The sequence below is a fragment of the Panthera leo genome, chromosome D3 (genome assembly GCF_018350215.1).
Source record: "Panthera leo isolate Ple1 chromosome D3, P.leo_Ple1_pat1.1, whole genome shotgun sequence".
In the NCBI taxonomy this organism is placed as follows: Eukaryota; Metazoa; Chordata; class Mammalia; order Carnivora; family Felidae; genus Panthera; species Panthera leo.
The window spans coordinates 73,566,556-73,638,644 of NC_056690.1; the positions used below are offsets into that span (position 1 = coordinate 73,566,556).

Below are 72,089 nucleotides of genomic sequence, written 5' to 3' on the forward strand. Positions count from 1 at the left end.
TTTAATGGGGCGTCTGGGTGACTCAGTTGGTTAAGCGTCCGACTTCGGCTCAGGTCATGATCTCACGGTCTGTGAGATCGGGCTCACGGGCTCTGTGCTGACGGCTCAGAGCCTGGAGCCTGTTTCAGATTCTGTGTCTCCCTCTTTCTCTGACCCTCCCCTGTTCATGCTCTCTCTGTCTCAAAAATAAATAAATGTTTAAAAAAAATATGTGGTTACTAGAAAACCTAAGATTACTGTGGCTTGGATTATATTTCTACTGGCCACTGCTGACCTAAAGTAACCTTTTTTATGTATAAGTTTCCTCTTCAGTAAAATAAGGAAACTAATTTCTATAGCATGTTCCTTTTCCATTGCCTCAGTGTAAAGGTATTTGAAAAGGCTGGAGAAAAATTGTGTATTAATGTATTCATTCATCAAAAGGTTTACATAGTTGTGTTTACTATGTCCCAGACAATGAGCTAGGGGTCGTTCACTCTTGATCTTTGACAGTTTGGGGAGAGAGAAGCTTAAATGGCGATTTGTTTGGTAAGTATATAAAACTACTTAAACTCAAGAAAATTTCATGGGAAAATGCTCCTGCAGCCTAATTCTCACAATTATGTATTGATAATGTTATAAACCACTTCTCTAAAAAATGTAAAACCAACACCAAGAATATCTTAAAGTTCACTTCAGGAAGATCTTTGTTTACACATTTCCATGAACCAATTCTCTGTTTTTTTCCCCCCACTTGCAAGCTATATGACCTTGATAAACCCCTGAACCCTGTGGGAATCATAATCTCCTCCCCCATAAATTGGGTTTGCTTCATGAGATAGCTCTGAGGCTCAAACTAGATAATATGTGTGAAAAAACAATATAAATATGAAGGCTAATTATGTTTATTATTAGAAACAATTATGGCCATTAGGTTAAAATGAGGGTATTGGGAAAAGAGTACTTTGGGGACCCATGAAATAATTTTTAGCTTGTATAGATTCTAATGCAACTGGAAGAAGCCAAATAAAGAAGTATAATATGCAAAGCATAATATAGGATATTAAGATCTAACCTTTCACATGCTTCTAAATCATTTTTTAAAAATGCCCTTAGGATTGAAGTATATCAGTGGATGATAGACAGCTCTTGGGAAGAAGCTCATTTTTTATTAAAGGTATGGTCCAAGGTCTTATTCTTTGTAGGAGTCAAAATGAAAAAAAGGAAAATCAATGCTGCTTGTTAATTCTGATGGCGTTTTGATACATTTTGGTTATCTCTCTTCACCTAGCCATATAAATACAATAAAATCCTTGGCTATAACACCGGATTACAAAAGGGTAGATATAAATGACTAGTCCAGAGCTATGTAAAGGGAGTACCCTCCATCTAGATCTCTATGGTCCAATATGGTAGTCCCAAGATATGTAAGGCTACTGAATACTTGATATGTGCCTTGTCTGAATTGTGATGTGTAGTAAGTGTGAAATACCATATTTTGAAGATATAGTATGAAAAAGAATGCAAAATATTTCAATAGTAACTTTTTTATACTGACTACATGTTGAATGAAATAGTATTGTTGGATATGTTGAATTAAGTAAAATCTATTAAAATGAATTTTTCTTTTCTTTCTTTTTTTTTGAATGTGGCTTCTGGAAAATGTAAAGTTAGATATATGCCTCACTTTTATGGTTCACGTTATATATCTATTGGAGAGCACACCCCAAGACCCTCCCTGGTGTGATTTAAAAGCTCAAGTCCTCATCTAGATGGATTTTGGAATCTGTTTCCTCTCTGCATAATCATTCCTCCTATCCCTTTCTTCCAGAAGGCATTAACTAAGCTGCCATAGCAGAGATCTAGGTAAATTACCTGGAAAACAAGGCCCCAGACATTCTTTCTTCCTGTTTCTGTAGGTGTTCTAACTCTTTCTTTTTTTCTTCCCTGGTTGGAGAAGAGATCAACTTTGGTCACAAATGACTTGGATAGAGTTTCTGTAAAAATTCCTTCAGTTAAAAAATAGTTGAAAACCATAAGATGATTACTCTTTGCCAGTCAATAGCTTTCAGTTTAGCTGAGGTGATCGTCAGCTCATAAGTGCAATAAACACAATTTATAAGGGACTAATTTTCTCTTCCACCAGATATTCCGCTTAAATACCTTTGTGGTCACAAATCTACCACTAAGAAGGAAGTTTCATGACATAAAGAGATTAAAGGCCTTTTTATTTCCCTGTGTGCTCTCTCCACCCCTTTGCTGGGAAAAAGCAATAAAAGTCAGAGAAAAGCAGTGATTTAGGAGATCATGTTCAAGAAGTAAGAAAGATATTCAAGATTCTTTAGAATTCCTGAAAGTAAAATTTTCAGTTTACAGGATTTTGTGCACATAATGTGCCAGGAATGGTTGTAGGCACTGATAACACAGACAAAAATTCTTTTCTTCATTCAACTTATATTCTAATGTGAAGAGAGATAGGCAATAAATAAAGTGTTAAAGTATAATTTTCAAGAGGGCCACATATAAAATGGACATCTGTCAAAGATTGTATTCAACTCATTAATAAGGGAACAACTAAGATGTTAAAAAAAACTTTAAAAATCATTTGAGAAGTTAGGTATTTATAGCCAATGTTAGGACAGTGTTGTATCTGGGTTAGATACAAACCTGGTTAATGACCAATGGGATGTAAACTGTAAACTTTGGTTTTATGTGTTCCACTAGACATCTACTGGATGTTATTTGCATCTTTACCAGGCAAAAAAAATCTTCAACTTGACCTCTGCTTCTACAAAATTTTAAAATAACCTATACAGTAGACAAGTATGTATCAGTGCCACATTAAAAGACTATCCCAAAATCTTTTGGCTATTTCCAAGTTTTGGATAATTTTCTGAGACAAGTAGCTAAGGAAAATATATAGTGTTTTGGATAGTGGTAATTGCTTCAGGGAAAAATAAAGCAGATAAGCAGATCAGGGGGCAAGTATATGTATGTATTTGTGTGTTGTGCTTTAAATCAGGAGGTCAGAGAAGAAAGACCTCTTTGAGAAATTGACCTATGAATAAAGATCTGAAGGAAGAGAGAAAGTAATAAGTATATATGCTGGAAAAAGATGCCAAGTAGATGGAATTCAGTGAAGGCAACATCCCTGAGACGGGAATGTGATTGGCATGATCTCGGAGCATCAAGGAGGCCAATGTGGATGGAGTTGAGTGAGTGTGTGTGAAAAGGTGGGGGAGCTGATATCAGAGAATTTATAGTAGGGGGTGGACCAGATCCCACAGAGCCTTGTTAAGTACATTGTTTAAAATGGTCCCTGAGTGCGTGCTGAAGTGCTACCTAATGTTCCTAAGCTCAAGAGAGCTGTGATGTGCCTTATAGGGAAAACATGTGTGTTAGATAAGCTTTGTTTAGGCATGAATTACAGTGCGGTTGGCCATCGGTTCAATGTTAATAAATCAACAATATATATGACATAAGATGTCTTTAAACAGAAACACACATAAAACAAGGTTATGTATTGGTCATTTGATGAAAATGTTGCGACCAGAGACTGATAGAAACCTAATCCTTGATTTCTTCGAGGAGCAATGTTTCAGTATCGGCTAATTGAACGTTTGCAGTTACTTTATAGAACATAACTACTGCAAATGACAACAATTGACTGTGCACTGTTTTTATACCTCCAGGGCCTAAAGCCTGTAAATCTCAGTGTATGTTTATTTAGTGGAATAGTCAGTAGCTACTAGATATTTGCCAAGTCCTAGGGACGTGGGAGGAGGGAATAACAGGGAAGAACGCTGTTAGGCGGCAGCCTGGGGGTCTGTCTGTTGGCGAGGGCAGTCACGGCATGTGGGGAAGGCCCTGTGCAACCAGCCAGGTGAGTCCTTCCCACTGTGACAAAGAGACAATGCTGAACACAACCATGAACCTGTGGTGGTAAGGCGGAAATGATGCTAGCTGGGCTCCGCCATTTTTAAATGGGTTACTTAGAGAAAATCATTTTCCCTGTTTTCTGTCTCAACTGTCTTAGGTACAAAATGAGGAAACGTGGCTGGGCCACTGTTCAAGACCCAGTGAACTTGAAATGAGAAGAGAGGGAGCTGCCACTTCCTGAAATGCAACAGACACCGAAACCGCACATCATATTCTTTCCGTGGTGCCCAGCTGCAGAAGTCCAAGCACCCACAGGTGATTCAGCGTACGAATCCTGCCTCCCACCGAATGCCACCTTGTTCGGACGGCCTCACTGACAGTCCTGCAGAACGTGTGTTCTGATCGTAGCCTTTGGCACAGGAAGGCCTGCTTCTGCAGCCCTCTCGGCAGGATCTGCATGGTGCTTTCAGTCACACGCAGCTTGAAGTTTGTAGTTTAGGTCAAATGAAATATTTTCAAAGCTCGGTATGTATTCCCCAAACAGCAATAAATCACTCAGAAAGTTATGTGCTCATTTGCACATGGCTTCAAATTACTGATTTAGCCAGCTGAGGGCACGCATTATGGTTTTTCAGCATATGATTTTTTTATTTCTGGTGTTCTGATCATCCAGTAATTAGTGGATACAGATGAAATTACAAGCTGCTGCCATTGCCTCAAATGGTCAGGTTTTCAGGATGCCAAGTCCCAGCTCCTCTGGAGTTGACATAAATATTATGGAAGCAAAAAATTATAGTCATTTGCAGGGAAATCATGTGTTTAATTGCCAAGCGAAGCAGAGGAAAAATAGCAGAAGCACGCATCATGTATCAGTTAATGTGAGCGCATTATTGCATGTTGCAGAGGGGTCTAAAAGGACTTTTCAATAGCAAAATGAAAACAAAACTATTCTAAAAAATGCCATCTGTGAAGCCTCCAGATATATCTGACTGGCTCATTTCCTTTCAAAAATAGTCCCTGCATTCCAAAAGCTGTTAATAATGAATGGAAATAACCACGGAATAAAAATGGACCATGGCTGATGGAGCGGGACTTCACGTAAGGAGTTGCTGTGGAAATAAACATGGGGAGGAATATTCTGCAGACACCTTTTGTGCAGATATTTCAATGTTTGCTGTAGGTGGCACTTTAACACAGCATAAGACTCCTCAGATCTTACACACAGGTAGATTATTTAACAATATCAAACTCAGAATTTTATTTTCAAAAATTTACTTCTAAATAAATATTATTTACTAAAACATTTATTGATTCCCCCCCTCCTATTTCCCCCTTTTATATTTGGTGGACTTATCATTATGGGAAAGATAATTGATAATCATGTAAAGTTTTATAGGAGGCCAAAAATTAACTTGGAAATACTGTTATTATATTTCTGTATTGGATAGACAACCAATGAGCACAGAAAACTTAATCTAATAATATGTAATGTGTTGTATTCCCCTTTTTTTTTTTTTTTTTTTTTTTTTTTTTTTTTTTCAACGTTTTTTATTTTATTTTATTTTTGGGACAGAGAGAGACAGAGCATGAACGGGGGAGGGTCAGAGAGAGAGGGAGACACAGAATCGGAAACAGGCTCCAGGCTCCGAGCCATCGGCCCAGAGCCTGACGCGGGGCTCGAACTCACGAACCGCGAGATCGTGACCTGGCTGAAGTCGGACGCTTAACCGACTGCGCCACCCAGGCGCCCCTGTATTCCCCTTTTTAAAAAATTACTAAATCCAGGAGCACCTGGGTGGCTCAGTCGGTTAAGCATCCGTCTCACAGTTGTGAGATTGAGCCCCATGTTAGGCTCTGAGCTAGGCATGGAGCCTGCTTAGGATTCTCTCTCTCTCTCTCTCTCTCTCTCTCTCTCTCTCTCTCTCTCTCTCCCTCTCCCCCCCCCGCCCACCACCTCCTTCTCTGTCTTCCCTCCCTCTACCCCTTCCCTGCTTGCTTGTGTGTTCTCTCTCTCTAAAAAAAAATTACTAAATTGAATACTTCATCTATTATGCTAAAAGGAAAGATAAAGCTCTTACAGGTTCTATCTCTGCTGAGTGATCAGCATAGTATAGAGGGCAAGGTCACAGACTCTGGAGTCAGATTTTCTGGTTTTGATTTCTGTTCTGCCATTTACACTTGTCCAAGTTCACATGTTGATAATACTTATATATACACCCTAGTGTCTTCGTCTATAAAATAGAGGTAACACCAGTACCCACCTTGTAGGTGTTGGGAATTACATGCATGGAGCCCTTAGTCTGTTCCCTGACATATATGAAGTGCTCAAGAAATATAAGTTCTCACTATTATTTAAATAGCAGCTGCAAATACTAGCACATAGCCAGAGGCTAAGAGATGCTATTTTTTGTTGTATAATGATTTTTAGGTAAGGTGATGAAAAGAGCTGCTGTATTCTGAGATTCTACTACTGTTTCTGAGTCCCTTATTTTATCTTATATAAGCACCACAAGAAATGTAGGATAGGATGTAGGTATTTTCATCCCATTTTATAGATGAGGAAATTAATGTTATTAAGGCTATCAGTCATTCATGCCTTTTGAAGTTAGAGAGGGAGGGAGCCAAACCATAAGAGACTCTTAATAACTGAGAATAAACTGAAGGGTTGATGGGGGGTGGCAGGGAGGGGAAAGTGGGTGATGGGCATTGAGGATGGCACCTGTTGGGATGAGCACTGGGCGTTGTATGAAAACCAATTTGACAATAAATTTCATATAAAAAATCATGCCTTTTGAAACAAAGTAAGAACTAGTGTTTATTGAGTGATGGCTATGTGCCAGGCACTGTTCAAGCAGTTTAAATTATACTCTTTCTCTGTCAGTCCTCACAGTAATTTAGGAGGTAAGTATCAATATCTTAGTATCAGTATTTGCATGTGAAGGAACATAGGCTCAGGGAGAATGAGGGACTTGTACAAAAACACATAACTAAAAGGTGGCAGAAGTAGGATTTTATTCCATCAGTTTGACTTCAGAATCCTTGTTCTCAATTAATATGTTGAGAGAAAAAACAAAGGATTCACAGCCACGTAAAAAAGAGTTGGTTACAATAAAAAAATAAGATAAATAAATGACAGAAAAGTGGGCAAAGTATGTAAACAGACGGTTTACACTGGAAGAAATAACAAATGGCCAATATCCATATGATACTGCTATTACCAGTTTCTCTAAAAAAGACACACACATTTAAATTACAGTGAGATATGTTTTTTCACCTACCAGATTTGCAAAATGTGAAAAGATTAATATCATTGTTGACACAAACTCAATAGAGGTCAGTTTGGTAGAACCCACTAAAAATGGGACTGCACATACCCTTCAATCTAGCAATTCAACTTAATAGAAATCTACTCTAAAGAAATAGTCACACAAATATATATGGATATTTGTACAAAGATGTTCATTGTATCATTATTCGTAACAGTGAAGAATCCAAAACAACCGAAGTGAATGCCTTCATAAATTATCATTTTTCCATACTGTTGAATACTATATATCCACTCAAATACAGGAGTGAAATAGATCTAGATGAAATGTTATACTATAAAGAAGTCTGCAACATTCCATGCATAGTAAAAACCACGTTGCATTGTGTTATATATTTAGTATAATTAAAATTTGGGAGGGAAAATCAATTCATTTACTTTCTATATATTTATGTTCCTAGAAAAAAATCCTGGAATAAAATACATAAAATATTAACATAGTTATGTATGAGGAGTATTCATGAAAATTTGTGATGAGAGAAAGATTTTAATTTTACTTTAATGCTTTGGTATTATTTAAATACATGATAATGTGCATGCCCCATTATAACATAGATAGTGAAGTAAAAGTATGATGTAAAAATAAAGTAAAAACTAAAAAGGGAAGTAAGAACTATACCAAATGTAGATAGCTTGAAATGGCAGAACTGTAATTCAAACCAAGTCCTGTGTGACTCTGGAGTTGGTGTTCTCCACTTATGTCATTATTCAGGAAAACACGGAGCATTACTGAACACCACTACTGCTTTTCTGTATATTATATGTCGTTATACATAATTTGTTTTCCTAGAGACTCACATATTACAGCTTGTCAAGAAGGAGATAAAACTTTGTTTTCCACCATATTTTCAATTCTAGGTTCATATGAGATTTTGACCATGCAATGGAGTCGGACAGGGTAACTCTTTTAAGTGAGGGCTGAAACAATTCTCCTTCTTTCTGATGTGCACTCAGGTAATGACAAGTTTATTGATCTTTACTGAGTACTTACCTATACTTTGCCTCAATTTATGAATTAGATAATTGAGGTAATAATTCTCACTGTGACTTCCTCACAAAGATAGAACAAAAAATGGAAGCGGCAGCCAAGACTTAAAGGTGAAGCGAAATGGATGTTATGGGGTGAATTCTGTCCTCCCTCAATATGTATGTTGAAGTCAGTACCTCAGAATATGATCTTATTTGGAACTAGGGTTGTTGCAGGTGCAATTCGTTAAGATAAAGTCATACTGGTATAGGGTGAGCCTCTCTAATCCATTATGACTGATGCCCTTATACAAAGGGGATATTTGCATGCGCGCGTGCACGCCCACACGCACACACACCAGCATGTGAAGATGGAAGCCGAGACTAGGTGATGCCAACCTAAGGAAAACCAAGGATTGCCAGCACACAACTGGAAGCTAGGAGAGGGGCATGGAACAGTTTTTTCCTCACATCACTAAGAAGGAACAAGCCCTGGCAACACGTTGATCTCAAAGAAACTCCCAGCCTCAAGAACTGTAAGAATACATTTCTCTTGTTTCAGCCACTCAGTTTGTAGTACTTTGTCATGGCAGTCCTGAAAAAGGTACATTGGTTTCAAAGTAAGTTGTGGGAAAGGCGCCCGGGTGGCTCAGTGCGTTGAGCGTCGACTCTTGATTTCAGCTCCGGACATGATCCCAGGATTGTGGGATGGAGCCCTGTGTCTGGCTCCGCACTAAGCGTGGAGCCTGCTTAAGAGTCTCTCCCTCTCTCTCTCTGCCCCTCTCTTCTGTCACACGCTCTCTCTCTCACTCTCTCTCTCTAAATATGAAACACAAACAAACAAAAAAAGTAAGTTGTGAGAGAAATCAAGCAGAGTGGAGATTCGTTTACTGGATCCAGTGGGTGGTATAGGTTGAGATGTCCCAGGAATGTGGGTGGCGGAATGTGGGCAGAGCCCATGCTGATTGTCACAGAGGGAAGGTGTCAGGTTCCATTACGTGCCAGCTTAAGAAGCGTGAAGCCATTCTGCAGCAGTGTCGGTCAAGAATTCTTTGCCCTCCTTGAATTGCCTTCTCCCAGATGGGTGGAAAAAGAGAGTAACAGCTGACCCCATTCTACCTCCACGCTGCTGCCCTCCTCTTCAGCCAACCTTGTCTGGGGGTGAGAAAAGGATTTAACTTTGCATCACATTTAGAGTTTGTATCACAAGTATCTTGATTTCTGAATTGCAACAGTATTTGGCAAGTGAACTTAATTCTGGGACAACTTATTAATTACTTAAAAGTAATAAAAAAAAAGTCTTTAAGACTGCTTGAACTGTCACATAGGGGCAGAGAAAGGACTATGTTCCTCCCAAGAAATGTCAAAAGACAGAGGGAAACAAAATGAGGTTATGATACGATTATATCCCACAAGTTGTGCTTATTCAAATACTAATTATCTCAATATACAGATACTTTGAAATGAATATCCTTTGGGGGCGCCTGGGTGGCTCAGTGGGTTGAGCGGCCGACTTTGGCTCAGGTCATGATCTCACGGATCACGGGTTCGAGCCCCGCATTGGCTCTGTGCTGGCAGCTCGGAGCCTGGAGCCTGCTTCCGATTCTGTGTCTCCCTCTCTCTCTGCCCCTCCCCTGCTTGCTCTCTGTCTCTCTCCCTTAAAAATAATAAACATTAAAAAAATGAATATCCTTTAGTAATTTTAGATATTAGGATGAATTATTATCAATGTGATTAGAGTTCTAATTCAAGTCCAAAAATTGTTAATTGCTTACTCTTTGTTCAGCTTTTTTTAGAATTTTCCATGAATAATATAAATATTTTGGGGGTGGCTTATACTTGGGCATCTATTATATGTTTAAGCTTTTCAAACTTAAACTTTACCTTCCGTGCTTTGTGTACATTTGAAGTAGTATTTAATCTTGAGACAGAGAGAAAATGACATTTTAAATCTTTTCTTTGGAGGTAGTGGGGAAGGAGGTTGAGTCCCCAACCTTAGCATGGAGTCTAAGGAGGTAAAAACCAGCAGATCTGTTTTGTAGGGGTGTATGCAGTGTATGGGATGATGTCTGGTCCACTTAATCTGCTCACTTAATCCATACCTGTTTAGATCCTTTGTGACAATTGATATCCAATTAAATGCAGCTCTTTGCACATAGAAACCTATAAATTCCAGTGTAAAATGACAAATGCTAGAGTTTCTTTCCACATATTCAGGACCTGAGCATGGACAAGAAATACAGAGAAAGTTCCATGGGTATGAAACAAGCAAAAGACTGCCAGTAAGTTTTTGAAGAAATATTTAAATCTTTTATGTACATATGATAGTCTGCTATTTTTATTTTTAATTGCATTCTCTTCTCTTGCTGTTTCTGTTTTTCTTTCCACTTAAGCAACAATTCATTACTAGTACAAGTGTGGTAGAATAAAATTTATTATACAGTTTTTCCCCCCACACAAATGGGTAGCAGAGAGAGAGTCACAAAAACCCTTTCGAAGTGGTCATAAATGCTAATTGCAGATTGTTTTAATGTTGCCATAGCTCACCTAAGGATATAGTACATTAAATCTTAAAATAATAAAGAGCGTATGGCTGTATTTTATAAAACACCTTTAGAAATATTTTAAAGATCTTAAGCATTAAATATTAACGGGTGAAATAAAATTATTGATTATCTGATGGAATAAAATTGTGTAGTGTTAACAGGTACAGGGTTTGCAATCTTACATGTCTGGTGTAAATCCAGGATTATCACTCTTTCATCATGTAGAGAAGTACCTCAAATTTCTGGAAGGAAACCCTAGTTTCCTTATCTGTCACCATTTGGTAATAAAACCTCTTCAATGCATTGTTATGAAAAGCAAATTAAACAACGTACACAAGATGTTTATGAGGCATGTAATAGGTACTCAATAAGTGATAACTATATTAATAATGTGTCCTAGCTAAACAGAAAAAGATGGAGGTCTCCACAGACTGAGTACTCTAAACACGGTTATATGTAAATTGAAAAAAAAACTTAGCCAGTTGTACTGTAATCCAACCTTCTCATGTAAATACATCCATGTATAAAACCTTTAAAATTCCTGCCTTTTTTTTTTTTTTTTAATCTCTTTTCCTTGTTAGGTATATAGACTCATGTTAGAACTTGGCGTGTGAAGTTGGCCCATAATTAGCCTTGTGTAATCGTACAGGCACAACTCATCTTACTGTGCTCATCTTACACTTTGCAGATCTTTCATTTTTTACAAAGTGAAGGTTTGTGGCAGCCTTAGGTTACGCAAGTCTTTAGGCACCATTTGTCCATCAGCATTTGCTTATTTGCAGCTCTGTGTCACATTTCGGGAATTCTCACGACTGTTCAAACTTTTCATTATTATTATATTTGTTACGGTGATCTGTGATCAGTGATCTTTGATGTTACCATTCTAATTATTTTGAGGGGCACGTGGGTGGCTCCGTTGGCTAAGCCTCCAACTCTTGATCTTGTATCAGGTCACGATCTCACAGTTCATGAGATCAAGCCTGGCATTGAGCCCTGCATTAGGCTCCGTGCTGACAGCGTGGAGCCTGCTTTGGGTTCTCTCCTCTCTCTGCCCCTCTCCCACACCCCCTCTCTTTCTCGCTCGTGCTCTCAAAAGAAATAAACACTTTAAAAAATCGTTTTGGGGTACCACAGATGGCACCATATGACAGGAAACTTAATCTATAAATGTCATGTGTGTTCTGACTGCTCTACCACGAGACCCTTCCCCCTTGTCTGTCTGTCCCCTCGGGCCTCCCTATTCCCTGGGACACAACAATATTGAAATTAGGCCAGTGAATAACCCTACACTGGCCTCCAAGTGTTCAAGTGAAAGACGGGTCACATAGCTTTCCCTTTAAATCAAAAGCTGGCAGTGATTCACCTTAGTGAGGAAGGCAGGTTGCAAGCCAAGATAGACCAAAAGCTAGGCTTCTTGCACCAAACAGCCAAGTTGTCAATGCAGAGAAAAAGTTCTCGAAGGAAATTAAAGTGCTACTCCAAAGAACAGATGGATGATAAGAAAGTGAAACAGCCTTAAAGCCGATATGGAGAAAGTTCTCTTGATCTGGATAGAAGATCAAATCAACCACAACGTTCCCTAAATCAAAGCCTAATCCAGAGGAAGGCCCTAACTGCCTTCCATCCTGTGAAGGCTGAGAGGGGTGAGGAAGCTGCAGGAGAGTTGCTCCAGAGGTTGGTACATGAGGCTTATGGAGAGAAGCCATGTCCATAATAGCAAAGTGCAAGATGAAGCAGGTGTTGACCTAGAAGCCATAGCAAATTATCCAGAAGATCCGGCTAAGATCATTAGTGAAGGTGGCTACACCAAATAATAATCCTCAAAACAAGGATTGTTATCCACATTTTACTGATAAAGCCCCAGCCTAAGATACACAGAAATTCCCAAGTAAGGTGTTGCAGAGCAGGGAGTCGGGAGTTCTTTCTTGTCCAGCAAGAGAGCAGACACAGAATTGAATATGACAGAGACTGATGTCCAGGAGGAGACAAGAGCCATGGGCAGCGGCTTCAGCTCCGTATTTATTGAGCTCACAAAATGTTACCCACCTGGTGAACGTGGGGAAAACAAGATCTTACACACGTGAACGTGGAGAAAACAGTTACACGGTAATCATTAACTGGTGTAAGAAGCAAAGGGTCTGGGGGCAAGTGGAGTGTGTGATCAAGGTACGGTGTCGCCAGATGGAAAGTAATTTCCTGCAGGTGATGTAACAAGTTACTCGTGATCCCGTTACAATATCGCGCTAGCTAACCTCTGGCGCTTTCACCCCCTGGTTTCTGCCCTAAGCTTTTTTTCTAACCCATTTATGTAAGGAGAACCTATTTTCCCACAGCAAGATAAGGGGAAATCCACACCTACACACATTATAGTGAAACTATCAAAATTCAAGAGGGAATTAAGAAAGAATCTTAAAAGCAGCCAGAGAAAAAAGATAGCAAAATAATGACATTAAAGACAAACTAAAAGTGAGAGCATTGATCACCCACATTTGCTTGTGAAAGCAAATACTAAAGGATTTTCCTTTAGGCAGAAGGAAAGTGATCTCAGAGGAAAAGTTTGAGTCCAGGAAAGGATGAAAAATGAAGAGCCTGGTAAATATACAGCAAATGTAAATAAACATTGATTGTACAAAGCAATAATATATAAAATAAAGCATATTTTAAAAATATAGAAAATAACATATAAACAATGATATACAATGGGATTAAGAAATACCTCCAACAAGACAGAATTGAAATACCAGGAAACAATAGTGTATATGTCAGAAGAGGGAGAAAGAAAATGAATGGATTCTAATATTCTTGCCTTTTTTTATTTAAAAAAAAAAATTTTTTTTTAACGTTTATTTATTTTTGAGACAGAGAGAGACAAAGCATGAATGGGGGAGGGGCAGAGAGAGAGGGAGACACAGAACCGGAAGCAGGCTCCAGGCTCTGAGCCATCAGCCCAGAGCCCGACGCGGGGCTCGAACCCACGGACCGCGAGATCATGACCTGAGCTGAAGTCGGACGCTCAACCGACTGAGCCACCCAGGCGCCCCTCTTGCCTTTTTTTTATATAGAAGGGTAAGGGTTTCAATATGCTTAGATTGTGACAAGTTGTGAATTCTAGGATAAATATAAACGTTTCACACTTGTGGAGACTAAAAAGTGGAGTAATAGAACTTGTTTAGGCTTGCGTATGCCTAAGTAACACTACAAAAAAGACCCAAGGAAATAATTACCATAAACACCAGAATAGCTGTTGCCTCCAGGCAGGAGGCAGTCCTCGAGGTCTGGAAGGGGTGCAGAGGGTTTCTGGAATACTGGTAAATTTTCACATCTCAACTTGGAATGCTGCTGAGGTGGCTATTAATTCTATCATTAGTTAATACATACATGTATATTTAATGCAGTTTTATGCATGCATGCTATATATTTTTAAACAACTTATTAGTTAATTTTTAAAAGTTTTAATGAAAAACCGAACAAGTAAACCCGAGGTGGACATATGCAGATACCAGGAACATTCCTGAGGTAACAATAGGCAAGAAAATATATTAAGGTAGTTGAAAACAAAGTTATCTACATTTAGCAACAAGTCTTTGCTGGATGCCTATAGTTTGCTGGGTGTTTTCCTAGGACCTGAGAGGCATTAGTAAACAAAACCAACAAATACCCTTGACCTGTGGATTCTGAATGGGGGTGTGGGGGGGGGGAAGGGGGAGGACAGACTGTAAACAGCAGGCATAAAAAATGCTAAATCACATTTTTCCTGTTTTCTGTGACAATCACTGAATATAAGAGGGAAATGAGGTTTTGGGGGTGATAGTGGGGTTTGTGGGGTCCAGAGCTGATGGCGAAGAAAGAATTCTTAAAGATGTCTTTGGTGTGGAAAGGTGATTTTATTAAAGCAGGGGGACAGGACCTGCAGGAAGAGCTGCCCAGGGACCATGAGAGGAGACTGGTTATATACTATGGGTTGGAGGGGGTAAAGTCCAGGGGAAGTTTTCAGTGAGATTTCCATATGCTAAAGAAGATTCCCTGGATCCTGGAGGCCTAGCTGTTGTCAAGCTAAGGTTTTCCCTCTAGCAAAGCATCAGCATTAAGACATAGGGAGTTCCTGGAATAACAAGTTTTACTCTGCTAGCCTCAAGGATGTGTCAATGGGCTGCAGGTTCTAAGGAAATTGAGTTCTGTCTGCCATTTCATTCTGCCTTTGTTTCCCACATCACTATGGAGGGGTGATGTTGGGACTCCAGGAAAGAGTCTATAGGTTTCTGTAGATTAGGCTATTGATAAGATCACCTTTTTCTTGTGATTTACTAAGATATTTGTAAATAGATGGAGACTCAGGTCCTGCAGGACAATGAGCTCTATCAGTTAACCATTTGTTATCCCCCTTTCCTTTCTTCTTGGGCAGCCAGGAGTGCCCAAGGAATATCACACATATCCCACCCAGTGGTGGGGTAGGGGTGGGAGGATGTTTGCGGCCCCTCCGCTTGCTTTATGCTCCCTCGTCAGGAAAGCATACAGTTTTTTAATAGTTCAGTCACTATTAGGCTGATTCTGAACTGAGGCAGACTTGTTTTCAGTGCATTTGTGCTGAGGGAGCATAAGGCAAGAGGATACCCAGAAAGCACTCCCCCTACCCCTCCCACACTCCCACTCAGAAACTGCAGGTCAGGGATCTTTGTTGGTTTTGTTTATTACTACATGGGGGGGGGGGGGGGGATATGTGTGATGGTCCTCAGGCTCTTGTGGCTGCCCAGGAACAAAGGAAAGGGAAAAACAAATGGTTAACTGATACGAGATCACAGTCTTGCAGGACCAGAGTCTCCAGCACTTTACAAATATCTAACAGCTTGATCTCCAGAAACCTAGAGACTCAGTTTCCTGGAGCCCCAACCTCCCCCCCCTCAAAGTGATGTGAGGAACAAAGGCAAGAAGGGGATGGCAGGCAAAATTGTATTTCTTTATAACCTGGCAGCCCACTGCCAAATACTTGGGGCAAATACAGAGTATAACACATCTCTGGGAACCCCCAGCTGTTCTAATATTAATCCCTTACTTGGGGGAAGACAACCTTAGCTTGACAATAGCAAGGCCTCAGGTCTGTACTGAGTCCTCTTTAGCATATGAAAGTCATTTTGGAGCCTCCCTTTTGTCTCTATTCCAACTCCATAGTTTATACCCTTTCTTTACAACCCCAGTGCAGCTGTTTCTGCCTGCTGGTCCTGCCCCTGTGCTTTAATAAAATTACCTTTTTAAAAAAAAAATTTTTTTTAATGTTTATTTTTGAGAGAGACAGAGCATGAGTAGCGGAGGGGCAGAGAGAGAGGCAGACACAGAATCCAAAGCAGGCTCCAGGCTCTGAGCTGTCAGCACAGAGCCCAATGCAGGGCTCGAACCCATGAACCATGAGATCATGACCTGAGCTGAAGTCAAACGCTTAACCGACTGAGCCACCCAGGCGCCCCTGAAATCATCTTTTTGCACCAAAGACCTCTCAAGAATTCTTTCTTGGCTGTCATCTCAGGCCCGCTCCACTCCAAAACCCCATCATTTTGAGAGAAATAATTCATACCTACCAGTTAGGTATATGGTCAGAATCATAGAGAATTATATCTGTGTAATAATCACTTATTTAAAATACATGATTCTACGATACATGATTCTTTTCTGGTGTAAAGTTTATGACAAAAAAGCATTGTAATAAGAGCAAGTATCAACCATAACCTCTGATTTCTGAAAATGACTTCGGAATTTTATCTCAGAAAGAACTTGGCAATAAAACAAAGGATGTGTGATCAGAAACTGAAAAAATCGCCAGTAAAAAGTTTTGATTCTCTTTAGCAGGAAGCAATTCTGAGCTGTAGCAGAAAAGAAGTGGTGTTATTAACACAGAAAACAAAGGAGAAAATGTTCCAGTGGAACAGAAACTACATTTCATGTATGTTTAGGAGGATATCAGACTGACGGTGTGTGTCCCTACTTGGACCGCTAGGATTTGGGTCCCCTGGGTCCCCTGGTGTCCCATGGAGCAGAATGTGGACTTGTGTCTTCCAGGCTTCCTGAGCACATCAGCCTTCGAAAGCAGATCACAGCTGAAAGCCTGTCCTGGAGCTCTCATCCAGCAAATTGTTGAAAGAGGTAATTCAGACAAAGCAAGATTTCCTCCATGTAGTTTACTGGAATGAGAACAATTTAGGGGACAGGAAGCCAGAGCAGCGAGGCAGAAAATAGAGCATGTTCGTAATTCCAGATGCAAAGGAAGACCAAAAATTCAACTCCAGCTTTTAGAACCTACCTGCCCACTTGAGACAAAGCCTATTCATTCATTTTAAATCACATTCTCCCATTATTTGTGCTGTGTTCAAATACCTCTGTGTGCCGGAAATAGCTCTGGGTGATTTGTAGAAGTTGCATTTAGAACATGCTGGAAATAAATTACAGTCTATCAGACAACCAAATATGTACTTACTGAGGATGTACTAGAGACTTAAGATTTTATGGTTTTAACACCGATTGTTTTTTATGGGTATGAAAGCTCTATAATTTTAACTTTTGCCTTAAACACGAAATAAGAAAATAGTCATTAATTAGAGCTTTTTGATATAAACCTTAAGAGAAAATCTGATTCAGAAAATAAGATGTTCTTAAAAGTCTGGACAAGTTTTATCTCTTTTCATTCTGATTAAATTTGTTTGGTGAATGGAAATGACTAATGAAGGAGAAATTCTTGCTACAGCTAAATGCTGAACAAAACAGGCTGATATTCATAACTGGCAAGAATTGCTTGGCAGATTCACAATCGATTCCAATTACATTGATTTTCTTTTTTCAAAAAAAAATATTGAACAAGGAAGAGACTTACAAACTCATTAATTTGAGGAATGAAAACAGTTACTGAATTTGGTTTTAGGGGTTTGAAATGCAAGATTCTGAAATTCACTCATGAATGTGGTACAAAATAGTTTGTTTAAATCAGTTCTAATTGGGACAGAATCCTTTTTCTCAAACCTGTATTTATTTAGGTGAAAAACTGCAAACAGTATAACCATGATGCATGAATTTGGTTGTTCTTCTGTGGGTGATTTTAGATGTAAGCCTCAGTGGAGGAATGTTTGCTTCCTCCCCCCGCTCCCCCAACCTTCCATTCCACACTCCTGTTAAAAAGACTCAATGGTGAGAAATTTCTATTTTACTTAATTCCAAAGTGCAGATTGAAGATGGGGACAGAGGGGCCAGACTTCTGAAGCTGAGAAAAGCATTTCTCAGTCCCTGTGAATCTGTGGAACTGGTGGCTTCAGGTCCATGCTTGCTTAAGTCTTGACATGTTCTTACAATTACCATGGTGAATTTGGAGTTGTAAATTTCCAAACTTAAAAAAAAATCCTGAATTAAAACGCTGTATCCAAAATTGGGGCGCCTGGGTGGCTCATTTGGGTAAGCATCCAACTTCAGCTCAGGCCATGATCTCATGGTTCATGAGTTTGAGCCCCCTTCAGGCTCTGTGCCCACAGCTCAGAGCCTGGAGCCTGCTTCAGATTCTGTGTCCCTCTGTCTCTGTCCCTCTCCTGCTCTCTCTCTCTCTGTCTCTCTCTCTCTCTCTCTCTCTCAAAAATAAATAAACATTAAAAGAATTAAAAAGTTGCCCTAACGCTTCTGGTATTCACAGCAACTAAGATTCTAGCTGTGTATCTAGATCCAGCAAACTGCTTTAGAGATTTCAGAAAAATAACTCTTCTCTCGAAACAAAGCTTAACTTTGTTAAAAAGGTCTGTTTGGCCTTTGTCTCCCTGAGAGCCTTCATCTCTTATTTGGTCAGATTAAGTGAAGAGAGACTGGTGAAGGCACTCTCCAGTCCAGTTCTCACTCTCCCATGCGCATTGAAATCACCTGGCAATTTAACATGCACGGACTCCCTGAGTACCACCTCCAGAGACACTCATGTAACTGGGGTGGGGTGCCACCCCAACAGCTGAAGTTTTCAAAGCTCTTCAGGTGGGTCTAATATGCAGCCAAGGATGAGATCTACTGCTGGCTTGCAAGCAGCAATGCATTCTATAGTATTTCTAAGGTGTATTATAAAGTTATTATATGTTATAAAGTTGTATTCTAAAGTTGTATAGTATTTCTAAGGTTGACAAGTTGAGTTCCAAAGATACAGAAAACGTGGTGCTCAAGTGTCATTTTGATCCCTTCTTGGGCTCACAGGTTTTCTAGGACCATTTTAAGACCTTCTTACCCAAGGGCGTTCGTGCTTTTGGAGTTCCCACCCCACCTCGTATCAAACATATTAAAATGCAGCCACATCTCACATTAACTATAATTGATACGTGATTACATGAGTCATATTGTGCTAATTGTGAGTATATCAATTTTTAAGTGTTGGTTTAAACTGTTGAAGTCATTTAGGGCCTTTGGGACCAGGTCTCAAACATTATTATAGACTCTTGCAATTTCTTGGCATTGTTGGCTACCAGAGTCTAAGCCTTTAGCACAGCAGTCTCCAGGATGAGTGGAGAACAAAGAAATGACTCTTGTTTACTTGCCGCCTGGAGGCAGCATAATGAATATGCACCCTGAATCTTTGAGCGAGTTCCTGACTCAATCTCAGATGTTGTGCACATTCAGAGCCCCAGCTAGGTAAGCTGTCAGGCTTAGCTGGAAGGAAATACGCGTGAAGATCTGAGCCTTGTTGCCAGCTCACTTGCAGAGTCAGGCTTAGCTGGTAGGAAATACGCATGAAGAGATGAGCCTTGCCGTCGCCAGCTCACTTGCAGACAAGAGTTCTTTGCTGCAAAGCCGGCCTGGCAGCTACTTACAGAGCTCTGTAACATGTCTGAGCCGGAATAGTAACTGTCTCCCATTGACTGCCAGCCAGTGATGACAGAAGAGCTTCCAATGGAATAGTTGCAAGACACATCTCCCAGCTGCTGGCCCTGGCCACTTGGCCAGGGCAGAGCACTGGCCAAAAGAGCAGAGTCTGAGGATATAGAGGTATGGACGGATTCCTCTGCCTGGGTCCTTGCTTGCTTTGACTCCCACCCTTAATTTTGTTGGGACCGAGTAGTAATTCAGAAAGCGGCACTTAGGTAAGGAGTTGGGGGTGTCCAGAGAGCATGTATGAAACCAAAGCCTCACAAACTAGGATAGATTTCCTAATTCCACTATCAGTGAGGCTGTTGGGAGTGAGATTGGTTTTTTTCATGCTGTCATATAGCTCAGTTCCCATGATTTTTTTCCCTTTCAATCCTGTACCTGATCATCACTTTAACGTACTTTCTCGTCAGGTAAATATGCTGGAGAATAGACAGTTTACTAAAGAAGAAACCCCCAGTGTTAATAAGTATATAAAGAGATATTCAAGGTCATGATTAATCAGAGAAAAAAAAGCAAATGAAAACAATACAAACAGTTACAACAATATTAAGAGGTATAAACAATATAAAGACGTATAAAGAGTTATACCAGAGATCCCCAGCCCCGGCTGTGCATTAGAATCACCCGGAAAGATTTTTAAAAACCCAACACCCAGGCTCTACCCTAAGAGATTCAAATCTAAACTGTGTGGGTAGGGCTTGAGCTTTGGTTTTATTTAAAAGTCCCCGAGGTACTTCTCCCGGTATTGCTTAGCCCAAATGAAAGGCCTGGTGCAGTGGCAAAAAGTACAAAGCTGGGTAAATACTGGCAGGGTGGCATTGATTCTAGAGAGATTCTGGCACTAGTTGACCAAATTAAGGACATACTTATCTGTGCCTCAGCAATTCTGCTTCTAGGTGTGTGTGTGTGTGTGTGTGTGTGTGTGTGTGTGTATCTCAAATAAATTTTTCCTTGTGTCTTTCAAGGGACTTAGAGGGGGTGTTGATTGCAACATTATTTGTAGCGAGCAGAAGCTAGAGACAACTTGGATAGTCACCTGGGAGGGGGGATGGCTCCATGGGGTGTCTGCACAAACAGCAGGTCGATTAATGTATGGAGCACACTATCATTGGGTCTTAGAAGCATAGCAAAAACAGCAAGAATTTAAACAATCTTTCTCATTTTGCAAAAACATTCATAAAAACACATTAAAATCTATAAGGTGGAAGCGAATGGGAGCAAGTTGTGGAGATAAAAGTGAATGGGGGTGCCTGGCTGGCATCTGACTCTTGATTTTGGCTCAGGTCATGATCTCACACTTCGTGAGTTCAAGCCCCACATGGGGCTCTGTGCTGACAGCACGGAGCCTGCTTGGGATTCTCTGTCTCTCTCCCTCTCTCTCTGCCCCTTCCTGCTCTCATTGTCTCTGTCTCTCTGAAAATAAATAAACTTAAAAAAATTTTTTTAAATGAAAAAAGGGAAGAGCCATGCAGGAACCAGTAACGATACTGTGCTATGAAATGAGGAGTAGGAGTCACCCAACCCTCCACATCTGTATTAAAAGGAAAGAAATAAAATAAATAAGTGGGGATGGCAGTGAGTAGCGAGAAGAGCAAAGGGAGTGAGAAAGAAGCAGATGAGGAGATTGGACCTCAGGTTTGAGGCTAAATGCAGGATGCACACTTAGAAGGGGACAAAAAGGAGGAGCCCACAGTTCAAGTCAGAGTTCCTTTGTGCAGAACTGAAAACTGACCGAGGCTCTAAGGTGGAATTCAGGTGGAAGGAGACTCAGAGAAGCTCAGGCTTTGGGGGAAGTCTCCATAGGTGGCCCTTCACCGATGGGTCACTTTTAAATAGGTAGAAGAGGAAGGATATCCCAGGCAGTGCAGAGGAACAACACGAGGGAAGGAACTCAAGTAGGACTAATAAGAGAGTGGTCCCCATGCACTGAGGAGATGGCTTGACTTGGATGAAAGACACTTGTTACAGGAGAGAGGTCATGAGAAACACACCTGAGCAGAAGAGAAGGGATCGCTGGGCTTTGGAGGCCAGACAGGAGGAGGGAGAACCCAGTCCATCAGGAAATAGGAAACTGTTGATGAAGAGCAGACCAAGAAGTCTGAGTAGGAAGCAATATATTCCCTGCATGGAACATGGAGAAACTGTCAGCAGGGAGGCTGTGGGGGCTGCTGCAGGGAACCCAGAGCGAGGGGAATCTTGAGCTAGGGTGCCGGCAGGGGTGGTGGCAGGGAAGGGCCATTTTATTTTATTTTATTTTATTTTATTTATTTAAAAAAATTATTTTTAACGTTTATTTTTGAGACAGAGAGAGACAGAGCATGAACGGGGGAGGGGCAGAGAGAGAGGGAGACACAGAATCGGAAGCAGGCTCCAGGCTCGGAGCCATCAGCCCAGAGCCCGACGCAGGGCTCGAACTCACGGACTGCGAGATCGTGACCTGAGCCGAAGTCGGACGCTCAACCGACTGAGCCACCCAGGCACCCCAGGGAAGGGCCATTTTATAGGATCTGGTGAATTGGCTAGATTTAAAGGATTATTAAAATTGTTGCCAACGTTTCAGGAATTTGGGACATTGCTTTAATATGAAAATAATTACGGTTTTAAAACATGAGGCAGCATCGTATAGTGGCTAAAAGTTAGATTCCAAAGCGAAACTTCTTGGGTATATATTTTGGCTTTACTGCTTCCTAGCTTCCACCTCGACCAGTTGTTTATCCTACCTGTGCCTCAGAAATGCTGCCTTGGGGCCCCTGCGTGGTTCAGTCAGTTAAGCATCCAACTCTTGTCACGATCTCACAGTTTGTGAGATCGAGGCCCACATAGGGCTCCATGCTGAGAGTGAGGAACCTGCTTGTGATTCTCTCCCTCCCTCTCTGTCTCTCAAAGTAAATAAATAAACTTAAAAAAAAAAGTGCTGCTTGGTCTGTAAAATTGGGAAACTATTAGTATTGCTTTGAGAATTAAATGAACTAATGTTTATAGAGTGCTTAGAACATTTGCTTGGGACTAAGTAAATACTATTTAAAAGCGTTTGTTAAATATAAGTAAAAGACTCTTTTCCTAGGTTTGGGATACCGAAGTCTTTTCTTCCTACTTAACAAATGGTGCTGGAGGGCTTCCATTGTGGGAAGATGTTGGTCTCTGAGCATCATGGGTTAGGGTAATGGCTTCCTGGTCTCCATTTTGGATTTAGGGCCTGGCAGCCACTAAGAGACCATCTTATTTCTAGGGCCTACAGCCCTAACACCTAAACCTGTGGGAGTTCTTACATCCTCGATTTTCTTCTCTCCACAGCTCCTCCTTTAATCCCTGGAGCAAGCTCTTTTTGTGTGGCTGACATGGATTTTATGGCAAACACACCCACCTGGAGAAAGTGAGCAGCCTTGCCCCTTGAGACACAGGCTCTAAGTCACGAGCAGGGACTAGAAGGCTCTAGATGCCCCAGCCTGTGTGGACTTTGGGTGAGGCAGCACCTGGTGCTCAGGAGAGAAGGGAAGAAGTGACTTGAGCTCATTTCGCACTATGCTTGGTGAGGGACTTTCAAACTAGACACGTTGTTTAAACCTGAATTGTTACAGTCAAAAATGGAAGCGAGGAAAAAAAAAATTCTCTATTACATTTCCTGGCTTTGTGGATGCCAGGTGTTTACACTTTCTCCTTATCTTCAGTTTACTAATTTTTGTAGCTAAGAGATAAGGATGAAAAGCGAACTCTCTCCACTCTTCCTTTCCCGGAGGATCTCAAATCTTGAAAAGGAAGAGAGATGCGCAGATAATTAGTCACAAACACTGATACCAGAGCCATTTAGAGGCAGGACTGGAGGCGACAGAGAAGCAGAGGGCAGGGGACACTCCTCCTGAGACCCCGTGGAGACACTGTGCCTCAGTCAAGCTGGGGGTGGAAAGAAGAGGAGGTTTGCCGAGAGGAAACGTGGGGCACAGGCACTCACAGCACGAATGATTAGTATGTCCATTGTGAAGTGGGGGTCAGTGCCCATCCCAATTTTTAGTAGTGCCCCAGATCTGATAACCAAATTATGACACTAGAGTTTACAAGTTTAAGTCCTCTCTCTATGGCTCATTCTGTAGGCCTGAGATCTTCCTGGGTCTCCCCTTGTTTCCCCTGGTTCCCCAATATAGCTGGAAACCTTGTCTTTTTCTTTTTTCGTTCTCATCTCTAAAGACTGGAGTCTCATCTCTTCAGGTGCTAGAATCCTGCTTACCTGTAGGCAAATCATGACATAGATGGCAACGAATGCTCAAACTCCTGATCCTTCTCCAATTGAATTGCACCTGTTGAGAAGTCCTGATATTTTTGTTTGGATTCTCTCATGCTGATCATTTGCCTGAACCCCAGACAGAGAGGCAGTCTGCAGAGCTAGTAAGTCGTAACTTCTGCCCAGGAATTTCTAAATCTTTGATATTTTGGGTGTAAATCCCACCATCCTCTCACAACTATTAGCACCACTCCTTTCTTGCTGCCAATGAACAACTGTGCTGCCTTCATATATTCTGAGGGATGTCACCAGAGTCTCTGGTCATATTTTTTTATCTGTTGGAGATTAAGTTTCTAAGTATCTTTCCCTCTCCTCCATCCCCCCAATTTTTTTCAGCATCTAATGTGACATAGTGAATATAGCAAGTATTTAATAACCATTTCTTGGGTGGATGAATGGGAGCCACAAACTTATCTCAGGGCTCATCAGGAAAATGGGGTAATGATACTTAATTCAGGAGGATATTAGGAGGATTAGATAAGATCAGTGTGATATGCACTAGGAGAGGTGCCCCTTCACAAGAAATGTTAATAATATTAATGACCAGATGTGGCTGAATTGGAAGCCACCTAGGTGTGGAGTAGTGGCCATTTAGTGTCCCCAGTGACATGGATGAAATGTTTATTTCTTTACCACTCATCAGTATCTGAGCTACCCTCCTCAGCCTTCTCTTGATGTGAAGGAAAAATAACCCCTTTGAGTTGAGTTTTCTTTGAGTTGTTTCCTGCTGGGCGGGGCAGGAGAGGAAGCTTCTTGAACAAATATGCAGATAGTTTTTAGTTTGTTCATTTTCCCACTTTGATCATTTTTTTTTTTTGCAGTCTTAGCATCGGTTTGATTTTGACTTGATGCTTGAAAATTTCTTTTATAATACTATTTTGAATAATTATCAAGTTAAAATTAATAGGAAATTAAAATCTAAATACTGTACTGAATGAAGTCTTTTAAATGTGGTATCTGTTTGGTTATCATTTTGGCCATTCAGCACCTAATGAACTATAATCATGACCTGGCCTAAAAAAAATTATTAAGATGAGAGAGCTGGAGCCATCATATTGGTCGTCATCACACTGAGAAACCGAAGCAGAAATATGAAAGTATTTTGATTAGTATCAAATTGTAGTGACATTTCAGTCATGGAAGTGTCTGAAGTGGGTAACTTGATCAATACATTAATTTTGCTCTGAGCCTGAAGACTTGAGCGTGGTTCATTTTATAACAGATGGTGTTTAACAGGCTCTGCATTCTTTGGGCTAAAACAATTTGCTGGTTGTTAAAGGACTGTAGACCACTCTCAATTAATATAGATAGACCTCCACATTCTTTTGGCTTAAAATTCTGCAGACATCAAAGAGCTTCAGTAGGAGATGCTCAGCATACCAGGGAGAGTTACCTGTGTTTCTTTGCACGTTGTAATCACCCAGGTGCACTCTACTCTGGCGCTGGTCTAAGCTGTAGTAAAAGAACACAATGTGTTCTTTGGAAATAGAGAAAGTTTGAATTTTATACTGAAAATCTGTACCCAATAAGCTTGTTATTCATTCTTACTTTGGCTTTTGCAACTGTTAATTAACGATAGTGAGGGTAGAACCTTGATACTGTTTTGTCAGTGACTTCTTGATATGTAATGTGGAATTTTATCTGCTTAATGTTTATAGAACTCCACTGAACTATCTAAATATGTGTGTCTTAGTACCACAATGCCACACTAGCTTAAAATTTTTTTTATGTTTGTTTACTTTTGAAACAGAGAGAGAGAGAGAGGGAGAACGCGCATGAGTGGGAGGGGCAGAGAGAGAGGAAGATACAGAATCTGAAGCAGGCTCCAGGATCTGAGCTGTCAGCACGGACAGTGGGGCTCGAACTCACGGACCATGAGATCATGACCTGAGCCAAAGTTGGATGCTTAACTGAGCCATCCAGGCATCCCAAGCCACACTAGCTTTGTTAAAAACTCAAGTAACATATGTGTTTTATTCAACTGAAGTATGTGTTCACTAGAGATATTAAATTTATTTTTAAATTCATTGGCTTATTGAGTGGTTATGTTTAGTACTAGTGAATCTTCTCATTCACATGGATTCCTTATAGCTAAGTGACCACATGTCCTAGTTTGCATGGAACAGTGTTGTCTCTGTTCAGTTAAATTATTGATATTGCTTCCTTTTGCTCTCAAAAGTATTTTGGTTTGGAGTGTTAAATTATATGAGCACTCTAAGTGTACAGTCTCAGAAGCCACTGTTTCACTGGCTTGGGTTCAGCATGGAGGTATAAAGCACTGTCTCCCACTCCTTCTTAGAACAAAACCATCCCCTAGATTTTCCACACCTTTTATGTTCTGCAGATTCCAGGGCCATTTTACTTTGCTTCTGTGGATTCCATGGAAACTTATAGCTAAAGGAAGCATTTATAAGAGACCTTTAGAAATTATCAAAAAAGTATTTTAATACATAATATATGTTTTACTATATTCCAGGAGGGCAAGAATTTTGAGTCTTTTATTCGCCATTGAACACTCAGCACATGACAGATGCTTGGGTATAGTAGGGACTCAGTAGTGATTGTTGAATGAATAAGCAATTGAAACTCACCCCTTTTTTAATTTAAGAAAACTGAGGTTTCTTCACATACACGCTTTTCTTCCTAAAGATATGAAGATACCCCATGATCACCTTGGGATCATTGTTTAGTAAATTACTTTTCAAACATTGTTTGATAAGGATTACTTGACATTTGGCCAGAAGTCAGACTCCCAGATCCTGTCCCTGAAAGTCTTGTTTAGTCAGTCTTAGATGGTTCTGGGTCTAGAACAGGCATCCCTTCTAGGATCCTTTCCGACTCCAGGTCTTTGAAATGTTCGTTTTACTTGTTTTCAAAAAGACATTTGCTTGACTTCCTGGGAGGCTGTCCATCTTTCTACGAAGTTCCTGTTAATAAGCTAGTTATGGAGGGGTTATCAGATCAAAAGGAAACCAGGTGGCACCACGCAGATGGTTGCATCATTTTCCCTCTCTGGACACAAATCTCCTCACCTTTAGAATGACATGGCTGGGGGTCCCTGGGTGGCTCAGTTGGTCGGGCGTCTGACTCTTGATCTTGGCTCAGGTCATGATCTCATGGTTCGTGGGTTTGAGCCCCACATTGGTCTCTGTGCTGATAGCACAGAGCCTGCTTGAGATTCTCTCTCTCTCCCCCTTTCTCTGCCCCTCCCCACTCTCTTTCTCTCTCTCAAAATAAATAAGTTTTTAAAAATATTTTAAAAAATGATAAGGCTGAACTTACAAGATCTCTCAGACCTCTTGCTGCTCTATTATTGAGTAATTGTTATCTTTAAACCTGACATAATCTGTCAGATAAAAAGTGCTATGTGAGACATTTCAACAACAAAAAAATGAGTACTTTGTTGCTTTGTTTACAAGAAATTTTCTATGGATTAGTTACTACTGGAGTTATTTGTAGATTTTTAGTTTTTTTAAGCACTATTCTTCACAAACAACTTTCTGTACCAATTTTATTTGGGATTCTGTGGATACGTGTGTTGGGAACTGATTGATAACTTTGCATTTGAGGTTAAAAATTACTGATCTCTTGCCAGTTGTGTTTTAGATCTTGCCAAAGATACTTCTACAATAAGAAAACAAGTCCTTTACGTTTGAGTATAATTTGTAAAAGTTAGAAGAGCCTGTTACTAAATTATAAGCAGAATCAGAAGTAATCTTCTAGGTAAACTATGCCAGATAGTTCCCACAGAAGGGAAGAGAAGGGACCCCGTTGAAAACATTTACAGAGATTTGTTCATCAGATTAACTATATTCAATTAGGGTTTAAGGAAGTATAAACCAAGTTGGATTGATTTTTTTTTTTCCAGAAGCAGAGAGAATGGATTGGAAAAATTCAGAGATCGGGAGAGACCTGTGAAGGTCAAGACTTGAAGAGCAGTGGGTCCTGAGTGCCTAAAAGTTGCTGCCAATAAGAGGAGAAAGACGTTCACTTCTTGTTAGTAAAGAAACAATGGCACCATTCACTTATTTCGGAGTTCTGTCTGGAGCTGTTCGTGAAGTCAGAAGGAAGAGTTCTGTGAAAGATACGATAGAAGAGAGAATTGTATGGTTGTTCTTTCTACTAGACGGGCTGCCTGGTGGAGTAGAACCGAGAGCGTAATTATACAGGTGGATTTTCTTGCATTCTTACGTAATTGCTTAACACCCCACTTCTTCCTTTAAGGTGGATCCCTTATAAAGAAGAAGGATTTGTTATTTAGTCTAATCCACACTGGCAGTGATGTCTCATAGTGGATTTAATATTAATCAACTTAATTATTTCTCAAGGTTGCAGGTATAAAGGGCAGTGAACAGGCAGAAAAATGTTTCTGGTAGCTTGTGACACTGGCAGTTCAAGAATGGACAGAAAACATGGGAAATACATTGTGAATGTCGAACATTCTGAAAACCAGCCGGTGAGTATTGTGGCATCACTGTGATGTGTTCTGATGGCCCAGAGTCTTGTTTCCAATCTGTGTACATCTCTAATATTTCTTTATTACAACATGGTTCTTCCCAAAGTGGAATTCTTACAAGTTTTACATGGGAGCCAATTTTTAGCCATACTGTTACTGCTTAGAAAATAAAACATTTCTGCGTATCAGTACATACATGCTTGAGAAATTTATTTTAATATTTATTAATCTAGGATATTGGCAATTTGGGGGTAACAATTTAATACCCTATTTACATAATCCCTGCAGTTATCATAATTCAAGCATAAGCCAACAAATCTGCATTTGATTGCATGAACGAGTTATATTTGTTAAATGTGGCATATAGATTTTTGTGTTAACTGCCTAAATTTTTAGTGTCATGTATAGATTTGCCATAGCTCAAAGATTTCTATGTGTCTTTGAATGTCAGTGGTAATCCTATGAATGAAGTCTAAGCCTGAGCTGCAAACTATCTAGTAAATCTTTCAGATTGGCCTCTTCAATTACTTATGGATTTCTTTTTTTGGTAAAGAACTATATTCAGATGAAATATTTAGAATTCAATTGTATACAATATTATTTGACTATTATTTATGTTTTTAGAAGAAATGGTTCCATACTGTGTGTTTTATGACTGCCTTTTATGTGACTGTGCATGTCTGTAGAGACCTTGATAATGGGAACTGCCGTGGAAATGTGCTGAGTGAGATCAGTACAAGTTTGAACGGACAGTTACATTTTGTGAGGAATAGCATTTTTGTCCCCATGCCCTAACAAGGAAATTACAAGGCAAAGAAATTGTTCTCTTGATTCTAGGTCAGCACTTCCACCCCCTGAAGATGTTCTTCATGGTCCTTCTAGCCTTGCAACTCTCTCCCTGTGTCTTCATAGTGTCAAGATACTCAGATAAGAAGGTCCTTGGGGTGCCTGGGGGGCTTAGTCGGTTAAGCCACCTTAACTTGATTTCAGCTCAGGTCATGATCTCATGGTTTGTGGGATCGAGCCTGACACGAGACTCTGTGCAGACAAAGGGGAGCTGGTTTGGGAGTCTCTCTCTGTCCCTTCACCCACTCTTGTGTGCTTGTGCACACTCTCTCAAAATAAATAAATAAACTAAAAAAAAAAAAGTCCAATGTTTTTATCTGGAAGCTTGATTGTTTCACTTGCACATTTAGGTTTATGATCCACTTAAAATTCATTTTATATATGGCAGGAAGTAGGATTAAACATTTTTTTCAATATGGAGATTTTTTTTCTGTACAGATAATTGTAAAAATCATCCTGTCTCTACTGAATTGATGCTTTTTTGGTAAATCAAGTGATTTATATTTGTGGGTGTGTTTTAGGACTCTAGTCTGTTCCATTGCTCTATTCGTTCTTGTACCACTACTACACTCTCTTTATTATTCTAGCTTTATAGCCTTGAAATTTTGTAGTACTTAAACATTGCTCTTCGAGTTATCTTGGCTATTCAAGGTGCTTTGCATTTCTGTATAAATTTTTAGAATCCGCTTATTGATTTTTACTAAAATACTTTTGCAGTTTTGACTGGGAGATTATTGAATCTTCATTTTAATTTGTGAGACTTTATATCTTAATATCTAAATTCTTCGAATCCATGAACATGGTTTATTTTATCTTTTATATTGATGTTCTTTAATTTTTGTTGGCAATCATTTGAGATTTTAATGTAGAGATTAAGTATTTTTCTTTTTAGATGTATTTCTAGATGTTTTTGTGTTGTTTTAATTTTTTTTAAATGTTTGTTTATTTTTGAGACAGAGGGAGACAGAGTGCGAGTGGGGGAGGGGCAGAGAGAGAGGGAGACACAGAATCTGAAACAGGCTCCAGGCTCGAGCCGTCAGCACAGAGACCGACGGGGGGGCTCGAACCCACTAACCGTGAGATCATGACGCTTAACCAACTGAGCCACCCAGGTGCCCCGATTTTTGTGTTGTTTTAAATGGTACATTAAATTCCATTTCAAATGTTTTCTTGCTATTTTACAGAAATCCAATTGATTTTTGTATTCTTACCATGTATCCAGTGACCTCACTAATTCATTTATTCGTTAATATTTTCTTTGTAGATTCTTTTGGATTTTCTATAAACACAGTCATGTCATTATTCTTTTTTTTTTTTTTTTTTTTAAATTTTAACACATTTTGTTTTCATAACTAAATGCACTGGCTAAGACCTCTGATGTAATACTGGATGGGAGTGGTAAAGGTGGACATCTTGCATTTTTCTTGCCCAGAAATTTCATCATAAATGGTCATTAAATTTTTGGAATTTTATACATTTTTGGATTTTATTTACTCCTGTTTTCTTTAAAGAATATTTGTACCTATATTTTTGAGAGACTGATCTTCAGAGGATTCAAGATAACTCTTCAGCTTCCTGTTTCCAGAAGCCTCAAAGTCTGACAAATGTCCTGAGGGGGGAAACCAGTCTTGTGTTTGTGGTTAAGTCTCTTTCTCCTACAGTGATTTTGTCTTCTATTTACTATGATACTGCTGTAGACTTGACTCTGCCTTTCTGTCCCAGGCCTCTAGCGTCTGGAGCTATCCTGGAACATTAAAGATACTTTACATTGGGGCTCCTTTATTTTCAAATAAGTCCGGTCAGCCTCACATGAATACCAAAAGTTTTGCTGGCTTCTTTTGGCAGTCAGAACCATAGGCTCATGCTCAGGCTCCACAAATGTCCCCAGAAAAGATGGCCTATGATGTAAGATTCAACTTTGGAAAAGCTTCTTCTTTTAAGTTTTAAATAATCTAACTTCCGTTTTTTCAAAGCTCTTCATTTGTTTGTTTATTGTAGTGGGAGAAGTGGCTTTTTGCAATTTGCTAAATCCAGAACCTCACTTCACCTCTTTAGATCTTGGTTTTCTCATTTTGAACATAACCCAAAAGAGTTGTTCTTGATAAGCCTTAAGGTCTCTAGAATTTTCATAGTGGCACTTTTTTTTTTTAATATGATCTCCCTACACCAGCTTGCAATGTAATGATATTTAACAAATGTATTAAATGTGAAGAGGATGAAAGATAGTGCGTATTCCTGGATTTTAACCTCAATAATTGTATAAAATAATTAAATTTAACTTAGGATGATGTCACTAGATTTCCATGTTTTGAGAATAAATATAATGAATGTGTTCTTTTATTCCTTTAATCAGGGTTCACATGATCTTATTTGAATAGCTATGTCATGATATTTAACAGTATGATTTATATTTGTCAGAATATATTACTTCAGGCATCAAATACAATAGCTTCTTTTTTCCCCATTCTTTTCTTTGCACAGTCATTCCTGAACCTAAGAAACCATGAAGCTCACAGATCAGCATGTCAATTTCCAACATCAACTGATGTGACTGGTGATGTAACTGTGACTGGTACTGATTTAACTGGTGCCTGCACTGACACAGGGACCCTTGGACACTCAGCATTTCCAAACAGAGAATTCCAACATTGTCAGGTAATGTTTGGGGCAACACTGTTTCTCTGGGTTATGATGTAACCCACATGATATTGATCTAATAGTTTGAAGGAGAAACATCCAACCAATTAACATTACTGTTGTTCTTTTGAAAATGTACATCATCTTTTGAACATGTCAAGTCACTGAGAGAGAATGCGAAAGGCATAGATTTATGGGGGTCATCATTTAAGGAGCTAATGATCTTGATAGAACAAAAGAGAGACAATATATAAGGTCAAAGGAAATAAAGCAAAGTTTTGAGGTCCCTTTGTTTGGAGGGCTGAGTAGATGGTGACAGCAACTGCATTGGCAGTGAATAACATTGTAACCCTCGCTCAATGGAAGATAAAGTCATGTGCTAAGGCCCTGGGGCTCTAGTCTGCGGGTCTCACTCTCCTTCCCTTCCTTCCTCTCAGCCTGACTGTGGGGCTGCTGTTGACCTCCTGGTTGTGACCTCATGTGTTTTCAACCTCGACTCAGAAACCATTTAGAACCATCTTGGTTTGGTGTCCAGAAGCAGATTTCCTATATTCCTTACTGTTACTTGTTATTCTCTTTTCTTCACCTTAAGGTCTGAAATTTTCCATCAAGGGAAGAACTTGGTTTTGCTGATGATCTTGGCAATTTGGTTCAGTGCTTCTAGCTCTGGACTACACCCTTCCTCTGATTAATCCTGCTGTAGAAATAGTTTGAAGAGACCGTGACAAATTAAGAGAAGACAAACTCTATGTTAAGAGACATTGTGGAAGACTAATTTTGATGAGAATTATTTAGGGAATATGACTCTGATGATTCAGAGAACGGAGTTACGTTAGCTGCCTTTACTTAGCCACACATGGGAAACAATGTGGAAGTTTAGAATGTTTTTGTAAGAATTCACAAAGCTGGTTGGTGGCAATTAATGACACTGGAGCACAGGTCTGAAGTCTGCTTTAGATGAGTTTCCATTAATCTTGTTCCTTTTTTTTGGAAGATTCAAACAGAAAATTATGGTAATTGCCTTTTTTATCTAAGAAACGAGCATAGGCCTTCCTCTCCTTCACCTCTAACTTCCTTTCTAAGGCCTAGATGACATGGGACAGGAGGTACCATTTATCTCTGGGCTCTCTTATTTGGTGCCCTGAATTCCTTTGGCCTTGGTACCCAGTGCCTTTGCACTGCTCCTGATTGCCTAGTAAGCACCACTCACAACACCCAAACTGAGGTTTATCATCTGAAACAGTGTCCCATATTTGGGACATTCAAGAGCTGCTTGGCATGCTCCAGAGGTGTCTATTCTGTTTGCTTCCTTTAGTGATCTATTTTCAGTCATGAGAAAAGGGATAAGAATGGGCTAGTTAGTGAAACCAAATGTTTCTTTGAATATTTAGTAAATGTTAGGAAAATGTTATGCACTCAGTTTTACTATTTACTATTTATATCAACCCTATGAAATAGGTGATGTTATCCATGTGAGGGCATCGAGGCTTTGCATGATAATGCAAATTTCCACATACCTCCATCCATCCAGTGAAAGGTGGCATTAAAATTTAAACCTGAATTTGTTAGACTCCAATGCCTATGCTCTTAATTACTGCAGTGTACTACCTTCTGCAAAAATCTAATTATGGAGGATATTTCTTATTCTAATTTTCTTTTTTTTTTAATTTAATTTTATTCAATTTTTAAAAAAGTTTATTTTGAGAGAGACAGAGACAGTATGAATGGGGGAGGGGGGGAGAGAGAGGGAGAGAGAGAGAATCCCAAGCAGGCTCTGTGCTGCTGGTGCAGAGCCTGACGTGGGGCTCAAACTCACGAAACCATGAGATCATGACCTGAGCTGAAACCAAGAGTCAGATGCTCAACTGACTGAGCCACCCAGGTGCCCCTCTTGTTCTAATTTTCTTAACACGTTGAGATAGATATTATTATCCCCAATTTTGATATAAGTCCAGCTGATAGGCAAATTAAGAAACATGCTCAGAATATTAGAGGTATGGCGTTTAAATTAAAGACTCTCTGATCTCAAGACTTACGTGTTTTACACTACGCAGTGTTTCCTCTACAATAACAAAGTATGTATGCATAGTACTTTAGAATTTACAAAGCAAATTTACTGATGTTAATCCTGATGCTAATTTTATTATAGAAATTTTTATAGATGAATGAAAGAATAGGGTCACAGAAACATCTTACCAAATGAAAATAGCTGGTGGTAGCAGAAAGTGGATTTCACAAATGTTTTCAGACTCTGAATTTCATGCTGCCAAATACTAACCTGTGTGAAAAGTTAGCCAGGAAATTGGATAAGGCATTAATTAATGCTGTTAAAGTAGAAGGCTCCAAAGCTGACAAATTTAGGAAATGCCCAAAGGGGTAGAAAACTTAATTAGATCTTTGGGGTCCCTCAAGTCACAGTATACAGGAGCCACCAACATGTATAGAGACTTCTTTTGATAGTGGAAAGAAGAAGGAATTTCCAGGAAGACATTTATTTGTTTTCTTACTTTGAGATGCAGATATATGAAAAGAAAGCATGAAAGTCAGTGGAAGTTTCTTTGTTCCTATATTAAACACAGTATAAAGACAAAGTCTTTCCTAAATACAAACTTAAAATTAAGTCAATATATATCACTGACACCATTAAGAATAGTATCTTATGTTTGTACATCCTTTCAATGAAGTAATCTATATATACAAAGGATTATCGAAGGCATTAGTTTTTTTTGAAACATCTGGTTTCATCTGCAGTAATTTATTTAAATCCTTTCCAGGTGACACAAAATTTCTTCACCGACTGGTCTCTTTGGAAGATCTTCCTGGCTTGTCTCTTAGCCTGTGCTATAACAACAACAATTGGAGTACTCATAGAGTGCCTGGTGTATAATGGGAAGAATAATACCTCCATTGTTATTCAGCTTCCTCAAAACCACGGGACAACCTCATCTACTAGTTCTGAAACTATAGTTCATACTGTGATAACAGATTCTACCAGCACATCCGATTCAACTACCATCACTATGACCACTGCTAGCACTTCAAGAGAACCAACTAGTACAAAAACCATTGCTTCTACTGACACTCTCATAGCAACAGCCACCACTGCAACTTCTCCCACTTTTACTGAACTTAAAACGACGGCAGGAACAAGCAATTCAACTAAACCGAAAACCACAATGACTGCCAGCAATGCTACTGAGGCAAACACAACAAAGACCACTCCTCCTGCTTCTGCTGAACCTGCAGCCACAGCAACAGTCACCGATTCACTTCAACCCACTACCACAAAGATTACCGGCACAACCACTGAGCCTACAACCACCACAGCCACCACTCCTGCCTCTACAGAACCTACAACCACCACAGTCACCAGCACTCTCTCTGTCAAACCCACAATTACCACAGCGGCCACTGCCTCATCTGAACTGACCACTACAGAAACTTCCAGCACTAACACTGAGGCTAGAATCACCACAGCTGCCATTATAATGTCTGCGGTACCTACAACCCCCGAGGCTACTGCTATAACTTCTACTAAACCTACCACCTCCAAGGCTACCTCTACAACTTCTACTGAAACTGCTATCACCATGGCCACCACGACTTCTAGCAACCCTATGACCACCACAGCTACCATTACAACCTACTGAACCTACAACTACTAGAGCAGTTGCCACCTCATCAGTACCAACTATCACAACTTCCAGTGGTACCACTGAAGCCACAGCTGCCACAGCCACCACTGTAACTTCTGTGGAACCTGAAACCACCATGGTCACACCTGCAACTTCTATGGAACCTACTACAATGGCCGCCGTTACAACCACTTCTGAGCCTACAATCGCCCAGCCACCACTGTTGTCTCTACTGAACCTATAACCACCACAACAGCCACCGTGGCATCTGAACCCACTACCACAATAACTGTTAGCACTACCACTAATGCCACCACCACCATAGATACCATTAAAACTTCTCTTGAACCTACAACCACCATGGCTGCCACTATATCTAATGAACCTACAACCAACACAGCTATCACTATTGTCTCTACCAAACTTCACCACCACCACAGCAGGCACCACAGCGTATGAACCAACCACCATAGTAACTGCCAGCACTACACTGAAGCTACAACCACCACAGATACCACTACAACTTCTACTGAACCTGTAACCACCATGGCCACCAATACTGACTCTGCCAAACCTACAAAAACCACTATGGCCACCATTTCCTCTGAACTGACTACACAATAACTGCTAGCACTACCACCGAGGCCACAGCTAACACAGCCACTACAACTTCTACTGAACCTACAACCACCACGGCCATGACTACAACTTCTACCAAATTTACAACCCCTACAGCCACCACTGTTGTTTCTACTGAACTTAAAGCCACAACTGCAGCCACCACAGCATCTGAACTGACCACTGCAGTAACTGCCAGCAATACCACTGAGGCTACAACCGTCAAGGCCACTGCTACCACTTCTACCTAACCTACAACCACCACGGCCAACACTACAACATTTACCAAACCTACAACCGCTATGGCCACCACCACTGTTGTCTCTACTGAACCTAGAGCCACCACACCAGCCACCTCAGCATCTGAACTGACTACCACAATAATTGCCAGTGCTACCTCTGAGGCCACAACCACCATAGACACCACTATAACTTCTGCTGAACCTACAACCACTATGGCCACCACCACAATTTCCACCAAAACCCACAGCCACTAGTACTTCTACCCACAGCCACTAGTACTTCTACCAAACCTATAACCACCATGGCCACCGATGTAACTTCTACTGAGCCTACAACCCCCATGGCCACCACTATAACTTCCTCCGAAGGTACAACCACCACAGCCCTCACCACAACCTCTACCGAACCCACAACTGCCATAGCCACCACTATGTCTCTACTGAACTTACTGCCACAACATTAGCCACCACTTCATTGGAACGGACCACCACAATAACTGCCAGCACTACCACTGAGGCTACAACCACCACAAATACCAGTATAACTTCTGCTGAACCTGAAACCACCACAGCCACCACTATAATTTCTACCAAACTTACAACCGGCAGGGCCACCACTACCATTTCTACTGAACCTACAACCACCAGCCACCACAGCCGTCATTTCATCTGAACTGGCTACCCCAACCATTGCCAGCACTACCACTGAGGGTACAACCGCCACGGCCACCAGTACCACTTCTACTGAACCTATAATGACTGTGGGCGCCACTACAACTTCTACCGAACCTATAATCACCATCGCACCCACAGTTGTGTCTATTGAGCCTACAACCACCACGGCCACTACTATAATTTCTACCAAACCTACAATCACCATAGCCACCACTACAACCTCTAATGAACCCACAACTGCCACAGCCACCACTATTGCCTCTACCAAACTTAGCACCGTAACAGCAGTCACTGTAGCATCTGAACTGACTACCACAGTAACTGCCAGCACTACCACTGAGGCTACAGCCACCACTGTAACTTCTACCAAAATTACAACCACCACGGCCACCACTACCACTTCTGCATTTACAACCACCACAGCCACCAATCCTGCCTCTACTCAACCTACAACCACCACTATGGCCACCACATCATCTGAACTGACTACCACGACGACTGCCAGCACTACCCCTGAGGCTACAACCACCATGGTTGCCACTACAACTTCTACTGAGCCTGTGACCACCATGGCCACTGTCAGTGCTTCTGCGAGACCTATGACCCCCACAGCAGCCACCACTTAATCTTAACCAGCTACTACAATGTCTGCCAGCATGACCACGGAAGCTATAACTAGAACAGCCACCACTGCTACTTCTAACGAACCTATGACCACCACAGTCACCGCTACACTTTATACCACTCTCCTGAACCTACAACCCCAGGAACTGCCGCCACTTCCACTGAACTGCTTCTGCAGTGACTGCGAGTGGTACTACCACAGAGGCTGCAACCACAACAGCCAGTACTGCTGCCTCGACTGAACCTACAACCACAGCAATAGCCACTGCTTTTACTGAACCCACTACCACAATGATTGCCGGTACCGCCACCGAGGCTAGAACCACAGTGGCCACCACTGTTGCTTGTATCGAATCTGTAACCACCACAGCAGTCGCCGCTTCATCTTCTCATAAGCCAACGGCAACACCTTTTATTCGGCTGAACCCACCACCGTAATTCCAAGCATTGTCTTTCAACGGAACGTATCACCACAACTGCTGTTATCGTTTTGGTTGTGCCCACGGCCATTTCTACCAGGACTGTATTAACTGAATCTATGACTGTTATAACTTTTACTGAAAATTCTGCTATCAGATTACAGTACCAGTTCAGCTCTTTCCAATCCACCTTGGCAGTCCCTCCCACCACCACTGAAGGTACAGCTACATAAATCATCCAACAACTTTCAGTAAGATCTGAATCATTCCTGTTTCAAATGGACCTATGATGACCATCAGTTTGACAGGATTTCTAGGTACTCCTCCTGGCTTCTCGACTGAATTTACCTCATTTTCCAGAGCCACCTCCACTTCAATGACTGAATCTAGTCTGTTTTCTGACTCCACTAAAACATCACCTTTGATCTCCACTGCCACCACCTCAAGTATAAATAAAATAACTACGCATGCTACCAACTCAACGAACTTTCCCATCACAACACCATAGTGACTTTAGCTGAATGTATGATCTATGACCAACATTACCTGCTAATGGAAGGTACAACCACAAATTTTAAATAATCTATCGCCATACAGCTAGCCATTGCCCCACCCCTTCAAATAAGTCCTTAGCCACAATAATAGCATTACATTAATGAAGCATGCTGGCACCATAACTTCTACTGAAATTTTATGATAGAAGGCACTGCATCAGTCAGTCTTACAGTCATACTACCATTTCTACGCAAACCGTTTCTACACTTCCATTTCTACCGTATGTACTCCTACAACAGACAAAACTTCACCAAACCCTTCAGTACCTTTCACCTGAATCTATAAGCACTATAATCTGTATGGGCATGTTACTCAAACTCTCCATTACTTACTCCTCTGAACTAATGCTGCCGGTATTTCCAGTAAATGCAGTAAGTCACACCATCACTCAGAAATGGCAGATTCATAATGACCTCTTCCATTGCAGCTGTAGTTAGGAGGCCTGCAAATTAAATCCTAACATCCACTATTATCACCCCCACTTCAGAACCTGTATCTATTATTCGTACCATAGGTGGTTCCATGGCCAATAACTGCCAACATATAACTATAACAGTTACCAACATAACTACTTCTAACACAAGATTTTCTTAATGACCAGTTCAACTATCATCATAATGATAATGAATTTCACTCCCAAAACATTAATATTATCATTTCTTAGACCTGATCATTTAATGTGGAGAGTGTCTATTTTTTTGAATTTTTAGTACAGTTTTCACACAAAGTAAATCCAATGTATGTATTTATGTTGAAAACCTATTATGATTAAATAAAAGGTTACTGTGAGTATAGTCTTTTATTCTGAAGTTTTAGTCTTTAATACACAAATTCCATATGTAATAGAGAAAGAACATTCTATATGGTAAGGGTATATTAAATACATTTGTGTATTACATTTTATTTTTAAAATGTTTGTTTTGTGAGAGAGAGCACACATGTGCCCACCTAAGAGTGGGGAGGGACAGAAAGAGAGAGAGAGAGAGAGAGAGAATCCCAAGCAGGCTCCATGCTGTCAGCATAGAGCCTGTTGTGGGGCTCGATCCCATGAACCTCGAGATCCATGACCTGAGCTGAAATCAAGAGTTGGACACTTAACTAACTGAGCCACCCAAGTGCCAGTACCACATTTTCTTTTTAGATTGTGTGAAATTATTTTCCTTTGATTTTCTCTTTATTTTAAAAATTTATGTTAGAGAGAGCACAGCAGGAGAGGGGCAGAGAGAGAGACAGAGGGAATTGTAGCACGCTCCATGCTTAGTGCAGAGACTCACGTGGGGCTCAGTCTCATGAACCATGAGATCATGACCTGAGCCGAAATCAAGAATTGGACCCTTAACTCACTAAGCCACCCACGTGCCCCTCATTTTCTATTAAATCATTTTGGTTTTTAAGGAATATTAACAGATGTGTTATCACTGTTTTCAATTAAAAATTTGTTTTCTACTCTTTTTTACAGTGACATTATAAAGACACCCAACTAAATACTTTGAGTAAACATGTACTTAGGCCTATCTGCCGAAATGCTGGAGAAAATTCATAAAAAAGAAAATAGCAATGCAGATGGTAATAAACTTACAAATTTGGATTCTGTTATTTAAATTTTTGGTAATTGATAGGCTTAAGTAAGTGCTGATGGTATTACAGAGAGAAAGTCGCTAAAACTTAACATGCCCCATGAGACCTTAAGTTTAGCCCCTGCTTATCCCTCAAACATCATTGTGTGCTCGCTTATATAACACTTGCTATGTTGTAGCCATGCTGTTTTTCAAACTAGGAAATATTTCAAATACACAAAGAGACGTAAAGAATTTTACATTGAGCATCTGTGTGCCCATTTCACATTCTAAGAGACAAATCACTACATATGCCCTATTGAGTCCAGATGGCTGATGCAGCAGGTGTCAAGACTCATTTAGGACGTTGTAGTGACATGTTGCAGCAATAGATGGTGCTATGATGCTTTTTTTCAACCTCTTGCACATTAAAAAGAATAATCAGATGACTCCCTTCTGCCTCCTAAGAAGTAGGTTAAACACACACACATGAACGACGAGGGACGCGATGCGGTGCCAAAATAACTAAGTTTTATGTGGGAGAAGAATTTGATGTATTTCATCTCTCTCCTTAAAGAAAAGAACCAGGGTAAACAAGTTGAAGTTATTGAGAGGAAGACTTTGACTCAACATAGAGAAGAATGATGTCGCAGGAGAGTCAACCCAGAAAGGAATATTGAACCCTAGAAAATGGCTGGACTCCCTGATCACTGCAAGTGGCACACAGAGAGTGGGGTAAGAGTTCACTTTCATTCACTGGAGTTTGACCTAGATGTCTGGGGTCCTTTTAACTCAAACATAATGTATGCATTTATAAAAGCAGAGTGTTATTCGCAATGAAACACAACTATTATTACTAAAAAAATTTTTTTAATGTTTATTTATTTTTGAGAGAGAGACACACACACACACACACACACACACACACACACAAAGCATGAGCAGGGGAGGGGCAGAGAGAGAGAGGGAGACACAGAATCTGAAACAGGCTCCAGGCTCCAAGCTGTCAGCACAGAGCCTGACGCGGGGCTCGAACTCACAAACCAGGGGATCATAACCTGAGCCGAAACTGGATGCTCAACCGACTGAGCCACCCAGGCTCCCCATAAGCACAACTGTTATTTAAATAAACTTTGAAATTTGTGGGGCACCTGGGTGGCTCAGTTGGTTAAGCGTCTGACTTCGGCTCAGGTCATGATCTCGCGGTCTGTGAGTTCAAGCCCCGCATCGGGACCTGTGCTGACAGCTTGGAGCCTGAAGCCTGTTGCAGATTCTGTGTCTCCCTCTCTCTCTTTCTGCCCCTCCCCCAGTCATGCTCTGTCTCTCTGTCTCTGAGAAATGAATAAACCTTAAAAAAAATAAATAAACTTTGAAATTTGGAATCACAAGTCAAATGTTACAAGTAGTGCAGGCTATAATAAGACTAGAATGGGAACTCTAATAGGACAAGCACTTGTCTGTTTTACTTACTGCTGTATAAATCCCCATCGCCCACAAAAATGTCTGGTAGTAGTACATTCTCTATAAACATTTATTGAATGAACCCTTCTAATATTCTACCAATAAAAATGCATTTGATGTTTTTAAGTAGACTTAGAATGGAATGTAGAGTAATGTAGATTAGAAAAAAAATCACCGATATGGGTCAGACAGTTGCTTGGTTCTATGTTGAGTAGTACTGATAATCTTGTTGGTCCAAGATGTTACTTAACTAACCCTTCATTTAATTCTAATTTGTTGAGATGACATCTGCCATAGATATTGAGAATCAAATTGAGTAAAAGAGAGCTACCCTTATCTTTTATTATAATCACATGAAAGAATACATAAAATTGTTCTTTTTTAAACATCTGCATTTTCTTTTAAAGTAGGCTCCATACCCAGCATGGAGCCCAATGTGGGGCTTGAACTCATGACCCTGAGATCAAGACGTGAACTGAGATCAAGATTAGGATGCTTAACCAACTGAGCCACCCAGGCATCCCTAACTTCTACATTTAATGATTTTATGCAAAGCACTAATAGACTAAATACCAATTATGAAAGCATTGTTGAAAATGTCTTTGTACCCTTGGTATATGTTTGTAATGATTTTTTTCATACATTTAACTTAGTTGAATAATATGATTCAACTAACTGCACTATATTTTTAAATGTCTGGTATGAACGAAAACAATCCTTTTACCTGAAAATTGCCAAAAATAAGAGAATGGACTGGACACAGCCAATTAGTGTACCAAAGATGTTTTAACTGACCTCAGACCAAAGTGAAATTTAAGTTGAGTTTTTCTTGTGGGTGAAAATAAAGCTATCAGAGATAGCATTAATAGATGAATTTGAAAGAAACCACCCAGTTCTTTTGTCTAAAGAATGGCCAAATACAAAACACTTTCACTACTGGATTAATTTAGTAAGGTTGCCAAATTCTTGTGGCTGAAAATTCACCGGAGGTTGAAGAATCTTCGTAGGGAATATCCTTTGCTATGAAATATACCCAGTTATAGAAAATATGACTATGAAGATAATTTGAAACCTAATTGCAAGAGCCACCATTTTCACAAGACAAGATGCAAAAGCACCCCTGATGTTGGGCAAAGTAACAATCCTGGATTTACCCATAGGCTCTCTTATATTAAACCAGATGTGTTCTGCTTCTTGAGTAAGGTAGTAAGTAATACCTGCATAAGGAGTGTTCCTTGAGAAGACAGAGATCATATGAATTTCATAGTAACATATCTTTTCACTGTTTTGAAATTAATTAATTAGGCATTTTGAAACTGGAACATTCCAGTTACACACAAGTATCAGAACTTACTTACTCCTCTGTAGGCTATCCAAATAAGTTATAGATGCACAATTTGTCTACTCTCTGGTTATGGTGCTCCAGGGCCAAATCGAGATATGTCTCCATATCATCGTAAGATAGCGTATTATGAAGGATATAATTCAGCTGTTATAGAAGCTCTCCATATTTACCTATGTTATATAGCTCTCCATTATTAAGGAGTTAGGGGTCCAAGGTTTGTTTCAGCTCGCTGCTCTTCTGGTCATAGAATATTGCCCTAATCTCTATGTTATTGGATGGCTCACTCGCCGATCTATAGTCACACAAAAGGGAAGGGAAATGGGAAAAGAAGGGCATACCCCTTGCTCTTAAGGACACAACCCAGGAGTTGTATACCTATCTTCTGCTTTCGTGCCTTGGGCCAGAATTCAGTCATAAGGTCACACCTTGTTACGTGGGTAGTTGGGTAGTGTAGCCTCTAGTGTTGGCAGGCATGAACCCAGCTAAAAACTTTGGGGTTTGCCTATTAGGAAAGTGAAAGAGAGAACGAAATTAGGGATAACTAGTAGTGTGTCTAACATGTATGCAGCCTGGAAAAAAAGCCTAATTTGTGGTCATTTCAAGTGCAGTATCATTTGTTTGCTGATATTACTATCAATGTTCAGTATGATTGAAATGTTCCAGTCACATGGATTTTTATAGCCTGCAGCCCCAAGATTCATTTTTTGGCAGGCATCGTGTTATACTGATTTTGGGACCAATCTTTCCCCCAGTTTCTCCCCTCTTCCATAATGTTTTCATCGCCAGTATATTTTACAAGTAACGACACTGTTTTGGTTGATTCAAATTAGAACTCGCCAGCTAACAATAGCAAATACATTTATGATAAGGCTTTGAAAAGGTTAAGCCACACACATACACACACATACACATGCACACACGCAAGCACGTGCACACACAGACATGCACATACACACACACTCATGCACACACACACCCCTCTCTGGTACTGCTTCAAAAGGGCTGAGCCGTTGTTTGTTCACTTAACATCTAGCATAATGCCTGGCATATGTTGAATGAATAAACAAACATTAGCCACATAATTTGAAAACTTAGGGTTATTTTTCACATACACAAACTATTTCTTCCTCAATGTCTCAGAGAATTCTCTTTAAAACATTTTCTAAACTAGATGTTCTCAGACTTGGGTGTATATGAGTTGTCTAAGCAGCATACAGCACCCCTTCAGATTTCCTTAGTCTGGTGTGAGACCCAGGGATGAGCATTCCAAAAATATCCTATCCCTTTCCAACTCTGGGCTTGGATTTACTTGCTTCTCTTTGTTTTCAAAAGGAGATCTAATGGACCCTTTAATGGACTTCTGCCCTCCATCCTGGGCTGGGACAAATAGGTGGCTCCTAGCTTGAAAGACAACAGAGAGCTTCTGACCATGATTATTGTACTGGTTGTGTCACTTCTCTTGGAGCCTAGATGTTTTCAGTTGTGAATGTCAGGGTTAGAATAGATGGTCGCCTACATGTCTGAGCTCTATCATTGGAAGATTGAGCTGTATTAAATTAGATAGATCTCTACCTCCTCAATTAGTGCTAATGATACATCTATCATAAAAGAAAATACTTTTGAATTAGTTTTTGATTACTCACTGTCTAAGAGTCATTTTTAAAAACTTATGTTATTCATATGTCATTTATTTTTTATTAGTGCATTGTTAATCCCCTTCACCTACTTCACCCATCCCCCCCTTCAGAGACCGTTCTTCACCAAGAACTTTCTGTGCCACTTTTGTGAGATCTCCCCGGGTACTTGTGTTGGATGCTGACTGTTAGCTTTTAAATTGACAGTTATTTCTAAACTCCAGCCCTCGCCACTTAGGTTTTGCTGAGTAACAAGAACACCCCTACTTGTGTAAAGCAGAGGTTGCCTTTGAAGTATGAAGATTAAGTATGAAGATGTTGGAAGATCCTTGCTTAATTAAGTTCCCCTGTACTACATTTCTTAGTGCCCTTCTGAAAGATGGGGGACCTTGGTGGGCATATTAACAGTTATTTGTATATCAAACTCACCAGCTCTCAGAGTTGGGGCCCTGAGGAAGTGAGCTCAGGATAATGCCACATTTTTCTGGAAGCTGAGGGAGCAGAAAAGCCTTTCCTGCTTTGGAAACCTTTCTTTTCTGGAAAGGTTTAGAGCAAGGGAGGAAAGTCTGAAAATGTGAAAGCCCAATGAACAGAGAACTATGGATCCCTAGAGAAGATGCCAAAAATGGGAGGGAAGGTGGCCATGCTTTGTTGGAAAGAAGGCAGTGGTAAATGCCACCTGCTCCAGAATTTTTTCATGGAGATGTCCCCAAAGTTAGAGGGAAAAGTAAATGAGGAATGTTGCTAAAAGGTAGAAGAATATGACCTATAATTTGAGAATTTTACTGTCTGGAGGCCCAGGAGGAAAGTTACAATAGCTCCAGAGACAAGACTGGTTATCTTGTTTTTTGTATTAATTATTGCCTTACTTTTTCCTCTTAGGTGAATATTGGGGAATAACAGCTTATTACTTAATTTAGTTCATCTTAGTTGTGCCATAGTTGATAACATAGTAATATCCATCAACTCAATTATTTCTTAACATTTCAGATATAAAGAGCAATGACCAAATTGAAAAATGTTCCTGGAGTTAAGTATGTGGTAGTCAATGTTCAAGAATGGAGAAAGGACATGGAAAATATATGGTGAATATTGAATCCTCTTGGAAAACAGCCAGTGAATTTGTTTTTCCATTTTGATAGCTTATTTATTTGAGTCTTATATTCAGTCTTTATAGGAAATTCTATTAACTTTTTTAACTTCAAAAAATGAATGGGGACGCCAGGTGGCTCAGTCGGTTGACTGTCTAACTCTTGATTTCGGCTCAGGTCATGATCTCAGGGTTGTAGGATTGAGCCCATGTTGGGCTCCATGCTGAGCATTGAGTCTGCTTAAGATTTTCTCCCTCTCTCTTTCTCTCTCTCTCTCTCTCTCCCTGCCACCCCTCTCCCCTGCTCATGAATGTGCTCTCCTTCTCTCAAAAATAAAATAAAACAGGGGTGCTTGGGTGGCTCAGTTGGTTAAGTGTTCTATTTTGGCTCAGGTCATGATCTCATGGTTCATGAGTTCAAGCCCCATGTTGGACTCTGTGCTGACAGCTCAGAGCCTAGAGCCTGCTTTGGATTCTGTCTGTCTGTCTCTCTCTCTGCTCCTCCCCTGCTTGTGCTCTGCTCTCTGTGTCTCAAAAATAAATAAATGTTAAACAAAACACACACAAAGGAATGAATACCTCTAGTTATTAAGGAAAACTCATCAACTACTCATTGGCAATTACAAATCTTTTATTTCTATTCATCTAGTATGTCCCTGAGTGCTATAGTGTATCATTTTTAACAGTTTAAAAACTATTTCAAATACTTCTTAATTTATAACAGATGCGAGAGACAATTGGACGGCCCGCACTTTTTACACTGTGTCATTAAGGGCAAGTCTCTGAACCACTTTTAGTTTCAGAATTGTTATTTCAAAAATAACTGGCAGAGGTTGCTTTAGGCAAGTTGTTAGTCCCTTTTAGCTCTGATGATCTATAAGCATTTATTTCTATACCTCATAAAAGCTCTGTGGTAGGGCAACTGTATAGGATGCACCTATATGCTTGAAACATGGAGATATTGGGGCACCTGGGTGGCTTGGTTGGTTAAGCATCCGACTTCAGGTCAGGTCATGATCTCACGGTCCGTGAGTTCGAGCCCCGTGTCGGGCTTTGTGTTGACAGCTCAGAGCCTGGAGCCTGTCTCCGATTCTGTGTCTCCCTCTCTCTCTGCCCCTCCCCTGTTCATGCTCTGTCTCCCTCTGTCTCAAAAATAAATAAACTTGAAAAAAGAAAAAAGAAAAAAGACACATGGAGATATTTAATAAAGAAATGTCATATTATAATCATTTGATGGTGTGTAAACTTGACCCCAAAATATTAATAAAGTATTTAAAATAAGAAAAGGTAATGATGTGACCAGATTTAATTATTTTGAAATGAAATATTATTTGAAAATTTTATTTATTCATAAAATAAAATGTGGCATTGGCTGATTCCGTAAAGAAATCTTGTTTTAAATACTGATCTTCTAATAATCTCATGACGTGTCACAAGCTAGTTTAGAATTTTCAGAATAATTTCACTTCAAAATTCATCGTGGTGGCTTCTTTTTCTTTCAGTTTGTCTCATTGTTTTCTTCCTGTAGATATTTCCAGAGTCCAAATGACCATGAAGCCCACAGTTCAGCATATCAGTTTCCACCATCAAGAGAGGTCACCGGTGTGGTTTGTACCATTGTCACTGTTTCTTGCACCAACCCAGAAACCTTTGAATACTTGAAATTCCCCAAAAGGCAGTTCCAACAAGGACAGGTAATGTTTGTGACAACACTGCTTGCTTTTCCAGTGTTGTGCCCATGGCAGTGCCCTTGGTTCAGTATATGTATACTATGTGTATGTATATACACATGGACATATGCAATGTTATAAAGACATAATGATATTTATATGGAATAGAGTATGGCACGTGAACTATGCCCATTTCACAGTGGAGGTGCACAGTCAGCATTCCAGGACTCAGGGCTCTGCTCTGTGGTGACCTGCCTCACTTTCGGACCCCAGTCCAGCCTCTAAGTCTGTCTGGATGCCTTTCCTTCAGGACTCTGGACTCTGACTTCTTTTTTTTTAACAAATAGTTCAAGATTGGATCTAAATAAAATCTACATATTACTTGGATTGTTACGTATCTGTATCTCTTTTAGCCTAAAACATTTTCCCCCTTCTCTCTCTTTTATTTTATTTTATTATTATTATTTTTTTTGCTATGTCGATCTTTTTTTTTTTTTTTCAATATATGAAGTTTATTGTCAACTTGGTTTCCATACAACACCCAGTGCTCATCCCAAAAGGTGCCCTCCTCAATACCCATCACCCACCCTCCCCTCCCTCCTGCCCCCCATCAACCCTCAGTTTGTTCTCAGTGTTTAAGAGTCTCTTATGCTTTGGCTCTCTCCTACTCTAACCTCCTTTTTTTTTTTTTTCCTTCCCCTCCCCCATGGCTTTCTGTTAAGTTTCTCAGGATCCACCTAAGAGTGAAAACATCTCTCTCTCTCTTTTAGATGTCATTAATTTGTTGAAGACACTAGATCATTTGCTGTGTAGAATATGCCACATTCAGGATTGAGTTGGTTGCTCCTTCATGATATCTTTTGATCTGTTTCTTTATACTCTATTTCCTGCGAACCAGAGACAAGAATAATTTATGTGGCACTGTGTTCATTTTACTGCATGAAATCATGTGTCACATATTAAGTCTGGTTTTGTACTTTTTGTGATGTTAGGTTTATTTATAGATTCAGATGGCATCAAGCTCATACCTCCATTCAAATTTTTCTTCAGCTATTTCACCTAATGGTATTAATATCTATTGGTAATTATTTGCCTAGATCACTTTGTTTTCATTAGAGATTGGAAAATGGTAATTTTCTGATGATATATTTTCATCTACATTCTTTGGAGTTCTTTGGCAAGGATAACCAGCGATTTCATTATCCCGGAATACAGTTCTCAGAGAAAAGATAACAAATACTTTATTTTTTTAATTACTTTTCACAGAAATGAGTTGGTCGTGTATCCTCCGGTTGTGATCAATGGATATTTTTTTCAGAATTGATTTCAGTCATTAGTTTTTTGTTGCCTGAATTTTCCTTTGAGGCCAGTTGGGAGCCCTTTCAAGTTGGCTCTGTGTCTTGACAAAGCCTGATTAGTAGTTGGCAGACTTGCTTTCTGGCATAATAAGATGTCCTAGGAGTAGCATTTTGTACTTTCCTTGACCCACACTTAGAATTGCTTATTTCTCCAAGGACCCCTGGTTTCTTTTAGTTAAGAAAGAGACCACAATCTGTCTTTAGCGCTTTGCGTTCTGATCTTAGTTTTTTTTTAACCTTTGCTTAGAAACCTCACTTGGTTTCCCAGTGTTTTCCCTCTTGGTTTGTTGCCAAGGCTCAAATCTCCCATATTTCTGCGCTCTTGTCATGCTTACTGTGTTTACTTCCCCTCATAGCATGACCCTTCAGCCCTCAACCTCGGCATAAAATTGACGTTTCTCCATGGGTGGCATGCTTAATACTTGGACTGGGTTATCCTGGCTCTGAATCTACCTCCACTCTGCATTTTGCTGCTGTGGAGCATCTTTCGGGGGGATGGGAGCTCGAGTTCTCGAAATAAAGTAATAAAGTGTCAATTTTGGTGGAGCTGAGGCAATGTGGAAGGAGGGAGATTTTGAAAGGGGAGAGGTAAGAGGATGCTTCTTTTTGTTTGCAAAGGTGAGATAAAGTATTTCAGTTTTTGAGCTGAGAGTGATTTTGGAGACCATTTAACGTTTATTTATTTTTGAGAGACAGAGAGAGACAGGGCAGGAGTGGGGCAGGGTCAGAGAGAGGAGACACAGAATCCGAAGCAGGCTCCAGGCTGCAAGCTGTCAGCACAGAGCCTGACGTGGGGCTCAAAGTCATGACCTGTGAGATCATGACCTGAGCTAAAGTTGCACACTTACCCGACTGAGCCACCCAGGCGCCCCGATTTTGGATACCATTTAATCCAGTCTTCATTCATTGACTCAAAAAAGAACTCAGGAAAGCTGAAACTTTCACTAGAATTTCTACAGCTAGTTATTGGCTGAGATGGGACGAGTATAGGCAAGTTAAGAAGCTTTTACTACATCTCATAGTTTTGAGACTTAAACCTAGGAATGCTCAATACAAAAATGTATCATTTTCCCACTACCATGTTGCCTGTCCAGTAAGTAGTAACAAAAAATATTTGTTGCAGGATGATGATGATCATCACTGGCAACATAATCACAGGCACTGTTAGAGCATTTACTAAGTGCCAGGAAGTCATACAAGCATTTTACCCATACTATCTCCTTTAAGCTTCACAAAAGACCTCATCAGACAGGTTTTATAATTATCCTCATTTTACAGATGAAGACCATGATCAGAGTTGAATTAACTTACCCAAGGCCACAACGTGAGTGGCAGAGCCCGGCTGTTTTAGCTCAGACTATGTGCCTTCCAGCCACCATGTGTTCAGCCTCTCACTTGCACAGCACTTTATAGTTTACAAAGCAGTTTCACCTCCATTTGTCTTTATGCTAGAACTGTAAGTCACTTGTTCCTGCTACTAGCCTTTTACAGACGAGGACATAACATCAAAGAGGATAAGCCATGTTCCAAGCGACAATAGCTGGTAGCTTGCAGAAGCTGCTCCATCTGAAACATTTCATGCTGATAAGTCCTAATCTGAGTTGGAGATCAGCCAAAGTATGTGTTTGGTTTAATAATTAAAATGTATATCACTGGAAGGTTTCTAGGAAGTCTGATCATTGGGAGAATTTTGGGTATTGACAGGCTTAGATAGGAGGGTATGTTAACCAGGAGAATTTGAGGGGTCCATTTTTTTATAATATGGGATCATTAAACTTTCTTTCTTTGGAGATTTGGGATAGGTGTTAATAGTATTTAGCTATTTTTTTTAACCTTTAAGGGATTCAGACATAAGAATTAAAAAAAGTAATAGCTGTGTACATTTCTTTACTCCAGTGATATGCAAAGCACAAGACCAATCCTTTTCCAGGGATGAAAGTGTAGATATTTAGTATTTATTATGAAAATTTGACAAATAATAATGACATTTATACTTTTCTTTCATGAAGCAAATTGTAAATAAGTGAGAAACTATAAATTGCAAGTATAAATTAAAATGAAAATGACCATTATTTTTCTTGAAATATTTGGTTTCACTCTTACTATTGTTTTATTTAAATCCTTTTTAGGTAGCACAGAATCTATCTGGTGATTGGTCTCTGCGGAAAACCTTCCTTATTAGTTTCTTAGCCTGTGTAATAACAACAGCAATCAGTACTCATAGTTTGTCTGGTCAGCATAGGGGGAAATAATACTGTGGCCGCTATTATCCGTATATCCTCAGAAGATAGGGAACCTATAATAATCATTCCGGAAACAACCTCACTGCCTACCTCTCAGCCTACAGTGGCCCCTACACCAGAAGGATCTACTGTGACCACAGCAAAGACACCCACAACCACCCCAGCAGACAACTCCACTTCAACTGAACTTACTACCGTAATGCCCACGACCACCTTGTCACCTGAATATACAACCAACACAGTTTCAACTGAACCTACAAATATAACTACCATAGTGGCGACCATAGTGGCTACCATAGTGGAAGTTACTACCGTAGTGGCGACTCCCAGAATTTCAACTGATCCTGTTACTACCGTGGATGCTACCACCACCCACACTGAATCTCCCGTTTGAGTTGAGCATAATACCAGCACAATGGTTATAGCCACATCAACAGAAATTATAAGTAGCATTCCTCCAACAGACTTTGCAACAATAATCACTTCAATAGAACGTATACCTTTGACCTATGACCTTTGCAACTTCTTCTGAGCCTGCCTCAACAGCCATCCTTGCTTCACATGAACCTGTAAATATCACCTCTTTGGTTAATCCTGTGACCCGTTTCATGGCAGGTGCTTCACCTCAACTAATGACCACAAGAGAAACGACCACTTCCAGTGAGTGAGGAAACACTGCAATTTCTGCTGAATCTACTGCTGTTATAAATACCATAGCCTTTTCATTTGAAATTATAATACATGCATCCCCTGAACCTAAAAACACTACAATTTCTACTGATCCCGCTACACCTAGAAATAGAACAACCACTTCAGCTGAAACTACAAACGTTAGAAGCCAGACTTCCACTTCTGCTAAACCCTTAGCCTCAGCACCAACTATCCTTGAAGTGAACCTAAACCATCTACCCGTTCCACTGAGATTGAAACCAGAAAAGTCCTTCCTACTTAAACTGAAGCTATAAATACCACTAAATGTGTATAGATCCAAATACAAGGACCAGAATTTCAATTACATTTATAGCCACTCACACTTGAAAAAAAAATAACCTCTCATACCTTTGTCAGGAGCTCCTATTAAGATAAACGACCCTTCAACAGAATTTATAACCCTTCACGTGAATCTGGAACCCCCGTAAGTGTAATCGCTTCAGTTGAAGCTACATCCACAATGGCAACTAATACTTCAGCTGAATTTACAATCACTGACATGACAGCCAACACAACCTTCACTTCTCAGCTCTCTGTAGCCAGTACTTGAGGCAAACCTATAATTTGCATACTTTGAATTTACAACCATAATGGACATTGCTGATTGCCTTCTCTTCAAGTCATGTCAATTACACACACACACACACACACACACACACACACACACACACTTTTAAAAATGAGGCTGGAGACATAGGTGCTTAATAAATATCTGTTCCATGTTGTTCACCTGCCTAACTACCTGCATAACTATGTGTGTAGATAAATGTTAATTGACTTGTGTGTTGGTTTCCTATTGCTGCCTTAACAAATTACCAAAAATGTAGTGGCCTAAAACAACACGATTTTACTATCTTAAAATATAGTTAATAAAAATGATTATCTCTACAGGAAGGTGTATTTTCTTGTCTTACTTGGCTTCTACAGGCTGCTGAATTCCTTGGCTCATGGCCCCTTCTTTGAATCACTTCCATCTTTTGACAACATCTCCTTTTCTTATTCTGACCCTCCTGTCTCCCTTTTATGAGTCCCCTTATGGTTATGTTTGGTTTATCTTGTAAATCTAGATTAATCCCCCCCCCCCCCATCTCAAGATCCTTCACTCAATTGCATCTGCAAAATCTCTTCTTTTGCCATGTAAGGTAACATGGGGATTAGGATATGTAACTTTGGAGGACATTGTTCAGACTAACGTCCATCTGCTGATTCCAAATATTCATATCCATTCCACATCTAAAATACATTCATTCCATCCTAAGCCCCCCTCACCAAGTCAACCCATTACAGCATCAACTCAAAATATCATTAAGCTTCATGAACTATGAAAAATACAATCAAAACACTTATTTTATGATAATAATCTATATTAACATAACAGAATATGATATATATGATTTTAAGCAATTATATTTTATGCAGCACAGTAATTGCACTGATAATGATTCCAATATCATTCATGAAAGTTTCTTTTGTATCTCCTGTGAATGGTATTCTTATATATTAGAACTATTTAAATGGTATAGCAACTATAGTAAGCTTTTGAAATTTGATAGCTGGCTAGTTAATTACATCAACGACATAAGAAAATGTAATAGATACAATAATCCCTTTGCTTAACTGATTGCCAGATTTCAAAGAGCTTGAGCTCTTAGATTTATGAGAGCTTGATATTAGTTCTCAGCAATAGTGAAAAGGAGGGACACACAGATGTTTTAATTATCAACATGATGCTCATGGTCAAATTTCATCCACAAAAGCATATTATATGGATAAAATGATTTTTTAAAAAGTCAGTGATGACCCAGCATTTAAGATAATATTGATGTTCACTCTATTAATAGAAGAACTCTAAAATGGTCCACTGCTAACAAGCTTGGCTAACAAAAACTCAAATATGAAAGCTCTCAATTGGCCAAAATGCTCACTCAAGTTAATAAGCTTTCAGGGGCGCCTGGGTGGCCCAGTCAGTTAAAAGTCCGACTTTGGCTCAGGCCATGATCTCATGGTTCATGGGTTTGAGCCCTGTGTAGGGCTCTGTGCTGACGGCTCAGAACTTGGAGCCTGCTTCAGATTCTGTCCTCAATCAATCAATCAATCAATCAATAGAATGTAAAAAAAGAAAACAAAAAACAAGTCTTCATAAGAAAGTATGAGAAATAGTGAGATATATCCAGATACTTTTTGTACATATTCTAATCTAATTACTTTGATCTATGGAATAAGAAATGCATAAGGAATGTGGATTAAAAAACTCTATCATAATGCATGATTGTACACAATAACATTGTCATTTAGGATTTTGACAATGGGCATTAAAAGTTTCTGCACAAGTGATAGAATGATGGATGGAGGTACCACTATCCAGGCTATTAGATAACATTGAGGTACAATTGAATGCTTATGGAATCCCATTTGCTCTATAGTTATGCTGTCTCGGTGCTAAATTAAAATGTGCATCTCAGTATTGTACTAAGGCAGTGTCTTAGGCTGTTCCTGAGTTTTTCTACACAGACTTGGTCCGGGATCCTTCTCACCTCGTCTCGTGTTGTTCCACTATCGTTACGGTGTTGACCTTAAACGTACAGTCTGAGATTGGGCATCGTGTCATCTGCATTCCAGCTAGTAGGAAGTTAAAAAAGAAGGTAAGGTCCTCTCTTTTCAATGACTCACTTTGACTTGACAATGTAACGTTAGGCTAATAGCCCATTAGATAGGATTTAGTCATATGGTGGCACCTAGCATCAAAGGGGACTGGCAAATGAGGTCTTCATTCTATCCATATGCCTGGTTAACCATATGGGGGTTCTCTTACAATAAGAATGAAGGGAAGAATGGTTACTTAGGATAACTTGTGTTTTTAAATATGTAGCCAGATTTTTAAAGAAAGGCCAGTTTAATTTCTGCTCTTTTTAAGGTTCATAAATTTTGTTGGCTAATAATAACATACTGTTTTTCAATGGACTTAGTTAAATTCAGTGTTCATGTTCATTATCATGGAAACTCTCACATGATGTGAGCCCCCCCTCATCCCCTTATAATCTCACAGGAGTTAATTGGCCTAATTTTATTGCTGAGCAGTCATCATGTTTTCATTGCTCCTTGGAAGAATTTTTTTCTTACCTTTTCCTTTCCACAGATTTTTCATGCTCATCATGTACTAGAGCAGTTTCTCAACCTTGGCATGTTTTGGATTAATAATTCTTTGTTATTAGGGGGTGTTTTGACAGCATGCCTGTCCTCTACCCACCAAATGCCCATACAACCCTTCCCAGCAGCTGCGACAATCAAAATTGTCTCCCAGCATTGCCAGATGTCCCTTGGGGGGAACTTCCCTCCTTGTGGGAGTTTAAGCTATGTTATTTAGCTTCCATTTGTTCCAGTGGCATTCTATAAGCTAAAGGCAGATTTATGAGACCATTTTTGCAAAGATCATATATTTTGCTTTAAAATCATAATTGATATCTATAAAATTATGTTCCAGCAGGCAAGAACGCTGCCTGTTTACCACTGAACACTTAGCAATTAGTATAAAGCATAGACCCTAAATAATTTTTTAATGAATTACTTGTTTTTAAAAATTTCCTCATTTTTTGGGTAAATTCCTAGCAGTGTTAGTGCTGGGTCATAGGGTAGATCTATTTTTAATTTTTTAAAAATGTTTTTACATTTATTTATTTATTTCTGAGAGATAGAGACAGAGCACAAGCGGGGAATGGACAGAGAGAGGAGACACAGAATCTGAAGCAGGCTCCGGGCTCTGAGCTGTCAGCACAGAGCCTGATGCGGGGCTCGAACTCACAAACCGCGAGATCATGACCTGAGCCGAAGTCAGATGCTCAACCGACTGAGCCACCCAGGCACCCCTCTATTTTTAATTTTTTGAGGAACCTCCACACTTTTCCAGAGTGGCTGCACCAGTTTGCATTCCCACCAACAGTGCAAGAGGGTTCCCATTTCTCCACATCCTCTCCAGCATCTATAGTCTCCTGATTTGTTCATTTTAGCCACTCTGACTGGTGTGAGGTGATATCTCAGTGTGGTTTTGATTTGTTTTCCCTGATGAGGAGTGATGTTGAGCATCTTTTCATGGGCCCATAAGAGACTCTTAAAAACTGAGAATAAACTGAGGGTTGTTGGGGGGTGGGAGGGAGGGGAAAGTGGGTGATGGGCATTAAGGAGGACACCTGTTGGGATGAGCATTGGGTGTTGTATGGAAACCAACTTGACAATAAATTTCATATTAAAAAAATTAAGCATTTTTAAGTTTAAGAAAAATTGGATTTATTAAAATATTTCTCTTGAAAGAGTTTTAAAGGGTATATCTTATGTATTATAAATATCTCCACTTGAGAGTTTCTCAAACACTTAGGTATATAAGTATCATCTAAATTTCTGTCCTAAAACCTCAACTTCAGATCCATTTTATCATTAAGTCTGGGATGAGAGCAGAGCAGAAATCTTTACTTAAGAGCAGTTGCCACGTAGGGTCTTCTCCAATTTTGAGACTTCAGTCTTTGCTTTTCTTTGTGTTTTAAAGGACCTGTTATCTACTAGAATGTCTAGCTTTCTATACAGCCTCTTAGGAGATGGTCAGTGGGCAAGGGCATAAGACTAACAGATGGAGCCGTCAGCATGGGATCCACACTCCATAGGATGTGTGATCCTTCCTAGACTTTAGATTCCTCATCGGGAATTCGCTTTCAGCTCTGTTAATGGTTAATTTTACTTCTTTTCCATTTTATTCAAGGATTGGGTTCACAAAGTGTATTGATCTAAAGTGTATAGCTAGAACATTTTTATGTTTTTATACGCATGTGTAACCACCACACCGATCAAGATCTAGAAAGTTTTTTAGTACCTCATAATGTTCCCTCATGCTCCTTTCCTGTCAACTCGTCTACCCCACCCTGGGATAAACAATAGTTCTGATCTCTATCATCATCTGATTACTTTAGTTCATTCTTGAACTTCGTATAATAGAATCATACACATGTCTGATTTCCTTTGCTAGATGGAGTAAGTGAACATGTCATATCTAATAATGGCTGATTTAAAAAATATATGTGTGTGTATGTATGAGTTTGATATAATGTATAGAATTCCATTGTGAGTATGCCACAATTTATTCATTGTGGGCATTTGGATCATTTCCAGCTTAAGGCTATTATGAATAGCTATATGTATATGAATATTCTTCTATATGCCTCTTTTGGTCATATGCACTCAGTCTCTTGGGGATCTATCTAGGAGGGGAGCTGCTAGTTCATAGGATAGGCATATATATCACTTTAGCAGAAACTGCAGCTTTCCAAAATGGTAATATCATTTTGTACTCCTACCAGTAATGTGTGAGAGTTCTAGTTGGTCCACTTCTCACCAACACTTGTTAATGTCATTTTTATTTATTTTATTTATTATTATTTTTTATTTATTTTTGAGACAGAGAGAGACAGAGCATGAGCAAGGGAGGGGCAGGGAGAGAGGGAGACACAGAATCTGAAGCAGGCTTCAGGCTCTGAGCTGTCAGCACAGAGCCCGATGTGGGGCTCGAACTCACAGACTGTGAGATCATGACCTGAGCCGAAGTCGGATGCCCAACTGACTGAGCCACCCAGGTGCCCTGGTAATGTCGTTTTTAATGTCTTGGTGATGTCTTTTCATTTTAGCCTGTCAGTGGGTGATTTTGGTCTGACAAATTTGATGGATGTCTAGACAAGGAGGCATTTTTTCCAAAAGAACCAAATTATTTTACCCTGATCGCTTTGTTTGCAAGGGGTTATTTATGATTACTCTAGTCCTTCAGATAAATTTAGTTGAAAACTTTAAAATATTCTAATATAACTCTCACCCCAATTTTTTTCATGCTAGTTTTATGTAGGTAACTTTGGACATATGTGCTTGATTTCTGTTGGGTAGCTTTTCAGTTCAGTAGCTAACTTATTTCTTAACTCCTAAAAATATCTTGATAATAAAGACATTTCTACAAAGAGGAAAAGGGAAGGTTCCCTTTGAGGTAAAATGGAAGGACTAGAATGGAATGCTTACTGTTATACCTCTTAACTATAACTCTTAAGGTGCCAAAAGTGTGCCAACAGCCTAAACAATTATGTTTATCTGCAAGGAGAAAAGAAACTTGGCAGATGTATTAGTGGTTCCTGATTTATTAGATCATGTTGCTCTCACTTTAGGAAACATGGAGTTGGAACCTAAGCCAATGTGACCCAGAATTTCATTCTGTCAAATGCAGGGAGCACTATCACAGTGCTGGTTCATAGCACTGGGGACAGCTGGAGAAGGTCAAGGCCAGGTGATCAGGAGGCATGAATGCCATAAAGGTGGTACCAACATAGGGAGAAAGGCTGGTCATTCTAGGTTTGAAAGGAAGCAATGGAAACTTCTTTTACTTCAGAATCCTATCATAGATTGGCCTTGAACTCTGGACGAAAGAGGTCTGAGGTATGCTCACAAATGGGGAGAGAAGGAAGTATTATGTAAGATTAGCATAGTTTGCTTCTGCTAGGTGGGTTGCAGAGAGAAAAGCAACACTACCTCTCAGAGGTGGCATTGCTTTTCTTCTTTCCCATCGTTAATTAATATTTTACTTTAAAGGACTCTAAGGTGAGTCCTCTGTTAGGAATGATATTTAATATTTATTTTATCAACACCTGCCAGGTGCATCACAGTCAATCTGCCCTCTGTCAACTACAATATTACACAAGGTTGCAGATGTAAATGTCAGTGGTCGAAAGGAAAAATAGTCCTGGGTTTAAACTGGCAGCTCAAGAATGGAGAAGGAATGTGGAAAATACATAGTAAATGTGGAATCCTCTAGAAACCAGCCTGTGAGTATTTGTTGTTTCATTTGATAACTTGTCTATATGAATTTTATTTCTAGTCTGAATAGAAAACCCTAATGCTTTTCACATAATATCACAGAAACAATGCTTATGTATTCTTTACCAAAAAAACCCATAAACAGTTATAATTGGTAAGGAAAGGGCAATTTATTAGCTTTTCAACCAATACCTATAAATCAGAAATCTTGTATTTTTTGTGCTACATGTAAACATAACTTAAAATTTTATTTTCTGTGTTATTAACCTAAAATATTAGTATTTTCCTGGGACTACAATTAAAATATAATATGCTGTTATAACCATGCATAAAGGAGGTTCAGCATTTGTAAAAGCATTTTTTTAAGTTTGATATCTAAATTTTGGTGTATAATTCATAGATTTTTAAGGCTAATTCTAAAAATTTATGACTCAAATAATTCTAATACTTGGAAAATCAAGAAATTAATCTTAAATGTACTCTAAAACTTCAGTGAAACAACCAAGAAACCCTGGTTCATGTAGACATCATTTTGGCAGTTATGTTTTTCATACCCAAGAGTTAACCCATTGTTTTGTCTTTATATTTGTCTTGGTAATAGAAACAAATGTGGAAATGTAGTTAGAAATAGTTTAAAGAATAATTTGTAAGTGTGTAGAGAAATGTTTTTTTCCACCCATGAGAGACAAGGAGGTCATGTTGCTCAATAAATATTTTTTGAATGATTAAACATCAAGGAAGATACTCCTGTCTCAAAAGCAAGAGATTTTTAAATAATCTATTGTTCTAGTTCATGTGACTCCCCCCCCGCCAAAAAAAAGGTCTTCAGGTATATCTGAATCCTCAGAACTGGATGTTCGTTATGTTGAAATACTCAGATTAAAACAGAAAGTAGTTGCCTTTAGTGAGGCATTAGTTCATCATTTTGGTGGTTTTTATAGATAACAAAGCAGATGATAACACAGTTAGAAATATTTCAAATTCTATAAAAACAAGGTATAGGATGTATACATATTGCCCTCTGACAATTTCTTTCATGTGGATATTTTGTCACAGTGGTAGAAAAACCTTGTCCATCTGAGGACAATTTCAACCGATGCAATAAAACATCACTTAAAAGTTACATTTTAAAAAGCAATCTAGGTTTTTTTTTTCTCTTGGCAAAATATTACACCTTAAACTTTAACACCATAACTTTTCAATAAATATACCAAGTGCATTTCAGTTGTAGTAAATAACATTAGTGACTAATTCTGATTAGAGTCAAACCAGAGCCAGGATAAAACAATGATGGAAGTTATAATCAGGATTCAGTATTTGTGACAAAATCCAAAATTCTCCCTTGGCGTGGTGTAGCATAGTGGCCCAGCATCATTGGATTTTCACTCCTGACAAGTTACTACCTGTGGGTCTTCCTTTTTAGAAGGGGCTGGGTTTCTAATAGAATGAGATTCAGGAAGCTGACCTGATGAGTGAGTTTTGATTGGATTACAGAGTGTGTTAAATGTTTAAGTTCATCAACCTCAGGCAAATTGAGTCATGACTGACGACTAAAGCATGGTATCAACACATTTAAAAAAAGCACAACTGTTTATAGAGCTGAATCCAGATTTCCTAAGTGCTCCTGAGTGATCAGCAGAATGTTGCTAAAATTTATTTATTCCACTGAAATCGTTAACTTCGAAAGTGCACCTCCATGATCTCCATGATCTGACTGGCAAGGTATGCTTGTCCGTGTTTAATCACAGTCATAGTTTTATTTTAGTGGTTGAGTTGCAACGGACTACTGTCCTACCCACACAAATAATTTACCCATTTAACATTGTTGGTCAGCAAATTTAATAACCATATAGGAATAACAAGATTTATTTTTTTTTTAATTTTTTTTAATGTTTATTTTTGAGACAGAGAGAGACAGAGCATGAACGGGGGAGGGGCAGAGAGAGAGGGAGACACAGAATCGGAAGCAGGCTCCAGGCTCTGAGCCATCAGCCCAGAGCCCGACGCGGGGCTCGAACTCACGGACCGCGAGATCGTGACCTGAGCTGAAGTTGGACGCTTAACCGACTGAGCCACCCAGGCGCCCCAGGAATAACAAGATTTAGAGAGAGAGCGTGCAAATAGCACATTTCTATCCTGTTATGAAGAAAGTCCTAGATAATTCATAGTTTCTAGAGGTCACAAAATGTCCCCCCAGATTCTGATTTCAGTAAGTCTACTTCTCCTTAGAATAATATATTAGATTTTCCCCTTCTTCTAAGGGGAAGAAACTTCAAAAAAACACTTTCTTCAAGAAGTTTTCTTATGTTTTTCTTTTACAAATCAACTACAAAATATTTCTGATATTCAAAAGATTTAAAGAGGAATTCGGCACCCTGTATCTACCACTCAGCTTAAGAAATGAAACATTACACAGTTCTTTAAAAATCAGTCAAGATTGGGGTATGCTGATGGGTGCCTTGAGCCAGACTTCTTAAAAGGGTGCTCAGGCACCCAGGAGTTTCCCCACGTCCTTCAAGAGCAGGCTTCTTCTGGGAAGAGTGGGCAGGTCTGCAGTGCTGCAGGCCTGACTGTGTTCTTCTGAGCCTCCCTGGTGCTTAGTGCATCCCAGTCCTTCTACACGTTTCTCCTCCATCAGGAGCCTCACACACATTCGCACACAGCTCGAAGCATGTAGGGCAACTGGCGGGCTCCCCCTACATCCTGTTTGCTTTCCTGGGAAGTTTTCTGTCCACCTACCCAGACCAGGTTCCTCAGCCGGGCCCATGGGCTAGCCCCCATGATACTCAGAAGAGAACATTTTCTCATGGATGGGTTTGGGTGAATGGGCCAGAAAAAAACAAAAGCAGACAAAAAAGCAAGTGGGGGGGAGTCGGGAAGGAGTTGGGGAGGGAGGGTACCTGGGTGGCTCAGTTGGTTAAGCCTCGGACTCTTGATTTCAGCTCAGGTCATGATCTCATGGTTTGTGAGTTTGAGCCCTGCGTTGGGCTCTGCACTGACAGTCCTTGGGATTCTCTCTCTTCCTCTCTCTCTGCCCCTCCCCTGCTCATACTCTCTCTCTGTCTCTCAAAATAAATAAATAAAAACTTTAAAAAAAAAAGCAAGTGGGGACAGTGGCCTGACAGACTCTGAAGATGAACGGGACTTGTTTTATGATGAGCTGGAAGATTGTTTTGATGTGGGTGTATGCTTCGGTGTGTGACCTGGCATGCCGGTCCCTTCTTTACTGCACACTGTGTGGCACAGGTCTCTCAGCTGCATTTGCTCTTATGAATTTGGTTGATACCGAACCTTTTCTAGTCCTTTTTTTATATGAAATTTATTGTCACATTGGTTTCCATACAACTCCCAGTGCTCATCCCAACAGGTGCCCTCCTCAATAACCATCACCCACCCTCCCCTCCCTCCCACCCCCCCATCAACCCTCAGTTTATTCTCAGTTTTGAAGAGTCTCTTACGGTTTGCCTCCTTCCCTCTCTGTAAGTTTTTTTTCCCCTTCCCCTCCCCCATGGTCTCTTTTCTAGTCCTTAATTGCCCCTTGCTATTAAGTCTTTTAGTATTATTGTATTTTTATATATAATATGTATTTCTGACTCTTTTTTTTTACTTTTTGAAAGAAAAGACTCACTGACTTTTGTTCTTACAGAAGTGTTTCAATGATTTTCTACTCTCTCATGATACTGAAGGAGGAAAACTTTTTTTTTTCCATCAAGAGCCATTTGGATCAATGGAATAAAATATAACTTACATGAAAATATAGATGTTATTAGTTAGGATAATTTTACTTAGGAAGTTCAACTCAATGGATTTCCTGTTTTCCAGGTGATTAGTCCCTGTAGCCACACTCAAGTCGAAGTGATCAGAAACTCACAATTCAGTATGTCAGTTTCCATCATCAACTGATGTCACTGATGATGCTGGCACATATGTCGCTCCTACCTTTGTCAACCTGGGGACTCCTGGATGCTCACAATATCCAAAGAGAGACTTTCGTCATGGACAGGTAATGTTTGGGTTACACATGGCCAACATTTCTATGCAAAAAAAAAATTGATTCGTTGTTAGTACAATACATGGACAGGGAAAACAAGAGAAGGAGATTTGTGAGGGCTTGCCTTCCAAGAACGTATGTTCTTCTTTGGGGAAAAAAATGTACACATGTAGAGAATAATATCAAATTAAAGACGATAAAGCAAATTTGGGAGCCCCTGTTTTATGTGGGTTAAGTAGGTGTGAAGAGAGTCAATATCTTGGCAGTGAAAGGGCTGTTTTGCAAAAGAGGCTTGGATGGAAAACGTTGTCTTCTGTTTCATGCCCCAGGGCTGCTCTGTGGGTGGTCTTCCTCACCGTCCTTCCCTCTTGGCTCTGAGACTGACTGTGGCCCTTCTTTCAGCCCTCCTGTGTCTAGTCCTCCTATCCATGCTTTGCCCTCTCTGTTTGGTGACTTGATTCACTTCTGTGTTCCTGACCGCGTATTCACCTGGCCTTGTGGCCATAGCTATGTGTCTTACCTCCAGAAATATGATCTTGACTGATCTTGACTACTGCCCTGCTTAGAGGCTCATTAAAGAGGGCCTGAGCTTAACTCTTTTTTTTTTAAATATTTATTTTTGAGAGAGAGAGAGAAATGACAGAGTATAAGCGGGGTAGGGGTAGAAAGAGAGGGAGACACAGAATCCGAAGCAGGCTCCAGGCTCTGAGCTGTCAGCACAAAGCCTGACGTGGGGCTCAAACCCATGAACTGTGAGATCATGACCTGAGCCAAAGTCAGATGCTTAGCTGACTGAGCCACGCAGGCATCCCTTAACTCTTTTTTAAATATTAATTTTTAAAATGTTAATTCCAGTATAGTTAACATGCAGTGTTATGTTGGTTTCAAGTATACAATGTAGTGATTCATCAGTTCTATACATAACCAGTGCTCACTCTTTAGTCCTCATCACCTATTTCACCCATCTCCCCCCCATCTCCCCTCTGGTAACCATCAGTTTGTTCTCTATAGTTAGGATTCTGTTTCTTGGTTTGTCTCTCTCTGAGATTAACTCTTAACACAAAATAAGAGACTCTTACATTTTAGGTCTGAGAGCAAAGTGAAGAATGAATGACCTTGATCTGGGGGAGTTACTTAAAATGACTTCTCTTGCTTGCCAATTTATCTATCACTGAACAGAAGGAGATTTAGTTACCATCTGGTCTTACATTATTTAACAGACGGGGAAAATATCGTTCTGGAAGGGCCACATTTTTGCAAGAGTTCACGTGTTAAGTTAGCGGTGGGCTAGCCTGAATGCTCACTTCTTCTGCAGGGTTCCAATCTGCCTGGCTTCATCCTGCCCCTGGTTTGATACATCACAAGTAGTGCCTATTCTGAGTTCTGAGGTTAGTCATTTATTTCCTCCTTTTCCAGGCCTCCTTTAGCCAACGCCTGGACCCTGTGGTGCAAGGTGACATTTGGTGACTGCTGGTGCCCTTATTCCCTGGACATCCGAACTGGGGCTTCCTTCCTAAAACTGAAGCCCGCATTTCCTAGCAGTGAGACCTACTCCGTTCTTTTCAAAGATGTGAGTTGTGTTGTGCCTCTCTCCTGCTGCCCCGAGCTCAGTTACAGAAGGGAATGACAGCGAGCTAATCACAGATTTTAAAATTGAGCAAGTTTCAGGAATTGCACCAAGTATATTATATAATTATCTTCTTTAATGCTTACAATTATCCTTGGATATAGGTATACCTCTTCTTGTGAAGAAATAGAGGCTTAGGACATTAAGGAAATTGCCAGGTATTAGCCTGTTTATAAGAGTCACAGATGAAAGTCAACCAGGAATCTTTAGAATCCAAAGCTCTTAATCACTGTGCTACACTGCTTCTGATAAAAATAAAATAATTAAAAAAAATTGAAATATCTTTTTAATTCTTTCCCTGAAGACTGAATATTATTCACCACCTTAGAGATAAACAAACAACCAAAAACAAAACAAGCAAACGTCAAGACTCAGAGGAGTTAAGAAACTTGCTTTTGATCTCAGGGGTTTGGGATTTATTTATTTATTTATTTTAAATATTTTTTTTTTTTAACGTTTATTTATTTTTGAGACAGAGAGAGAGGCAGAGCATGAACGGGGGAGGGGCAGAGAGAGAGGGAGACACAGAATCTGAAGCAGGCTCCAGGATCTGAGCTGTCAGCACAGAGCTCGACGTGGGGCTCAAACCCATGGACTGTGAGATCATGACCTGAGCCAAAGTAGAACGCTTAACCCACTGAGACATCCTAGCCAGCGTTGAAATGTTATCCAGAGAATTGCCAGAATCAATACTGAAACTATAGCTACCAGAAGAACCACTACTTTCACCTGAAGCAACAACTATTACAACGGAACCTACAGGCACAACGGGCGTCACCACAAACGTGCTCTCATAAAGGCTACCACTGCTATCTCCACCGAACAACGCGTTGCCCCAGCCACTACTACCAGGTCAAATGAACCTGAAACTAGCATAGCCTTGTCTGAAACTACAACTACCACAATTTCTACCGGACCGATAACTAGAACAGCTGCTAAAATTTCAGGGGAACCTATAAATATCTGTTTGTACTGAACCGAGAGCCATGATATTCCTGACGACTCTTTCAGCCGAACCTATGACCACCGCATCCAACATGGCTTTAACTGGACTAAAAATCACCAGACTATCCGCCGAACATACGCCCACAATATCAAAAACAGTAACAAGCACCACACCTTAAAGCCCATGACCACAACACTGCCACCACTTGAAGCGAACTACTGTCATAATAGCTTGTGTTTCTGCCTGGCCAAAACCAATACCCAGTTGCCATAATTTCTGTAAAAACCTGTTACCACAACAGCTACCACCATTTCAATTCAATTTACAGCCGTGACAGGAAACACCACTGCAGCTGACCCTACAGCCACGTTAGGAAATACCACTTCAGCTAAATACACAACCGCTTTAATTTCTACTGGTCCTCCTACTACATAGTTACTATTATCACCCCCATTTCAATTCACCCCTACTAACAGTACCTTAAGTGAACAGAGTACCTACCCTACTTCGGCTAAAATGCAGCTATCACGATGTCTACTGAATCCACCATTATAATCATGTCAAATTAAACTACATCTGCCATTACTTCACCTGAGCCTACAATTTCCACACCTGCCGCCATTTCAACCGGAAATACAACCTACAACAGGTACCAGCACAACCACTGTTTTCACTGCCAGTGAACCTTCTCCAGTAAATACTAATATCACACGTCTTATAGCAACTATACTACAGTGGCCCTCTCCACAAAAACCCAGTCTTTAATTACTACCTTGAGGTTGTGACATACAACCATCCCCAGAGTTGCTCCTACTCTAAATTTAATGTGCAAATGCTATCACAAGTGATTGTTTGGCTAACAGAAATATTCCACCGGAAGCTGTAGCAGTAACACTTAAACTACTCTAACAATAACGGTTACCAATTGCACATTACCAATGCACAACACCAGATCTGCCTCATTTGCTTTCAATGCCAATCAGAGCTCTATTTTATTAGGAATGATACTTTGTTTTGTAAGAGTTTGACCTAGACATCCCAGACATTTTGTTCTTTAGTACGCGAATTCTGTGTATTGAGTCCATATGTTATATGAATATATTAAATAAACTTACATGGGATAATTTTTAAGTACTACATTTTGTTTTCTTCATGTGTAAAATTATGTTGTTTTCATAATTTTTCTTCAGATTGCTTTGTCAAGCAGCATAATTGCTAGCATTGTTTGCTGTTCTTTCATTTACCGAGTGCCTGTCTCCCAAAATATTGAGGAAGATACAGAAGAAACAACAATACTGGCATGATTATTAAGATAATTAATTTGAACACTGTTCGAATTCTATTCTTTGTTAGAATTCTTAGATAGTGAGATTTAACCTGACTTTGATTTGCTTGGGCTCCATCTCAGCCTGCCGCACCAACAGGAGGGGGCCAGGGTCGCATATTTATAAACACTTTTACAGATGCTTTTTAAAAAAAGCTTCTTTATTTATTTTGAGAGAGAGACAGACAGAGAGCATGCATGTGTGTGAGTGGGAGAGGGGCAAGAGAGAGAGGGAGAGAGAGAATCCCAAGCAGGCTCTGTGCTGACTGCACCAGGGCCCAACACGGGGCTTGATCTCATGAACAGTGGGATCATGACCTGAGCTGAAATCAAGAGCCGGACCGAGCCACCCAGGTGCCCCCCCACCCCAACTCTAATCTTAACTTAGGTTTATAAAAGGTCGCTTAAAGCATATGTGTCTCATCACGAAAGTGAGAATAATAATACTTAATTCTTGTAATTCTACTTAATTCTTATAGGTGTTGTTAGGATTAGCTATGAGCAGTGTGGTATACCCACTGGACTAGGCATATCCCTGTAATGTTAATAATATTATGTTAATCAAATCTTAGATCACAGTCTGTCCAACGGTGCCGTTGTTTGCTGTAATCCAGCAATAATTGAAACTTTTTATTCTTCTTCTTCTCATCTCCATTTTTAAAATGCCAGTTAGGAGTCATTTTACCAAGTGAAGACTTTATAAACTAGTATTTCAGAGCAATAATAATAAGGAAGGATATATTAGTTATTTTTAAAAATTGTAAAATTTCTACAAACCACATATATAGTCCCTCATATGAAGTGCTTGGGTGAGATGTGTTTTACAATTCAGATTTTTTTTTAATGTTTTATTTATTTTTGAGACAGAGAGAGACAGAGCATGATCAGGGGAGGGGCAGAGAGAGAGGGAGACACAGAATCCGAAGCAGGCTCCAGGCTCCGAGCTGTCAGCACAGAGTCCGTCGCGGGGCTCGAACTCACAAACCGTGAGATCATGACCTGAGCCGAAGTCGGATGCTTAACCGACTGGGCCACCCAGGAGCCCCAACAATTCAGATTTTTGAAAATTTTATGACGGCAATACGATACGTTATACAACACCCCCATCAGGACTGTGGCAGTAAACCTGCAATACACATCAATATTTTTGTAGTTAAACATATGAATAATCATGCTAAATTTATTAAACGTTAGTTTTGATTAACTTTTGCTGCCAACTAAATTTGTGCCAAATACACAAAATAATTTGTTTCCAAAGCCTTTTGGATTTTGGAATTGTGCATCAGGAATCACAGACCAATATTCTGAAGAAACAATGGTTTAATTTTGGGTGTCCCCAGATGTAGCAGGACCAGCGTTTAAGTCATTTGAAAGAACAAGGAAAATTTTGGCTTGGGAGACAAGAGAACTTCTGAACCCTGAAGGTCACTGTAAAATGGAATATCAGACCCTACAAAAACCATGAATTCCCAGTCCCTGTGGTCAGAGATGAACTATGCCATTGCTGTTTATTCTGTAGAAACTGACATATTGACCATTATGGAACCGATTTCCCAACATACAAAAAACGTGTACCTTTAACTAAATAAAAAAAAAAAACAACATTCTCTTTGTTTAAACAAAAATATTACAATTAAAAAAATTTGAAAGTAAAATCAAAAGCCAAACATTCAATAGACAAAGCGTAGGGGATAAATAAGGGTTTTGTCTGTCTTAATCAATGCTGTCTGGATATCCAGGGTTGAGACATGCCTGGGGTGTACGAGGTGTTCAATAAACAGTTGGGGGTAAGTTACTGAAAAACCATGTTCTGTCAGTATAAACATATTTAAAATTTGTAAGTAGACTTCAGATATGTAATTAAGAAATTCAGTGACATGCACCAAAACATGTTTTTCTCCTGAAATTTCTATTTTAAGTGGGACTAATTATTCAAGTTCCATTGTATTACTGAAATACTTTTTAATTACTTTTGATTCAGTGAAGGAACACCTGCTATAGAGATGGAGTCAGCTTTGAAAATACAATAAAACACCCCGATAGTGTTATGATTACCATATATAAACACATTTGCTGCAACTTTCAGGTTTCATTTTCAACTTTACTTTTAATGATTACTTCTAATTGCTTTGATAATAAATTTGATAGGGCACTTTGAAGATTTATTTTTGTTCTTTTTTTCCTTCCACGATGATCTTTCATACTTTTGAATTAATTGGGTTGCATATCAGTATTTTACTTAGGCTTTGAAATTCTGTGCCTGATTGTTTGCTTGTAATGCCAATAACAGAATGAAAAACTGTAATAATCCCTTTCCCTAAAATGTCTAAGATCAGAGAGCTGCAGCCATTATTGGCTCTCATATTATTAACTGACCAAAGAAGTCATAATCAAAGCATAGTGAAATTTCAGGCAAGAAAGATTTGTTTGAGTAACATGATTAAAAAAAAAAAAAGTTTTGACCTAGACTTCCAGATAACGATGCAATTCAATTCTCTGTTAGATGAATGAGAAATAGAACTTTCCCCCTGAAGATTGGCCAGCTATCAAACAGTTCTCTGAACTGCTGTCAGCCAAAAGACTTGCAGGTTTCTTTTTGGCTATAAATCCTGTGAACAAAGACTTTTTATAGGAGATTTTGACAGAACAATGAGAGAGATACCCTTGCTCTCTGTTCTAACAGTCCAGGTGTGTTCTGTTTTTCTGTTGACCTTTGGGTGGAGGTGTTCATGAGAATTGTTACTAATACATGCTGAAGAATTGTTCTTTGCAAAATAAAGAAGACTCTAATTTTTATATGGGAAATTTAGCCACGGAGCAATGTGTTGGTTAATTTTGTTGCTATTTTAAATAAGTTTAATCAATTTTCTATGTTTTTCTTCCAAACTTTGGGACTGAGTCTTGCAACTCCTAGAGATTGTGAACCTGAGATCAGAGAAAACTTTCACTCTCTCTGTCATTGCTATAATGTTGTGGATGCTGTCAAAAATTATAGAATTCTAGGGGCGCCTGGGTGGCTCAGTCGGTTGAGCTTCCGACTTTGGCTCAGGTCATGATCTCACGGTCCGTGAGCTCAAGCCCCGTGTCGGGCTCTGTGCTGACAGCTCAGAGCCTGGAGCCTGTTTCAGATTCTGTGTCTCCCTCTCTCTCTGACCCTCCCCCATTCATGCTGTCTCTCCCTGTCTCAAAAATAAAGAAACGTTAAAAAAAATTTAAAAAAAAATTATAGAATTCTACCTACACCATGGCTATGTTGCTTTAGTACCAAATTAAAGTAAATGCCTCTGAAGAATATAAGTGTAGTCATATTTTAAAAGCAAATATATTTAAATACAGTCAAATTAATACCACTTGTTTGGTAATTTTATCATTCTTATTTTCAAATAAATCAGTTTATTAGAGGGTCATGTTTAATGTTATGAACACCTTCAACCCATGTATGTCCTTTGTAGTCATGGCCATACCATGGCATCACTGGTTTTGTTTCAACAGGAGTAAGAGTAGTAATTATATGTTTTTACTCCTCTTTAGAACAAATCCCTTCCCAGTTTTTCAATTTTTTTTTTGAAAAAAAAAATTCAGAATCCAAAAGTGAAAAGATACAAAGAACACGTGGTATGGTCTATTTTGTTTGCCGCTGAACTTTTTGTACCAGGCAAAGTACCTGGCACACTTTAGAAACTCAATATTCTCACCTGTTGAGTGAATAAGTCAATAAAAGTTCATCCTTTTTCAATTTGGGACAAACTAGATTTCTTGACAAAACAACAACAAAACTCGTCCTCCAGATTTTCAATATTCCATCACTCCTTTGGCATTATTGCCTAGGAAATTGATTCTAATCATTTTTAAATGCATGTAAATTCCCAAGCAACTGCCCAAGTAGACTTCCAGACTCCAGCCGTGAGACTGAAAAGGTGAAGCCATCCTAAAGCCATGGGTGACTAAGAGCTGGCAAGAAGGCATTCAGGCTTGGGTAGAGAGAAAGCAAAGGCAAACTTCTAACTCACAATTTTTTCTTGGGTTAGTCCTAAAATAGAAGACAGGTGTCTGAAAGATGGGGTCAAAGGGAAGAGAAAAATAATTATGTAAGCTTTTCAGAGTTCCTTCCTGTCAGGAGGGTTATTGAGGGAGTAATCACAGTAGCACTCAGAGGCTGTATTGATTTTCTATGATTAACACCTCATTTGCTTCTCTAAGGTGGATTACATTTTAGTGAATGACTACTTATTACTTAGTTTAATCCTCACCATCACTGATGCATCAGAGTTGATTTTCCACTAGTCATTTAAATTATTTCTCAGAGTTGCAGGTATAAAGGCCACACATGAATTGAAAAATATCCTTGAAGGTAAGCGTATGGCATTATAAGCTCAAGAATGGACAGAAAGCGTGGAAAATATGTAGTCAATATTGAACGCTCTGAAAACCAGCTTGTGAGTATTTGCTTAATTTTAATAATTTGCCTATAGTGCTATCTCATTTTCAGCTTTTAAAATCAATCGAATTTCTTTGCTATTATGTGGCCAATGTCATAATTTTGCATTATTCTCAAAAAGGAAGCATAGCCATGTATTAAATTTTTCTGCTGCAACTTTTCATGTTATATTCTTCTGTATTATACTGTAAAAATTATTTTACGTATTTGCTAATTTAAAGGATTAGCAATTTCTGTTACCACATCATATACAAATAAATCCATTTAACTTTCTATATTCACCATCACGTAAACATATATCTCCAATGATATCTTTGGTTTGGTCTTTAAATAATATTTTTATAATCTGATTCTTCGATTTTATATACTAAACCTGTCAAAACTTGGATTTCTAAATATGCTGGAAATCCAGATATTGATCTTGGATATTGTCTTTAGGCCTAAGAGAGAAATCCTTTAAACATTTCTACTTTGTGTAAGAAATATGGTTATTTTATCTATTTAAAAATTTTTTAATGCTTATTTATTTTGAGAGAGAGAAACAGGGCATGAGCAGGGGAGGGCAGAGAGAGAGGGAGACACAGAATCTGAAGCAGGATCCAGGCTCCAAGCTGTCAGCACAGAGCCCGATGCGGGGCTCAAACCCATGAAGCGTGAGATCATGACCTGAGCCGGAGTCGGAAGCTTAACTGACTGAGCCACCCAGGTGCCCCTATTTTATCTATTTTTAAATGTTTTTACACCAAGAATCAAGCTTTTACTGTATGTATAGTTCTAAGTGTTTTTTATATCTGAACCTAGCTTAGGTTCAGATAGGTTTTATAATGGCCTAGGTTTTATAACCTGGCCTAGGTGGCTCAGTTGGTTGAGCGTCCGACTCTTGATTTTGGCTCAGGTCATGATCTTGTGGTTTGTGAGAATGAGCACAGAGCTTGCTTGGGAAACTCTCTCTCCTTCTCTTTCTGTACCTCCCTGATTCTCTCACTTTCTCTCAAAATAAGTAAGAAACTTTAAAATAAATGAATAAAAATAAAGGAGATGATTTCCTTTAAAAAAGAACAAAGGATGGAAGTATGATAAAAATTAAAATAGTAAGTTAAAATTCCTGCGTGAAGAATAAATGAAATATTTTTCCCTTTGCAATTTGGAGCTGTGGCAATTAGCCCATATTAATTGCCTACAGATAAGCCAAAGACGAAAGTCTTTGCTTGGTAAGTGTTGGTTGAATAAAAGAATCCCAAGGAGAATTCTTGGTTTACCAAAAGAAAAGGGGTTTGTCCTTTTGAGTCATACAAAGAACTCTCCTGAAGCTGTT

General features: G+C 39.6%; 1 protein-coding gene across 2 annotated transcripts; it reads left to right on the forward strand.

Moving 5' to 3' along the window:
- The first annotated feature begins 9,887 nt into the window (after nucleotides 1-9,887).
- Nucleotides 9,888-38,550, forward strand: LOC122203799 (dynactin associated protein). 2 transcript variants are annotated; one of them, XM_042910892.1, is made up of 8 exons: nucleotides 9,888-10,431; nucleotides 16,531-16,827; nucleotides 22,858-22,936; nucleotides 23,746-23,943; nucleotides 27,708-28,008; nucleotides 28,168-28,295; nucleotides 31,623-31,796; nucleotides 34,553-38,550. In XM_042910892.1, exons 6-8 carry the CDS (start codon nucleotides 28,203-28,205, stop codon nucleotides 35,426-35,428), a joined length of 1,143 nt encoding a protein of 380 aa, XP_042766826.1. In that variant the 5' UTR covers nucleotides 9,888-10,431; nucleotides 16,531-16,827; nucleotides 22,858-22,936; nucleotides 23,746-23,943; nucleotides 27,708-28,008; nucleotides 28,168-28,202; the 3' UTR covers nucleotides 35,429-38,550. The 2 variants fall into 2 exon arrangements, with proteins under 2 accessions (XP_042766826.1, XP_042766824.1); XM_042910890.1 differs by lacking the exons at nucleotides 9,888-10,431; nucleotides 16,531-16,827 and adding an exon at nucleotides 19,507-19,680.
- The last annotated feature ends 33,539 nt before the right edge of the window (nucleotides 38,551-72,089 follow it).

Excerpts from the sequence above, each read along its gene's own strand:
- LOC122203799 (XM_042910892.1), top strand. The coding sequence starts at position 28,203 with ATGTTTCTGGTAGCTTGTGACACTGGCAGTTCAAGAATGGACAGAAAA. Across the intron at positions 28,296-31,622 it reads AACATTCTGAAAACCAGCCG|TCATTCCTGAACCTAAGAAA; the intron begins GTGAGTATTGTG and ends TTCTTTGCACAG. Across the intron at positions 31,797-34,552 it reads GAGAATTCCAACATTGTCAG|GTGACACAAAATTTCTTCAC; the intron begins GTAATGTTTGGG and ends AATCCTTTCCAG.